At 41.5% G+C, this 72,089-nt stretch overlaps 1 protein-coding gene across 1 annotated transcript; it reads right to left on the reverse strand.

The window, feature by feature from the left end:
* Positions 1-20,326: 20,326 nt before the first annotated feature.
* Positions 20,327-55,300, reverse strand: SCNN1B (sodium channel epithelial 1 subunit beta). Its single transcript, XM_043977736.1, has 12 exons — positions 54,990-55,300; positions 52,296-52,578; positions 46,471-46,661; positions 41,833-41,936; positions 39,273-39,436; positions 37,702-37,809; positions 26,167-26,284; positions 24,153-24,228; positions 23,716-23,773; positions 22,512-22,573; positions 21,376-21,451; positions 20,327-20,716 (listed from the first exon to the last, which is right to left on the reverse strand). The coding sequence occupies exons 1-12, from the start codon at positions 55,298-55,300 to the stop codon at positions 20,327-20,329; spliced, it is 1,941 nt and encodes a 646-aa protein (XP_043833671.1).
* Between the last annotated feature and the right edge of the window lie 16,789 nt (positions 55,301-72,089).

Below are 72,089 nucleotides of genomic sequence, written 5' to 3' on the forward strand. Positions count from 1 at the left end.
TTGCCCCTTAGGCTTGTTTGTAGGCAGCAGAGAAAAAGGCATGATTTGATGGGGGCTATCTACAGGAGGAAAGGAGAGGAAGATATCAAGGTACATGTAATAGGGTTGGCTTTGGCAAGTAGAAGGGTTATTTTATTGTTAGAAACTGACATGAAAGAGGAGATAGTGGGAAGTAAAGTCATGGGGTAGAAGCTAAGGAATAAAGAAGAGGGAGGTCTTGGTGATTGGCCTCAATTTTTTTTTCTGTTAAGTGTGAGGCAAGGTACCAAGCAGAGAGGATATAGAGAGGGAATTACAGGCTGCTTGAAGAGAGAAAAGATTTGTTAGTTTATTTTTAATTAAAATTTTTAAAATTAAAAATCTATTTTTCCCTCCTGCCTCCCTACTTCTTGTGGGAAAAACAAAACAAAACAAAATCTTTGCAACTAATATGCATAGTCAAGCAAAACACATTCTCACAATGGTCATGTCCAAAAAAAAGTATATCTCATGCTGCACCTTGAGTTGTACCTCACCTTGCCATGAGGAGGTACATAACATGCTTCATCATTGGTTCTCTGGAATCATGACTGGTCATTTTGTTGATCAGAGTTAAGAAAAGTTTGGGGATAGCTGTTTTTTGTTTGTTTTTTGTTTGTTTTTTTTTGTGGGGCAATGAGGGTTAAGTGACTTACCCAGGGTCACACAGCTTGAACTCAGGTCCTCCTGAATCCAGGGCAGGTGTTTTATCCACTGTGCCACCTAGCTGCCCTTTAAATATATATATATATATATATATATATATATATATATATATATAGGGGGAGGGAACAGCTGTTTTGGTGAGAACGATGAAAAATCAAAGAGCAGTAGCAGCATTGCCTTGCTTGTTTGCAATGAGTGAGGGCCCCACTGGGATTAGCTGGTATAAATTTATGTCAGACCCAGTGACTAGTTTTGTCATTTCCTCCAGCATCGCATGAGTGGGAACACAGAAAGCAGATGGTAGGAATAAAACAGGAAATTCCTTGCAATGGATAAAGTTATGTGTCTAACACAAAAAAGAAGAAAAAAATCCTTACCTCCAGGAACATGATTCTTTACTCCTCTTTTCCCTATCCTTAAAAAACAAACATTTTTTCTAAGATATATTGGTGTCTTTGGTTTGAAAAGGCATGATTGGTAATAGGTAAAGGGTCCAGGGAATTCAAGAGTAGAAGATAGCATAGAGTTGAACTGGTTCACCAAAGGTCAGGATTGGGAAGAGAGGAAGGTATAGCCAGAACGGAGTAAAGGTCTAGGATGGTGCTGAATGAAGGATGGGTTGAGGAAAGATGGGAAGGAAGGATGAGTTGGAGTCATGATGAGGACAAAGAGAAAGAATGAGGCATATGGGAAATTCAGAATTCATGAATATGAAAGTGAAACATTTGTGGGTGATGGCAAGATCAAGGGTATAACCATCCCTGTATGTAGAGAGTTGAGTAGATTAAGGAGTTTTTAAAAGAATATCAAATATTCTCCCCATATGGATAGAGTATATAATGTAAGTTCAGGGGCCAGCTAGGTGACACAGTAGAGGGGCAGCTAGGTGGCACAGTGGATAGAATACTGGCCCTGGATTCAGGAGGACCTGAGTTCAAATCCGGCCTCAGATACTTGACACTAACTAGCTGTGTGACGCTGGGCAAGACATTTAGCCCTGTTTTTCTCAGTTTCCTCATCTGTAAAATGAGCTGGAGAAGGAAATGGTAAACCATTCCAGTATCTTTGCCAAGAAAACCCCAAGTGGAATCACAAAGAGTTGGACATGACTGAAATTACTGAACAACAATGTAGCTTGAAGCACTCCTTCCCCATTAAGGAGTACAGCTTGAGCCTAAAAAAAAATTTCCCCTAGAGTAATGTTATTTTGAAGGGGTGGGGTGAGGATAGATATAATTCTAGCCAAGTACTCCTTTTTCTGAGAAAAGCAGTGTGATGACCTCATGACCCCAATCTCCTACCTCTCTTCCTTAGCAGAAATCAAAGTTCCACTTGGAGGAGGGTGGGTGGAGGAGACTTCAGAGATATCTATTCATCCAGGGCCATATCTAGACGGGTCCCAGTAGACATATATAATACACACACACACACACACACACACACACACACACACACACACATACTGCATACATTAAACCCTTCCTGCTGACATGACGCTATACATAAAATATTTTGCAAGTCTTTCATAAAATCTCTCAGATTTTTGTCCCCCTGAAAATGTGGTTTATTTTCTCTCCCAAAGGGGGCTCATAGAATAATAAGCCATTGGGTACAGGACAAGGTTTTATTTAATTTGACAAAACACACAAAAGAGTATCTGAGGTATTTGAGCCTTTCTACTTTTAGGAAAACTCTTTTCCCATTTCTGGAAGGTGTCTGGAAGGTATAATATAGGGACCTATACAAGTTATTCCATTCTCAGTATGATCAAATATATAGATCTAGTATGTTTCTTCTTACTGTGGCCCTGGTCTTTGCTTCTCAGTGCAGGAGGTTCCTTGATGTTCTCATATCTCTAGGGCTATCCAGTAAAGTCAAAATCATCAGGGCTTACTCCACTCTTACTCCATACAAAAAAGTATGCTTTGATCTGTATTCAGACTCCATCAGTTCTTTTTCTAGAGATGGATAGCATTTTTTATCATAAGTCCTTTAGAATTGTCTTGGATCATTATATTTGTGGGAATTACTGATCATCATATGATATTACTATTGCTGTGTACAATGTTCTCCTGGTTTTACTTATTTCACTTTGCATCAGTTCATACAAGTCTTTCCAGGCTTTTCTGAGAGCATCAGGCTTGTCATTTTTCATAGCACTGTAGTATTCCATCACAATTATATACACAACTTGTTCAGCTATTCCTCCCCAATTGATGAGTATCTGCTTGATTTCTAGTTCTTTGCCACCACCAAAAGAGCTGCTATAAATATCTTTTTCCTGTTTAAAAACCTAGTAGTGGTATTGCTGGGTCAAAGAGTATGCAAGGTTTTATAGTTCTTTGGGCATAGGTGCAAATTGCTCTCCATAATGGTTGAATCAGTTCACAACTCCAACAAGAGTGAATTAGTGTTCCAATTTTCCCACATCCCCTCCAACATTTATCATTTTCCTTTTCTGTCATATTAGCCAATATGGTAGGTGTGCAATGGTACCTCAGAGTTGTTTTAATTTTCGTTTCTCTAATCAATAGTGATTTAGAGCATTTTTATATGACTATTATTTTGATTACTTTATCTGAAAATGGCCTGTCTACCCACTACTGAAACATATGCAAGTCTTTTCCTACCACAAAAGAAAATTTCTAAGAACACTATGCCATATTGATATTTTCAGGGTGTAAGAAGAACTCATAGAAGACTCCTAGCACATTGGGTGAACCCCTTGTGTTGAAATTATTGGAGAACATGGGTAAGAGTCACATAGGTTAGAGTTTGATCTGCATCATGACAGGGAATCCCCAGATTGATGAGATCACAGATCCATATAACCGTTGGCAGTTCTTACACGGTGAATAGAAAAATAACATTATCAGATTTATCTTGGTTCCTAATGATAACTTACAACTATAGAACATTTACTTTCTTTTCCACTTTTACTTCTAAATCCATCCTTATCCTTTTTTCTCATCCTTTCCTTATCTTAAGTGCATGCCAGATCTAAGACAATTTGATGGACTTATGATCAAAAATGTTATCTACCTCCAAAGAAAGAACTGTTGGCTGAACAAATTGTGGGATGAGATTATGATGGAACACTATTGTGCTGTAAGAAATGATGAGCAGCATGCTATCAGAAAAACCTAGAAAGACTTACATGAACTGATGCAAAGTGAAATGTACTGTATACAAAATAACAGCAATATTGTGATATGATCTTCTGTGAATGACTTGGTTGTTTTCAGCAATGCAGTGATCCAAGACAGCTCTGAAGGACTTAAGAAGAACTGTTGGAGTCTGACTGCAGATCGAAGTGTGTGTGTGTGTGTGTGTGTGTATATGTGTATATGTATGTGTGTATGTGTGTGTGTGTGTATATATATATGTATGTATATTTACTTTCTTCTTTTTTACTTTCTTCTTTCTGTTCTGTTTTTTTTTCACAACATGATTGATATGGAAATATTTTGTGTGACTATACATGTTTAACATATCAAATTGCTTGCCTTATCAATGAGAGGTGGAGGAGAAAAGGGAGGGAAAAAATATGGAACTCATAAAATTTTTAAATGAATGTAAAAATTGTTTTTACATGTAATTGGAAAAAATATTAATTAAAAAATAAAGCATACACCGGCCCTGGAGTCAGGAGTACCTGAGTTCAAATCCGGCCTTAGACACTTAAATACTTACTAGCTGTGTGACCCTGGGCAAGTCACTTAACCCCAATTGCCTCGCTAAAAAAAAAAATAAATAAAATAAAGCATACCAAAAATTCTTGTATTTTTACCTCCTAGATGCTTACTTAGTATTATTCCTTTTTTTCCTCCCAGTTTATTGGGTTTCCACCACTTTTTACTTTGCTTTTTTTTCACTTTTACTTTAGCTTTTCTTGTATATACACACATATACATTTCCTTTTTTCTGTTATGGTGAATGTTATGCAACCTGCATAAACTATAGCCTGTATCTACCCTTGATGGCACCATTCCTTTTCCATCTTTCAATCCCATCTTAAACTGAGTGTATATTTTCTTTTTCTTTTTTTTTTTTTTTTTAGGCAATGGGGGTTAAGTGGAGTGTATATTTTCTTATGAGAGCTTTAAACATGACAGGAATACAGAGGCAGCCTCATCCCATTCTCTTTGAACATTTTAATTTCTTACACCACCCACCCACTGATAACATTGGTATATATTATTCTTGTATGTTTCAGAGAAGATCATGGTTTCTATGATTAAAATAATCCCAACATAACTGGCTGAAAAGCATTTATAATAATTCAAATTCCTGGAAGTAAGGAATTTGACAATTTTCAAATATAGAGAGAAATTAGAATTATTTTGGAGATACTACCAGGTGAAACCAGGACTATTGGGAGGACTATGCAGTGTTTTTATTGAGAAGCCCAAGGTTCATGGCTCTGAACATTTTTTTGAAAAACTTTTTTCTTTGAATTCAATTTTATTTCTTTCAATTAACAAACATTTATTTTGTCTCTTCATCTCTATCTTGCCACTTCCCCGCTAAAATAAAAGAAAAACAAAACCCTTTTATATGTATAATCAGGCAAAACAAATGTCAACATTGGCCTTTGTCTCATTCTGCACTTAATACCACATATTGTTGTGTCAAAGGGTACACACATTTTAAGGACTTTTGGGGCCTAGTTCCAAATTGCTTTCCAGAATGGCTGGACCAAATCACATATGCCCCAATCAATGTGCCTATTTTTCCATAGCCCCTCAAGTATTTGTCATTTTCCTTTTTTGTTATTCAATAGATGTGAAATGGTACCCGGAGTAGCTTTAGTGCACATTCTGTCTAATTATTGGTGATAAGGAGCATTTTAAAATATGGCTAGTGATAGCTTGGGTTTGTTCCTTTGAAAACTGCCTATTCACATTCTTTGACCATTTATCAATCAGAGAATGTCTTTTATTCTTACAAATTTAAATCAGTTCCTTATATATCTGAGAAATGAGACATTTGGTAGTTGTTGTTTTTTAACTTTTACTGATATTTTATTTCCACACCACCTACATTTCCCCATATCTCTTTCCTTTCTCTGTTCTTTGCAACAAAGGAAAACATTTAATGAATACATTCTAACAGCTACAGTGTCTGCTTATTACACTCCATATCTATAGTGCCCCCTTCTTGACTGATGGAGGGAAAAATGTATTTCCTTCTCAATCTGGCAAGAATCACAAAGTCAGAGAATGATAGTTGGAAGAGGGACCTTGGTTGTCATTTAATCTAGACCATACCTGAAAAGAAGTCTCTACTTTGACATGCCTAATAAGTGGTTAACAAGCCTCTTCTTGGAGAGCTCTAATGAAAGACAAGCCATTACTTCCCATGCCAGCCCATTATACTTATGGGTAGCCCCATTATGCTTACAGACAGCTCTAATTGTTAGAAAGTTTTGTCTGATGTCAAGCTTGAATTGGCCACTTTTCAACTTCCACCTGTCACTCTTAGTTCTTCCCCTTGGGGCCAAATAGAACAAGTCTAATCCCTTTTCTTTATGACAACCTTTCAAATACTTGGAAGACAACCATTATTCCCTCCTTCTCCAGGATAAATATCATCAATTATTTCAACTAATCCTGATGAGATAGACTCAAGGCACTTCACCACCCTGAGTGCTCTCTTCTGGACAATTCTCCAGCAACTGGAACTAAATACAATACTCTAGCTATGGGCAGAGCACAGAGGGACTATCACTTCTTTATTTCTGGAAGCTCTGCTTCTCTTAATGAAGCTCAAGTTCATGTTAGTTTTTTTTGGCTGCCATATTACGATGTTGATTCCTGTTGAGCTTGTGGTCCATTAATATCCCAGCTTCTTTTCAGACATATTGCTATTTAAACACATTCCCTTGATTTTATACTTGTGAAGTAAGATGTTTTGAACCCAAATGTAAGATTTTACATTTATTTCTATTGGATTTTATCTTCTTAGATTTGGCCTAATGTTTTATCCAGTCAAAATCTTTCTGGATCCTTACCCTGTCATCCAATATTTGTACTTTTTAGATTTGTGCTATCTGCAAGTTTGATGACTCTATCACGTATAGCGGGAATTGGATTTGTGATTTCATTAGGGTTAGGAGCTCCCATGAGGAACATCCTCTACTCGTGTAGGTTTTCACCTTCTCTGCTACTTAAACACCTAGAACAGTGAAAGATTAAATGACTTGTCTACAGTCACCTAGCCAGTATGTCAAAAGTAGGATGTGACCAGCTGTGTGACCCTGGGCAAGTCACTTAACCCCCATTGCCCCGCCAAAAAAAAAAAAGTTAACATTAAAAAAAAAGTAGGATGTGAACCCAAATCCTCCTGGCTGTGAAGCCAGCTCTCTTTCTACCCTACCACACTGCCTCTAATTAAAAAAAAAAATTAACTGATGAGAATATTAAGTAGAGCATCAGGCCAAGCACAGATCCCTGGTGTACTCCCTTAGAACCCTTCTTCCAAGATGACATTGAACCATTAATGACTACAATTTGAGTCTAGCAGTAAACCAGTTCTTAATCCAACTAATTATATTATTGTCTACTGTACATCTCTCCACAGGTAATCTATATCTATAGTATTCATCTGATCCTCTGGTTTAGCTGGTCTGTTAAAAAAAAAAAAGGAACTACATTAGCCTGGCATGATAAAGCCCTGCTACTTCTTTGTCATTAATCGTCACTTCCCTTTCTACATGTTAACAAGACACCTCTAATGATCAGCTCTTGAATTTCCCCAGGAATCAGCATCAAGCTCAATGGCCCATAGTTTTTTGGTAATCAGTAAATGTCCCTTTCTGGTCCTAGGGTACCTATTCCATTCTCTATATTATGTCAGATCTCATTTATGGTGGTTCAATAATCATATCAGTCTGTTGGTGGAGCTGTGAACTGATCCAGCCATTCTGGAGAGCAATATGGAATTATGCCCAAAGGGCTATAAAGCTGTGCATACCCTTTGACCCAGCAATACCACTTTTGGGTCTTTTCCCCAAAGAGATCATAAAAAAGGGAAAAGGACCCACATGTACAAAAATATTTATAGCTGCTCTTTTTGTGGTGGCAAGGAATTGGAAATTGAGGGGTTGCCCATGAATTGGGGAATGGCTGAACAAGTTGTGGTATATGAATGTAATAGAATTCTATTGTGCTGTAAGAAACAATGAGCAGGAGGAGTTCAGAGAAACCTGGAAGGACTTGCATGAACTGATGATGAGTGAGATGAGCAGAACCAGAAGAACATTGTACACAGTATCATCAACATTGTGTGTTGATCTACTGTGATGGACTAGATTCTTCTCACCAATGCAATGGTACAGAAGAGTTCCAGGGAACTCATGATAGAAGAGGATCTCCAAATCCAAGGGGGAAAAAAAAGAACTGTGGAGTAGAGATGCTGATTGAACCATACTATTTCTTGTGCTTTTGGTGCTGTTGTTTTTCTGTTTTGAGGTTTTTCCTTGTTGCTCTGATTCTTCTGTTATAATATGACTACTGCAGAAATACGTTTAATGTTATTATGTGTATATATATATATACCTATATCAGATTACAAGTCTAGGGGAGGGGGAAGAGAGGGGAGGGAGGGAAAAAAATCTGAAATTGGAAAGCTTGTATAAACAAATGTTGAGAACTATTTTTACGTTTAACTGGAAAAAAATAAAATACTTTTATCAGAAAAAAATAAAATAAAAGCTAAAAAAAAAATCTATGATTACATTAGGAAGATTACTTTGGCAGTGGTGTCAAAGCTGAATGAGAGAGGAAAGAGACTGGAAGGGGTTCCATAAGCCACAATAAAAAGAAATAATCATATTAGTCAGTTGGTTGTTTTAGCACTCCAAAAATAAAGGTCATTTGGCCATGTGATTAAAATTCATCAAGTGCAACTAAGAGCTCTCTTACTGTCCCCTGGTTTATATTAGATATCAGGTGAATCAGGAAAGAAAGGTTATTTGAAGGAGGTAGCATTCCAATACACACAGGGATTGGATTCAAAGACACGGAGATGAGAAGGGAACATTCTAGGCACAAAAGAAGAGGAAGATGAATATTGTACATGAAGAATAGCCAGTAGACCAGTTGGCTGATGTATAATGGAGGAGGGAAAGCATGAAATCAATTTGAAAGGATAGGCTGGTGCCAGGTTGTGAATGGCATTAGGGGAGAGGGAGAAGAGAATAAACATTTACACAGTGCCTACTACATGTGAGATACTGTGCTAAGTGCCTTACGAATATCTCATTTGATCCTCACAATAACCCAGCAAAGGTAGGGGCTGTTATCTCTATTATACAGTTGTGGAAACTGAGGCAAACAGAGATTAAATGACTTGCCCAGGGTTACACAGCATTAACTGCCAAAAAGCAGGGTTTACTAAATGCTTCTGCAGTTGGAAAATATCGATTTACCTTTTTACAGCCTTTGGATTTGCATGCTACCTTGAGAGCTGTATTTAGATCATAAACGCCCCCACCATCTCCACCACTTTAACATCTTGAGAGGGGACCAGGGCATCTCTCCCCTTTGGGTTTTTTGTATATGTAAGGCAATTGGGGTTAAGTGACTTGCCCAGGGTCACACACCTAGTAACTGTCAAGTGTCTGAGGCTAGATTTGAACTCAGGACCTCCTCAATCCAGGGCTAGTGCTTTATCTACTGCGCCACCTAGCTGCCCCTACCTAACTTTACTTAAACTAACGCATGGTTGTTGTTTTGTCCTTCATTCCCAGAGCGCCATGACATCAAAGTGATGTTATAACTTGCAGTGAATTGGATTTAAGTGAGGGAAGGCTGTGCAAGGTCACCAACCTCACTCTCTCCTCCAGAGCCATCTTGGTCCAGTGGCAAGATACACATCAGGATGACTAGGGGTAGCCCTGGATGTTTAAGGCAATTGGGGTAAGTGACTTGCCCAGGGTCACACAGCTAGTAAGTGACTGGAGGTGAGATTTGGTTTTCCCAACTTCAGGGCCAGTGCTCTATCTACTGCACCACTTAGTTGCCCCAAACCAAAGCATGGATTGATCTGTGTATACTGTTTTTCTAACCTCCTCACTCCTCCATGGAGTCCTAAATTCCAGGAGGATAGGAAATGTTTTGCTTGTCCTTAAATCTTTAGCACTTAGCACAGGGGCTTACACATAGTAAATGCTCAATAAATAATTGTTGGATGAATGAATCTTTTTTTTTTTTTTTGTGGGGCAATGAGGGTTAAGTGGCTTGCCCAGAGTCACACAGCTAGTAAGTGTCAAGTGTCTGAGGTCAGATTTGAATTCAGGTCCTCCTGAATCCAGGGCTGGTGCTTTATCTACTGCGCCACCTAGTTGCCCAGAATGAATAATATTTTAAATTTCTGTTCTAAAAGTTTGCTCATCTCCTATGTACCTCTCCAACTTGCCTGGCTTTTTGGTACAGGGGCAAGAGTGCTGACTCTGGAGTCAGAGGGTCTGGCTTCCAATTCTCCCTATGATTCTTGCAGCCTCTATGATCTGGGACAAGTCCCTTAATCACTCTGTACCTCAGTTTTCTCATCTGTAAAATAAGGTTTTGGACTAGAGGGCCTCTAATGTCTTTTTTATGTCTAGGTCTATGAACAATTATTACCAATGCATGATTTAAAGAGACTGAACCTTGTACTTTACATTACACAATCTCCTGTTTCTTGAACATGTACCTATCAGTTCTATTATCCCACTTCTCCTTTCAACTAGTATATTCTAGGGTGTTGGTAGGCATATCTCAATAAATGTCTTTCACCACTGTAATCTTACAGACCGATTCTAAATATTTGGCTTTATAGGTAACTTTTGTTACTTCCAGATCTATTAATTTTCAGTAAGTCTACTGGCATTTATTAAGGGTTTGCTATGTTACAGGTGAATTTGTTGTTATTATTATTATTGGTTATACAAAGTAACTGATGGGTAATTTAAGTGGAATGACACTAGATAAGTAAATTAATTTAGGTAATATTATAATTTTTATTATAGTGGCATGGTCCAGTCATAAGTAAGTAATATTTCTCCAATTGCTTAAGTCTGTCTTTATTTCTAGAAGGTGTTTTGTAGTTGTATTCACATAATTTCTGTATATATCTTGGCTGGCTAACTCTCCAATAGTTTATACATTCTATAATTACTTTGAATTGAATTTGTCTTTCTGTATCTTCTAGCTGCCTTTTTTTGGGGGGGGCAGGGCAATAAAGATTAAGTGATTGGTATATATTTAACCCCCAAAGTTTTTAACAATATCTTTTTTTCTTTATTTTATTTCTTTTTAAAAAAAATTCTTCTTTTTCTTCTATTAGCAAATTGGATTTTCCTCTCTTTTAAAACTCAAATTAGCTGTTTATTTTAGAAAGTTTTTCCCCCAAAAAAGCTACTTTTATTTATCAATGCAGTAGATTGTCTTTAACATTTAATTTGCTTATTTCTTCTTAGGGTTTCAATTTCAATTTTTGTTTTTGCTTTTTTTTATTTGTTGCTTTTCTAGTTTTTTTTAAAGTTGGAAGTCTAATTTACTTTTCTGATTTTTGTTCTTTCATTTTTTATTTATTTATTTTGGTGGGGCAATGGGAGTTAAGTGACTTGCCCAAGGTCACACAGTTAGTAAGTGTCGAGTGTCTGAGGCTGGATTTGAACTCAGGTACTCCTGAATCCAGGGCCAGTGCTTTATCCACTGCGCCACCTAGCTGCCCCCGTTCTCTCATTTTTTGATGAAAGTGTTTATAGATATTAAATTTCCTCCAACAATTACTTTGATTGCATCCCCAAAGTTTGTGTATGTTGTCTTATTGTTGTAATTTTCTTTGATATTATCAATTATTTCTATAATTTCTTCTATGACTCAGCAATTCTTTAGAATTAAATATTTCATTTCTGTTTGAGTTTTAATTCTTTCTTCAAAGGCCCTTTGTTGATTATAATTTTTATTATATTTTCAGTAAAAATGTTTATTATATCTGCTTTTCTGTATGCATTTATGAGGTTCATAGTCAATTTTTGTAAAAGTGTCATGAACACTTAAAAAATCTGTATATACCTTTCTATTCCCATTCATTATCAGCAGAGATCTTTCACATCGAAGTTTTCTAAAGTTCTATTCAGGACCTTCTTTTCTTTCTTATTTGTCCTTTTTCATTGAATTTATCTATGTCTGAAAGTATCTTGAGGTCCCTGACTATTGTAATTTTGGTATCTTATTTTTCCCTATAATTATGTTAAATTTTCCTTTAAGAAAATAGATGCTATGACATTTAAGACACATATATTAAGTTTTGATATTATTTCATTACCTATAGTGCCTTTAAGCATAATGTAATTTTCCCGTTTATCTTATCTTATTTAATCATGTTTGTTTTTACTGTTACCTTATCTGAAACTATGATTGCTATCCTTGTTGTTGTTTTTTAGTTCACTTGAAGCATAATAAATTCTTCTCCAGCCCCTCATTTTAATTCTGTGTGAATATGTTTCAAGTGGGTTTCTTATAAGCAACCTACTGTGGGATTCAGCTTTTTAATCTGTTTTGTTCTTCTTTTCAGTTTCATACATGAGCTCAATTCTTTCATGTTCACAGTTTGTATGATTACGTATTTTCTTTCATCAGGTCTTCTAATACTTTTTCTTGGCTTTGCCTCCTACTTGTCTCTTTACAAAGAAGGAAGTAAAAGAGGAGAAATGTGATCAACCCTAGTGACATAAAACTGAAGTGACTTGCTTCCATTTCATGCTTCTCACCCAGTCCTGGATCATGAGTTTTTACCTTTTCTTTCTTTATGATCCCCATCTGAAGCGGAAGTTTGCTTTGTTTGTGACAAATCTGACCCCTACTCTCTCCTGTCTTCCCTCTTTAACCTCCCTGCTGCTGTTCATGCTACTTCCCTCTTGGCCCATCTTGGCTTCTTCCCAGAAGCACCATTAAGAGGGAAACATAATTGATTCTTACAAGTTGCATCATTTAAAAAAATGTTTTATTGTTGTTGTAAAAAGCTGCTTATAGAAGTTTTGTTTGGTGATAGAGAAATAATGTATTGTTTGTATATATATATGTATATATAACTTTTATATTTTCTATTATTTTGTTACATTATATATATATTTACATTTTGTACTCTATTTGGTAAGAGGCAAGAGGGCTTAGTGGATAATATAGTACAGGACTTGGGAGTCAGGAAGACCTGAGTTCAAATCCTACCTGTGACACTAGCTAGGTGACACTGGGTAAGTCATTTAATCTCCTTTAGCCTCAGTTTCTTCCTTTATAAAATGGGGATAATAATCCCTGTAATACTTACCTCACATGCTGGTTTGTATTGCCCAAATGAGATCCTTTAAAGTGTTTTTCGGGGCAGCTAAGTGGCGCAGTGGATAGAGCACCGGCCCTAGAGTCAGGAGTACCTGAGTTCAAATGCTGTCACAGACACTTAACACTTACTAGCTGTGTGACCCTGGGCAAGTCACTTAACCCCAATTGCCTCACTAAAAAAAAAAAGTGTTTTTGCAGACTTTAAAGCATTGTATAAATATAAGTTGAGGTAGACTGTTGTGGCACTGGAGTCAGGCAGAACTGGGTTCAAGCCGTGTTTCTGACATATACTGGCTAAGTGACCTTAGGCAATCCATATAAACTCTTGGGGCACTCTAATAACTCTCTAAGATTACAATTTACAGAGGAGTTGCTAATCTAATCACAGGTCTAAACCCTTCTTCCTCTATACTTTCCATTAAAAACAAATAGAAAATACAAGAAAAACTCTTATCAAGGGTATTGTGAAACTGAGTTCATGGTTCATGGTTCATGGTTCATGGTGCGTGAACAGTCTTCATGCAGACTGAAATTATGGACCAGTTTGCTCTAGGGGGCATTCATACAATTGCAAATCATGGTTTGGACAATAGGTATTCTTTATCCACTTGATTTGTCCCTTGTGGAAAAAAAAATGGGTCAGTTATATATGGGCATGACTTAACAGAGATTATAGCTATTGATCTTCTGATTACTTACAATGGTTGTGCAAGAACAGCTCAAAGTTCGAGGGAGGAATGATCTCTGGGGTAAAAGGAAGTGCCTACTTCATCTTAGGGACCCTGGAGGACCTTTAGGGACCTGAGTGACTACTGCAGAGTGGACAAACCCAATACTCTTGGATGGCAAGTAGGGCAAGTATTATCACCATTTTACATATGAAGAAATGGAAGTTGAGGGGGCAGCTGGGTGGCGCAGTGGATAAAGCACTGGTCCTGGATTCAGGAGTACCTGAGTTCAAATCTGACCTCAGACACTTGACACTTACTAGCTGTGTGACCCTGGGCAAGTCACTTAACCCTCATTGCCCCACTAAAAAAAAAAAAAGAAATGGAAGTTGAGAAGTTAAATGATTTGTCCATGGTCACTCATCTAGTAACTGTCAGAGATAGGACTTCCCAGTCAGCTACTCAATAGGTTATCTTGTAGAAAAGATTTACTCTGCCTGACCTCCAAGAGGGCTTAATTGGAGGCAATGTTTGGAGGCTACAGAGAGGGAGATCTAGGTTAGATGTAAGGGGGGAAAACGACCTCATAACAATTACTGCCAAGTATTCAGACTCTACTGTAGAGAACTTGACTCTGATGGACTAGCCATATTGTTGGAATGCCAAGTGAATGTTTGCCTAAAAGACAGAACTCACACAAGGCAAGCACTCACTCGAGAGGTCAGAAGAAGTGATACAAGGACACTCCCAAGGTCCCTCTGAAGAACTTTGGAACTGATTATGAGACATGGGAGACTGTCCTTCATGGCATGCCTGCATCAAAGTAGGTGCCGTGCTCTATGAGCGAAGCAGAATTGCAGTAGTTCAAAAGAAACATGCGATGCACAAATTCAGAGCCATCTCCACTCTAAATGTTCACATGAACTATTTGTGTCCAACCTGTGGTGGAGCCTGCTGAGCTTATATTGGTCTGATCAGCCACAGCTGGACACACTGTACCTTGACCCTGACAGTGATGTCATTTTGGTCCTCTTTGAGTACAGACAACAGCCAACCATGTGACCTTGGACACATCACTTATGTTTTTGGGGAATTGGTTTCCTCATCTGTAAAATGAGGGGGTTTGACTATGGTTTCTTGGGTCCCTCTCAGTTTTACATGTGAACAGTCTTCATGCAAACTGAAATCATTCACCAACTCTAGGCCTTGTTCATTTAACTGCAAACCACAGCGATTCTTTCCAACAGCATTCACTTATTGCTTTTGGTGTCTGAAGGCAGGTTGATATTATTTATGGTATGGGTTGGCAGGTCCTTTCTCCCTCTCCCTCTTCTGGACCTATATATATACCTTCTGTAGGGAAGAGGTTACTGGCTTGGGAATCAGGAAAGCTGGACTCAACTATGACCTCAACCATTTACTGGTCCTGGGAGTTAACCTCTCTGAGCCTCAGTTTCATTATATGCAAAAAAAATATTGGGATTGGACTAGAAGATCTCTGCTACTTTTCATGATTTTTTTTTTTTTTAGTGAGGCAATTGGAGTTAAGTGACTTGCCCAGGGTCACACAGCTAGTGGTTTTTTTTTTTTTTTTTTGCGGGGCAATGGAGGTTAAGTGACTTGCCCAGGGTCACACAGCTAGTAAGTGTCAAGTGTCTGAGGTTGGATTTGAACTCAGGTACTCCTGAATCCAGGGCCAGTACTCTATCCGCTGCGCCACCTAGCCGCCCCCCAAGCTAGTAAGTGTTAAGTGTCTGAGGCCAGATTTGAACTCAGGTAACTCCTGACTCCAGGGCTGGTACTCTATCCACTGCGCCCCCTAGCTGCCCCTCATGATTGGTTTTTGTCTTTGTGCCTCCAGTTTAATGCAATGACTTTCATATAGTAGGTGTTTAATAAATGCTGATTTAATTCAGGATCAAATTCTCAGATTTTTGGTGGAAAAAATATAATATATAATAAAATATAATGTCCCTGGAGCAGCCTTTAAACAAAAACCTATTGATGTTTTCCCTAGGTAATTTACTGCTGCCACCACCTGAGAATCAATCCAAGGGCTGGGGCCTGGCATCATGGCCTCTTCTCTTTTCCTGAGTAGTGTCTTTGTTACCCCTGAAGCACAGAAAACAGCCAACCACAGTAATGTGCAAATCTCTTTATTAGAGTGAGAGAGAATCTCAAGGAACAGATAGATATACATCTAATTTTCTTCTACTTACATTTATTTACTTATATAGATATATTTACTTCTAATTCAAAAAGTCCACTCTTGTGCTTGCCTTTCACTTGGCTTTAAGTAGATTTAAAGTATTAATTGATCTCTCTTAGGTTCTCCCTCAGTTTCCATTTCCCTTTTATCCATAGGCTGCTGGATTAGTCTGACCATTGGGCTTACTTTTCATCCCTATTGGTTGATCCTTCATCTACTGCCTGGACCCAGGCTACCTCCTAGCAACTTTCTTAGAGAAGTTAGATCCTTTTCTTTCTGAACCAGTCTCAAATCATTCGGTCTCCTCAAATCAAAATTCTGTGGAGCCACTGGACCCAACAATTTGATCTTAGTGTTCTTTTAACAGAAATTCCCAAGAGTTCTTAACCTTTTTCTGTGTCATGGATGCCTTTGGCAGTCTGAGAGGACCTATGGACCTCACCTCTCAGGATGGTAAATCTAAGTGTTTAAGATAAAATACATAGGAACACCAAGGACACCAATTACATTGAACTATCAAATTATCAAAATATGGGTGGGGGTTGTTCAAAGACCATAAATTAATATTCCCTTGCCCTAGAGTCAGTGTGATACAGTAGGAGTCCTATACCTGCGTTCAGATCCTGGCTCTATGTGACCTTGGGCAAATTACCTAACCTCTCTAGGCCTCAGTTTCCTCTTCTGTATAATGAGAAGGCTGGACTGAATGACCTTCACTCCTAAATCCATGGTCCTGTGAATCCTGGCTATCCATTATTCTTTTCTCAGTTTCCTTGAGTTGCACCTTCAATTTTGATCAGCGTATCTTAGGCTCATCCACTCCAAGATTTCTCTCTTCTCTTTTCCTTTCTCCTGTTGCTGCTTTTAATGCTTTCATTGTGGCCCATTTTTCTAGCTCCTTACTGCCATCCCCATCCCTCTTATCTTGGGTTCTTTCTTCTTCCTTAATCCATCCTCTTTTTCTACAACTCTCACTGGGGCCATCATCCAGAGCTGCATCTTTCTATCAGAGATTTCCCCCCACCCAACCTCACATCTCTGGTCCCTTGTCCCTTGGCATGACTGTTTCTTCTTAGACTAACATCAGTGTGAGTTATCATTTCTATAGTTAATTAAAACTCAATTGTTTCTGTAACCAACAAGCCTGAGAGCATCCCTTCATAGCCAAGGTGAACCTCAGGAAATCATATTCCTGAAGTCCCACCCCTTTCTCATTCCCAGGTTACCTCTGCTCTTGACACTAACACTCAAGCAGAAGGTAGAAGCCAATCTTATCCTCCGCTGAGAATGAGGCAAGTCCTTTCTGTTTAATGAGCTTTAGAAAGTAATTAGGACAATGTTCTGTTCTACATATTCAGTGATAGCAACTCCACCATTAGCTGGGCCTCCACAGTGGAGGTGGATTTGCCACAAGCCATCCACATTCTTGTAGTTGGGAGACTGGTCCTGCCTCCAGTTACTAATGTCTGACTTAGGGCATCTTTTCAATGGGTAGGATAATGGTCCCATTTCTGCTTAATAAAGTTGTGGAAGACCAAGTGAAATGATGGACACAACAATTCTTAGAAAAGTAGAATACTCCATGCCAACACAAGATGGTGGTGGTGGTGGTGATGATCAATGACATGCCTTTAAGAGATGTCTGGCTGTGTTAGGGGTCAGTATGCTAGAGGTATTCAGCCAGGGAAGAGAAATGTGTGTGTGTATACAAAGTTCTTTTTTTTTTTTTTTTTATCAATCTCCCTCACCAGAGCCTCAACCCTGAGGTTGGGAGGGAAGAGAGAAAAAACCAGAGCTCTAATTATCAATTTTTGTGCCTGGGGCAAGAGGAGAGGAAGGCTCACTTTGGGTTCAAACTCAGCATTGGGGAAGGAAGCCAGAGTTTCCTATGTTATTTAAGGACTGGCTTCTGTTAAGAAGGGGAAAATGAATGGTGTTGTTCCTGGCAATGTGGTTGAGTGCCAAGGATGAAGCTGCAAGGGAAATAAATGCTCCCTGAAACATTTCTATGATGGGGGAGAAAGAAGACCCTGAGATAAGCTCTCTGTTGCTTGAAGAAAGGGGAAGAAGTAGACTGTGGGAAAGTGCTGCCACATCCTTTCAATTTTCTGTCCTAGGATCAAGCTCTGATGTGGCCCCTCCTTAGTTAGACCTCTGGGGAAAGGGCAAGGTAGCTTTGACCACAGGTGTATAGTTGGAGATAATTAGCTTGTGATGTTGGGAGGAGCTCAGGACCCATGTGGTATCTTTTGGACCACACTGTCCAACAGGGAAGAACAGCTTCCAATTGGCCCTTTCCACCTGGAGCTGTCTGTCCATTCTTTATTGCTCACCTTCACCCAATCCATTTGGGTCATGCCAGCTGGTGTTTGTATCAGTGGCAATGGAGGGGACAGGGAGGTGCAGACGCACCCCTCCAGCTGGGAGCTTTATGGGAGAAGTGTGTTTGTTTCCAGGACAGATTAACTGGTATGTACTGGCAGGAAAGCAAACGCTATAAAGTGGAGCCCATCCAGCAAGGCTGAAGCTTGAGTCACTTTTCTTTCTGCCCGGAGAGCCATTAGGGAAATGTGGAGTGTGAGAGGTTCAGGTTATTGTCCCAAAGAGACTTCTTAGGACGACTTTACCCCCCGGACTAGGTACTGCTCTGGTAAATCCTGTTGGGAATGGGCTGTCAGGGAACATTAGCAAGGGCACAGGACAAAGTGTGAGTTATTGGTCTTTGTTTTTTTGTTTGTTTTTTCTCCTACTCATTATGGAAGAGACAAAGGCACAGGGGGTGTAGTAGGTTGAAAGTTAGCTTTAACAGGGTACCTAGGTGGTGCAGGGTATAGAGCACTGGCTCTGGAGTCAGGAAGACCAGAATTTGAATATGACCTTGGACACTTGCTAGCTGTGTGATGCTAGGCAAGTTACTTAACTCAGATTGCCTCAAAAAAAAGTTAGCTTTCTGACAGATCTGGGTTCAAGTCCTGCCAGTGAGCCTACCCATGGTCAAGTCACCTAAACTCCCCAGTACCCCAGGCAATTCAAAGATTCTAAATTGAAAATTGTAGATCAGGTGCTGATCTGCATTGGTAGAGTTAAAGAGATAAAGAAAGAGGGCAACTAGGTGGCACAGTGGATAAAGCACTGGCCCTGGATTCAGGAGATCCTGAGTTCAAATCCAGACTCAGACACTTGACACTTACTAGCTGTGTGACCCTGGGCAAGTCCTTTAACCCTCATTGCCCCACAACAAAAAAGAAAGAAAAGAAAAGAAAAAGAGAGAGATAAAGAGAGACAGAGACTGAGAGATGTCCCCAGTAATGCTAAGCACAAACTCAACTGTTCTTGCAAGCCCTTTGTGTTTTCATGCACTCCAAGTTCTCCAAATGAGGGCCCTTGACAGCTCATGTACATTCTCACTAAGCCAACTCATAGCTGTCAGTCACTTTAGAGATAGAAAAAAAATCATCACCTTTTAAAAAATTCTGAATAAGCAAATTGTCACATATACCACTCAACGATCTGCCTTTATCCAGATTCTAGACTAAGACTGACTCTGGGGACTTGGATAAAGGAGATGAGGTAGAGCAAACAGAAATTGATGGGATCACTCTATTAGCTTTTCCTATCACTTGTTGAATAAGAATAGAGGTTCCATCTCCTACTTGGGGCCCACAACGGCCTGATGGGTAGAAAAGGGCTTCAGAGAATAGGGAAGGAACTAGCTTCCTTCCACTGGGCCTTCTAGGTCCTGGCCTGGGTACTTCTAATCCAGGGATGACTCTCTTATGGCTCATGGGCCAGGCAGGGCTGTTTGACAGGGCAGGACATCGAGGACACCTTGCCCTTCCCCAGAGCCGAGCTCTGACATAGAATGTCAGAGTCAGAAGTCTGATTGTGATGATGCCATAGAAAGACCGATGGATTAGGAGTCAAGAGGACCCAGGTTCAAATTCCAACCATGCCTCTCACTACCTTTGTGTCCTCAGGCATTACTAAACCTCCTTAGGTCTCAGTTTCCTCATCTGTAAAATGAAATGATTGAATTAGATGGTCCTTCATAGATCTAAATCTATGGTCCCATTAATTCCCTGAATCCCCAGAGCCAAGTGCTCTTCCTCCAGGTCAGGAGGCTCCTATAAAATGGTCACTCTCACATTCCCCCAGATCAGTATGGATCTCAGCCTAGTTTGGGGTACAGGGAAGTGGGACAAGGGAAGAAGGAAGTGAAGGCTCTTTGTAAATGAATAGAGAGCTGGTGAAATCTAGGCTCTGCAGCAGGGTAAAGACGTTCAGGGAATGGCCGTGGGCTTGTTCTGTCCAGCCAGAGTGAAGACGGTAGGAGGAGTAAGAAAGTGCCAAGTGGAACAATTGAAGTTGTTTTCTTCTCTTTCCATCACTGTGACCTCACCCACCATCCACAGGATATTGCAAGATAAAGCCAAGAGCTAGATGGCATCCCCCTCATTATCTGACTCAATGACATCAAGGGGCTGTAGACGCAGGGAGTCATAGTTGGGAGGTGGGGTGCCTGGGATGGGTGGGCCCTGCTCATCTGGGTAGTCCTCGGGTACATGAGGGGGGTTGGTGGTATTTTCGGTGTCATGCTGGAAGCCAAAGTTGGTGTGTGCCTCCACTAGCTCAGCCACTGTGGGTGGTGGGCCCTCGTAGCGGGCCTGGGCCCGCCGCTGCTTCAGGCTCTTGGCCCAGGCCACCAGCTTGATAATGGTGATCCATACACAGTCAATGATGATCTCTCCGAACTCGATGATGCACAGTACTGAGCCGCCCATCCAGAACCCAAACTGGCCACCCAGATTGGAGAGTAACCATACCACCTGGAGGAGAAGATGTGACCTAAGCATCAAGGCTCCCAGAGAACCCCACTAGAATCCAAGGAGGCCTTGGGATCATTGCCAAACCTTAGTAGTGGTATCTCTCCACCCTACAACCCCCTGGCCTGGCAGAGGCTTAGAGCATGATGTCTTGTGGGTACCTGGAGAGAACCATATGAGGGAGAGAGAAAAGTCTCTAGATTTTGGGGTCAGGACTGGTTGATGGTCTGATCTGACTTAGGGAATAGTCTACAGGTGATTTCCAGACTATATCCTCATCCCTGTTTAGGCCCAGGTCTAACATATACCTTTCTTCTTACAAATTCAGTATCTGGGTAGCAGTTTGATGCAGCAGTAAGAGCTTTGGCTTTGGAGGTTTGAACTCTGGCTCTGCTATTGACCTGTGTGACCTTACTCAAGTCACTTAACTTCTCTGGGACTCAGTTTCTCCATCTGTAAAATGAAGGGATCAGTCTATGTGATCCTGACTTCAGTAGTATGGCAGGACCTGAGGCAGGTGGAGGGAGTGACTATAATCCCTCAGGGGCACCCGGGTCTCTGACTCCCCTAGAATCAAAAAGTCTGAGTCTGGGGGATGGGGGGTCGGGTGGGGGTGGGGGGGCCGAGGGCAGGGGGAGTGGTCTTAGACCTTTACAACTCACAGTGTTTGATGCTGACTCAGCAAATGTCCGGAAGTTGAATTCTTGGAAGTAAATGTTGAGCTTGACAATTCCTTTCCTGTGGATAAGAGGGTGATCATGGCTACTGGGTGGTCTCAGGCCACAAGCTTGGTGAGAGACTAGGTCAGGAAGAAAGACCTTTTTCTTTAGATAAAGTTTAGATAGTTAAATCCCATTTAGAAGGAAAGGTAAGGGTGGTATTGATTGGGAAAGGGGCTTAAAAAAGGGCAGAAAGATCCTGAGATCATCCCTTAACTGCCACAGTGTGATCCTCCCAGCATGCTCTGTTCCCAAGAGGGTGGCGTGATGTTATGCCCATTGAGGATAACAAGCATATCGCCTCTGCCCATCCCTGGAGCCTTAGGTATCATACATCCTTCTTCCTTGCCTTGATTGCATGTCTGAAACATAAACCTTCTCTTACTGGTGTCATTTCCTGGATGACAGACACCTGCCCTGCCTCTTTTTAGACCTCCCTAGAGCCCAAAGTTGTCCTTTTCCCCTTTGGAACTCACATTGCCACGTTGGAGGAGAAATTGGGCTTGAACCAGCTTCATCAAATTAGCTCTGGGTTCTAGGGTTCATGCAGAGGCCTATGGTGGCTCTTTTGATGGGACCAGACTTGGTTCTTGGCTTCTCCGCCATGCTGAGGTTCTCTAGAAGGCCCAGCTCTAACAGTGAGCAGTGTCTAAAAAGGGGGATGGTCCCTAACGCTCCCTTCAGGGCTGACTCTTGGTCTCTGACCCAGTTAATCTTGGTTGCTCCCTCTTCAATCATTTATTGTGCTGAGCCCTTTTCTGGATATCCAGTGTTCTCAGGCCTACCCACCTGTGATCTGTAGCTGAACCATGGCCCCTCACACTCAAAACTCCATCCAAGGGAATATCCCAGCTACTGTAATGACCTAACCCTTGCTCTACTTCACACCTGTGTGTCTTGAAGGGAGTTTCCTGGGGACACTGCCTTAATGCAAAAGAATCATTCTAATAGGAGGAATTTTAGGCAATGAAGAAAGGTCAGGATGGGAGATATTTCCAGGCAGATACCTTGTAGTTCCTTTAAGTAGCCAGAAAGAATTCCTTCCTTCAAGAGTCTTCCTTGAAAGAAACAGTACTTACCTGTCTATGGTCAGGTTGGTGGTTTTGTCACGTTCGTAAGACAACACATGGAAAATCCAGTCCTGAAACCAAAGACAGCATGGCTTCTCTTACAATCAGTGTTTCCAAGAATATTGACTCTGGTTGGGGTGTACAGGGCCTGACAGGGGGCCTTTTAATATTCACTTGACAAGCATTTAAATAAGTGCTTGCTATCTGCCAAGCACAGTGCTAAGCAACTGGCAAAGAAGAGGCAAAAACAAAGTTCCTGACCTCAAGGAACTTACATTTTAGAGAGGGAGTTGATGTGTCAACAACTGGGTAAATAAAAGATATAAACAGAGTAGATGAAAGATAATATAGGAGGGAAAAGTAGGAGCTGGGTGGAAAGGCATTTTGGAGTAGGTGGGAATTGACCTGCCACTCAAGGAAGTCAGGGAAACGGAGAGATGGAGAGTCGAGGGTCTTATTGTCTATTACAGGTCTTATTGTACAGTTGTGTCTGACTCTTTGTGACCCCATGGACCATATCACTGTCTGTGGGGTTTTCTTGGCAAAGATATGGGAGTGGCTTGCCATTTCCTGCTCCATCGGGTCAAGACAAACAGAGGTTAAATGACTTTCCCAGGGTCACACAGCTACTAAGTGTCTGAGGCCAGATTTCAATTCAGGTCTTCCTGACTCCAGGCCCAGGACTCTATCCACTGAGCCATTTAACTGCCTCCAACTTCACGCCTAGGGAACTTTAAAGAGGGGTATGCTCACTAAGAAAACTGATATGGAGACCACCCCACAATCAAGTTATTCAGAGTTATAATCCTCTATTCCTCTTTATTTCCTAACTGAGATGATTAAGAGGAGCTTGTGTGAGAATTAATGCTGTTATCCCATGGATGGTCAGATGGGTACAAAGCTACTAATTTCCATTGGGTGTGTGAACACATAAAGACAAAAGGAAGAAAAAGAGAATAAAAAAAGAGAATAAATGAGAAAGTAAAGAGAGAAAACCTGGACTAAATGATCTTTCCTCTCAAGCCTTTCCCCATCTTTTGATTTCTCTGTTTTTCTCCCTTATTCAGATCTTTTTTAAAAAAAATTTATTCAGATCTTTCTTGAAGAGCATCACTATCATTTATAAATCAGTAGACACAAAGAAGGTTAAATGATGCCCTGGGGCTAGTAAGTGAGGGGGCAAGGCAGAACCAGACAAATCTAATTCCTTTACCTCAGAGGCCTCAGATGGCCAGTCAGCCATGGAGATAGTCATCTTGTACTGTGTATCACTGGAAGAGACAAGGACACAGGTGAATTCAGGAAGCTTTCTCCAATTTCCCCTCCCCCTCCCCCTTCAACTCAGTCCTCAGACAACACTTTGTTTACACCTCTCTTATGCACTTGTCATGTATTATTCCAAATCATAATTATTTGTGAATGTTATTCTCCTTATTTGACTATATGCTCCATGAGGGCAGGGACTACTTATCTAAGTTTTATATCTCTCCCAGCACCTCATACCACCCTCTGCACACAGTAAGCACAAGATAAATGTTTGTTGAATGGAATTTCCAAGTAAGATGTTTCCTGTCTTTTCTTTAGAATGGAGTCATTTCCAAATCTTGCCCCCTCCTCTCACACTGATCCCCTTCCCTTACAGGTACTTACTTGCAGGAATCCTTGCACTGGTGGATGCAGGTTTCTCTTTGACGAACACTCATGCGGAGCTCTGAGTAGCAGTATGCTGTTTGACAGAAACCAAATGCATCATTGAGTTACTAGGGAGAAACAGGGAATTTTTAGGGGGAACTTCCTAGGGGACTGGGAGCAGGCAGTGCCTTCTATAGAAAGCCTTTCCTGATCTCCCCCCACTCCCAGCCATTAGCGTCTTGCCTCCTTAATCCCTTATATTTGTTTTGATTCTATTCTGTATGTAGTTATATATAGGTTATATGTGTATACACATATTTATTTATGTGGGATTTCTTTCATTTTTGTCTTTTGTAGCCACATGCCTTGAAGATAGTAGTCACTTAATAAATTTGTGTTGATGGATGGACTGATGGAAGGATTGGGCAGAGGGGCTAAGAGGCTGTTAACACTAAACTGAAGAACCTAGTATAGACTTAATCTTCCCAGCCCAGACATTTGGTGGCAATATAGCGAACAGTGGGAGGTAGCGAACCAAATTCTACCTTGAACCATTTTGAAAGCCAGAAGCATGACTGTCAAGTCCCACAGGATCAAGGCCCTATAGCCCTTTGTATCCTTCACGTTGCCAACACAGGTCACTGATGAATAATAATTGTTAGCATAATAGCTAACAATTTATATGGTGCTTTAAGATTTGCAAAGCAGTTTTAAAAGTGTCTCATTTTATCCACACAACCCTGTGGGGTAGGTACTATTATTATTCCCATTTTATATGTCATGGGGCCCAGAGTACCCCAGAAGTTCTCTGGGGGGTACATCAAGGAATCTTCTCCTTGAGAAACTAAACCAGAGGACAGATATGCCTAGAGAGATAAGTGGAACCAGATCAGACTGAGCTAGCTTCGGGACCTCCACCCTTCATTCTGATCTCCCTTACCCCTGGGGAGATAAATTTGGGTGTGGCTGTGGCCTTTGTGTCCGGAAGAGAGAGATCAGTAGCCACCCCTCACCCAATTCCCCCAGCTACCACCAGTGGGGGATGGCTAACAGGCTCATTTTCTTGCACAAGGTCCCAAGGTTAGCTACTGTGAGATTTGAACCCAGGTCTTCCTGATTCTAACTCTAGCACATTATTACCCATGCCTCTTAGATTATTCTCAGTGATAATAGTTTTAAGAATAGGAAGGGGGCTGTTCTTTACAATCTGAGAAGTCTAGGTTGGGTCCTGGGCTGGGTGTGTGTGTGGGAGGGTTCCAGTTTAAACTAGTTTGCTGATTCTAATACAGAATGTTCTTGCTTTTTCCCCGAGGAGGGCCCAGGGCTGCCCTAAACCAAATTAAACTGACTTTAGAAATGAACTGAGTTGAATTACCATTTAACTTGATACCTTTGACAATTTGTTTTGGGCAGAGATGGACAGCCTGAAATTTACATCACTGGAGGTAATAACCATATAGATGGGTTCATAAATACAATGGAATATTGTCTATGGCATACAGAGCTCCACCTCCCCCCCCCCCCATAACATAGCCACATAGAGATGCATTGCTTCTTTTCTTCGGAATACTTATTTCCAGGATTTTGTCCTGAAAATACAGGTAAAATCTGATTACTAGATAAAGGAGTTTCACCACCACCCTGTGAGAACTAATCTTCTGAATTTTGCCTATGGCCATGACAATAGAAAAAAAAGGCATTAAAGGTAAAAAGGTAATAACTATCAGAGATCAAAGTTCAACCCCATCTTCCTTACTTCACTTGATCCATTTTATAAGTTCTTCTGTAAGAAGGCAAGGTCATATGTCTTGTTCACCTCTGTATCTTCTATATTGCCTTAGTGCAGATAGTATGTGTATTCTGAATTGATTTGAAACTGAATCAGGGTATCTCCAGTTTGATCAATTTCAGTCAAAATAAGGACCTCCTTCACTGGTTAAGGGCTCAGAGGACTCTGAGACCCAGTTGCTACTTAAAGAGGGGATCTTTAAACACCAGGTGTAGAGGTATCATCTAGGACTCCAACACTCACCCCAGTCGGGAAATTCTTGGTTGTTGCAGTATTTCTCCCCCTCAGGAAGGGGATATAGGTAGTGACCACAGTGGCAGCTCTGAATTATGAGTTGTTGGAAGCAGGATCGAAGGCATGCCTGGGGAAGAGGACAAAGACGGGGATGAAAGCCTCCCATTCCTCCCTGAGGTGAAGGCTAGCCAGAAAAGAGGCTTCCTGGACCACGATTTCAGGAACAGCCCTTCTTGTCTGGCTCCTCTACCTATTCCCACTACCTCCTAACTGGTCTCCCTGCAACTCATCTCTGCAGCTCCTGTCCCATCCTCCATATTGCTGTGAGGCTAATTGGGATTTGCCCAGGCCAGACCACATCACCCTCTTGTCCAGTCTAAAACAAAGGTTCTTAATCTGGAGTCTGTGACTGTCTCTGTCTTAAAATATTTTGATAACTAAATTTAAATATAATCAGTTTCCTTGGTAATCCTTATGTGTTTTATTTTATGTATTTAAAAACATTAAACAAATTATGGCATATGACTATAATGGAATACTATTGCTTTATAAGAAACATTGAAGGAGATGTTTTCTAAGAAGCCTAAGAAGACTTATATGAACTGATGCGGAGTGAAGAGAGCAGAACCAGGAGAACAATTTATACTATAACTATAACAACACCATAAAAACAAACAACTTTAAAAGATTCTGATCAATACAATGATTAGCCATTATTCCAGAGGACCAATGACACACAATACTACTCACCTCTTGAAAGAGAGGTAATGGACTCAGGGTGCACAATGGGGCATACATTTTTGGAGGGGTCTTGGGGAGAGCTCAGGCAAGTCACTGCCTTTCCTCTGCCATCTTGGCTCCACCCCTCGAGGTGTACATTTTTGAACACGGCCAATATTTGTATTTTTTTCTTGACTATGCACATTGGTTATAAGGTTTTTATTTTATTTTTAATTTTTTCCCCCACTGGGTGAGGGGGAAGATTGGAGGGAGATAAAATAAATGCTAGTTAATTGGAAAAAATAATTTAAGGCCCTTAATTTCCAGATTTACCCCCTTTTGTTTATTTAGCATTCTAGTCAAATGGGATAGCTCATTGAATGTCTCAGTGATAGATAGGTGACCCTAATAAATACAATGGAACACTGTCTATAGCATATAGAGCTCCTTCCTCCCCTCCAATAACATAGCCACATAGAGATGCACTACTTCTTTTTTTTTCTTTTCTCTCTCTCTCTCTCTCTCTCTCTCTCTCTCTCTCTCTTTTTTTGCAGGCAATGGAGGTTAAGTGACTTGCCCAGGGTCACACAGCTAGTAAGTGTCAAGTGTCTGAGGCTGGATTTGAACTCAGGTACTCCTGAATCCAGGGCCAGTGATTTAACCACTGCGCCATCTAGCTGCCCCTCCTTTTTTTTCTTTTGAGGGGCAATGAGGATTAAGTGACTTGCCCAGGGTCACACAGTTACTAAGTGTCAAGTGTAAGACTGGATTTGAACTCAGGTCCTCTTGAATCCAGGGCCAGTGCTTTATCTGCTGAGCCACCTAGATGCCCCATTGCTTCTTTTCAATGGTCAGTTTCTACAGTCCAGAAGGATAGGTCCACAGATAGGAGAACAATAATGGAACACATGAGAAACCCATTCTTACAAATCTGCTCTTTTTCACTGTCTCCATGCCTTCCTACACATTGTCCCCCATGCCTGGATCATTATCTCTCCCTATAATTCTACCTTTTGAAGTTCGTTCTTTCCTTCAAAGCCTGGCTGAGGCACTATCTACTTCATGAAGCCTTCTCTGATTACTTCAGCTAGAAGCAATCTTTTCTCTTTCAAATCTTTCAGGCTACTCTTACATGCTTATCATATTGTAACTTACACAAGAGTTATCTATTTGTTTTATTCCATGGTTCTTCCAACTAGATTGCAGATCCCAAATACTTTGAGGGCTTTTGACTGTTTCCATTTTTGCATCACTGGCGTTTAGTAAAGCACCCTAAACATTTGTCTTTTGGGGGACCAGACTGGTGATTTCACTGAGGAATTCTCTCTATTAATTAGGTATTTGCTTTTCAACTTACAGTATTAGAGAATTGCCTGGAAACCCTGAGAGTGCACTTCCCTAAAGTCACAGTGTCAGATGTAGGACTCAATCCCAGGGCTTTCTGATTCTGAGGCCAGCTCACTACATAGGTGTTTAATCCATATCTGCAAAATTGAGCTGAGAAGGTATTCTAGCTTTCTTTACCTTGGTCATTGGGTCAGCATGTGGCCTTCTGGCTGGGCCTGTTGAGCTAGCTGAGTGAGACATACTCATTGCTCAGCCTAGGTGGGAATAGCCTTTAGGCTTTGCTTTGGGTCTCTGCGACCCTTTTCTGAAAAATAATCTCCACATGACCCTGATGTCTCGCCATCAGAGACAAGTACAGTTACTAATCTTTTGAATCTTGGCTATGGCCTTGGCAATAAAAACAATGAAATAGTTTTTCCCCAACAGACACGTAGAGAAGATGGGGGGGAAAGGAGAAGGGAAAGAGGCAGAGATGGCCAAGAATATGACACAGGGAAGCAAAGAGACCTTTGAGGTCATGGGACAATCTGAGTCAGCCTAAGAACTAATGTTCAGTCCTCCTGCCTCCTAACCCAGCACTCTTATTAGAATATGGGCAGATCTTGGAGATAATAGCTGGGGACATGATTTGAACCCCAATTCTCTGGCTCCAGAGCCAGTGTTCTTTCTAATGTAACAAAATGTTCTTTAGAGGTTGCTTACCAAGCAAGGATCTGACGAACATCTCTACTGCTTTAGGCCTGAGCTTTGCAGACAACTAAGTCTTTCATGAACAAAATGCTCACCTGAACGATGATAATAGTTTCCTAACTGGTTTCCAAACTATATTTTTTTTCCCCTTCCAATCCAACCTACAAACAAAAGGCTTGATAGTTTTTCTTGGATAGCATAGCAGAAAGAACATTGAATTTGGAACCAGAAGACCTAGGTTTGATTACTCTCTTTACCACTTAATAGTTGTGTAAATTCTGGCAAGAATGTGTATGTGTGTGCACACCTATAAAGCTGTACATATGCATATATAAAGATATATATGTGTGTGTATCCATATGTATGTAGAAATGTATATATATGAAGATATATATGTATATATATACTTAAGCCTCAGTTTACTCATCTGGAAAATGGAGATAAAAATACTTGTACCCACCTCCCAGGGTATTTATGAGGAGAGAGCTTTACGAACTCTGAAGTGCTATCTATAAAAAATGTAGATTACTGTTCCCAGCATGGGCTCCAGTGGCATGTATCTATTGTCTGAGGACTAGCCCAAGTTTAGAGATGTTCATTACTGTGGGGAGTATGGCTACTGGATGACAAATTCTTTAATCCTGGCAATGAATGAAAATTATCCACTGGGGTGGTGTGTGGTCTATGTTGATTGAGTTCCCATGCCAACAAAATCGTGGGTCTTTGAAATATCCTAACACATACGTCTGATGATGTAACCACCCTACTCAAAAACCCTAAATAGTGCCCTACTTCCTGTTGAATAAGGTACAGACTCCTTAGCCTTCCTGTGCCTTCCACAGATGTCCCCATACTACAGCAAAGTTCTCACCCTTGGGTTTCTGGCTCAAGGCCAGGGCTGGGTCAGTAGAGATAGTTGAGAGAATTAGATAAAATCTATCACCAACCTGACCATTGAATGTCCAATCTGATAGTTCAGGGACTTCTTCTTGCTGATTTTTCACAGAATCTTTTTTATTTTTTTTAAGTGAGGCAATTGGGGCCAAGTGACTTGCCCAGGGTCACATAGCTAGTAAGTGTTAAGTGTCTGAGGCCAGACTTGAACTCAGGTACTCCTGAATCCAGGGCCGGTGCTTTAACCACTGCGCCATCTAGCTGCCCTGCCCCTCACAGAATCTTAAGAGTGGGAAGTCAACTAGTCCGACTCTTGTTTCCATTCTACTCTGGCCTTTCATAGCACACTCCACATTTCTGAGAAAGCATGCCTCTCAAGTACCTTTGCTTCTTTGGCATCTGTGGTGTCCCATATGATTATTCTATAGGGAGAAAGATAAGGCCAATAGACCCCCGTAAGCCACAGACATCTAACAAGTTGGCTAGCCCTTTGGTCCTTCTAGAACCAAGAATGAATGTGTTCAAGAGACAAAAACAACCTGCTGAGCCATCAAATGGGGTGGGGAAGTTCCCCTAGCTGATGAGTCTGTCAGGCAAGTGTCAACGAAAGATCACATGCTGATCATAAAAGGATTATTTCCTGTGACTAAGGCAAAGGAGGGGGAAGAATCCACATTGAGCTCCAGATATGTTCCTCAGAGGAATATTGTTGGAAAGGGATGGGGAGGCAGAAGATTTTAGGGACCAAGACAAGGGCCAAAATGCTGAATTCCAACGCTGTCCTCAACTCCCCTTTCTCTCATTATGTTGTTTTGCCTAAGCATGAACAATAGTTTCTCTGGTGCCAGTTTCATAAGAGAGAGAAGGAAGGGTGAAACTTCTACCATGATGCAACTCATGCAATTAAAGAACCTTAGAGGCCAACCAGTACCCATACCTGACTGAAGATCCTCTCTAAAACATTTCCTAGAAGTTATTAAACAGATTTCTTCTGATGCTTTTTAGTGGGGGGTGGTGGGGGGGTTTGAGGAGAGGCATACTACTTCCCAAAGCAGCCCGTGCTATTTTTGGATGGCTCCAATTGTTAGAAAGGGTGTTGTTTGTTTTTAAATCTAGTCTAAATCTTTCTCTCTGCAACTTCCACTCATATCCTCTGGGGCCTAGAAAAACAGAACTAATACTTCTACTTGTTTTTTTTTTCCCCCCCCCTGGGGCAATGAGGGTTAAGTGACTTGCCCAGGGTCACACAGCTAGTAAGTGTCAAGTGTCTGAGGCTGGATTTGAACTCAGGTCTTCCTGAATCCAGGGCTGGTGCTTTATCCATTGCAAGACCTAGGTGCCCCATTCTACATTCTTTCTACATTTAGATAGTTATCATGTCCATTCTACCCTCACCCAAGTCTAATGTGCCAAATTCCTTTAACTAATGATCACATGGCAAGATCTCAAGGCCCATCACAATTCTAACCGCTGTCTTCTAGACGCTCTTCAGCTTGTCCACATCCTTCCTAAAATGTGGCGCCCAGAACTGCATTATTCATTCCTACTATGGAGGCCACATCCATGGAGAGACCCAAGGGGTATTGCTGTGCCACAAAGGCTTTTCTCTTCCAGGAAGATGGGAGACCACTAGGCCTCACCATCTGCTCTGCTGATATGCCATTTAGACCCATGGGCATTGTCACCCAATTTGCCAACACACCCTAAGGCCCCTGTGTCCTTGACATCTAACCTATAGAGCTGTATCTTCCTTTATGCATTCTCTTCCCCAGTTAGAATGCAGGCTTCTCAAGAGCAAGGGATTTCTTTTTTTTTTTCTTTTTAAAGTAGTATTTTGTTTTTTTCCCAATTATATGTAAAGATAGTTTTCAATATTCATCTTTGTAGGATTTTTGGGTTCTGAATTTTTCTCCCTCCCTCCCTTCCTTCCCTCCTCCCTCCCAAAGCCAGCAAGCAATCTGATATAAGTTATATATCACAATCACGTCAAACAGTTTTCCATATTAGTCATGTTGTGAGAGAAGAATCAGAACAAAGGAAAAAAAAATCACAAGAAAGAAGAAATGACCAAAAAAAAAAAGTGAAAATAGTAGAGCAAGGGCTTTCTTGATTTTCTATTTGCATCTCCAGTTCCTTGCACATAGTGGTCACTTAATGAATGCTCATTAATTAATTAATTAATTAATTCATGGGATTGGCTCCCCAAAATAGATTTATTACCAGGCCTACTTTTTTTTTTTTGTAGGGCAATGAGGGTTAAGTGACTTGCCCAGGGTTACACAGCTAGTAAGTGTTAAGTGTCTGAGGCCAGATTTGAACTCAGGTACTCCTGACTCCAGGGCTGGTGCTCTATCCACTGTGTCACCTAGCTGCCCCTACCAGGCCTACTTTTAATTTAGGAGAAGTACACAAGAGGATTCATCTTAAATATGGAAAGAAGGATTTAGATTAGACATGAACAACTTCTGTGGAACAAGAATTTGTAGAGGTCTTGGATTCTTGAACCCCTATATATCATCCTAAAAGGGCAACTTGCCTTTTGAACTTGGGAGTCCTTTATAATAAATTAAGATCTAGGAATTAATTATAGAATACTTTCCCTTTTAAGGATTGTACCCCTTGCTCCATGTTCACAGACCTGTTGGATGCAAGCCCTTTTCAGAAGGACAGGACATGAGAGCAAGGATGGGACCCATGAGAAAACCAGCCTGAGTTCATAGTTGGAGCCAAGAGGTTGGTTTCCACAGGGCTCAGGAGCATTCCCAAGGGCCACCCCTTTGGCAAACTTCACTGGTTTGAACAAAAATGTAGTGGGGCCTGCAGAGCGAGGGGTTCTGCTTTCTAAGGAACAATATGTCAAAAGAAATACTCCTTCAGCTCCTTAGAGAGAACAAAGATTCCTTAGACTAGTGTAGGCCAGTCGGGGTTCTTGGAAGAAAGGACTTTGTCTTAAGGGTCTGAGTTCATATTTTGTCACTTGGGCCAACCAAGGAAGATGGGACTCAGAGCTTATAGCTGAGACCCTGTTACCTCCTCCATCTACTCTCATAGCAGTAATGACCTTGGGTGAAGGGAAGAATAGGAAGCAGGGCACTTCTCCTCAGTAACCTTTTAATTAAGAGAATGTTTAATTCCCCATGAACTGAGGTTTTTTTCTAAGCCTTTAAAGTAAATTTTATTAATACATTTATTTATGTGATTATGAAGTTGTTAAAAATCCCAAGATTCAACATTTCCAAGGGTTTAGGGACATTGGCGGAACCACCTATGGGGTATTAAAGGAACTGCATAAATAGATGTTTTACAGAGAGCACCCAGGCTAATTCACTAAGAAGCCAATTTATTTGGTAGTGACTGTTTGTTTGTTTTTGGTGAGGCAATTGGGGTTAAGTGACTTGCCCAAGGTCACACAGCTAGTAAGTGTCAAGTGTCTGAGGCCAGATTTGAACTCAGGTCCTCCTGAATCCAAGGCCAGTGCTTTATCCACTGTGCCACCTAGCTGCCCCTCATGATCTAGTCTTAAGAAAAAACTGGAAAGAAAGGGGAAGAGAAACACACTGTGGGGGGTGGTGAGGAGAAATGGAAGCTTAGGGAAAGTTATCTCACATAAGCAGAGTACTGAAGTAGACATCCATGGAAATAAAGAAGAAGGTGTGGAGAGAGTACCTGACACTTCACCCTCACTCTCATCTGAACTGGTTAAAGGAAGGAAGAGTACATATCCATGTGTACAAAAATATTTAGAGCTCTTTTGAGACAGCAAAGAATGAAAATCTGAGGGGGTTCCCATAAATCGGGGAATAGAAGAACAAATTAGGGTATATAAATTTTATGGAACATTGTTGTGTGGTAAGAAATGATTAGGAGCAGCTAGGTGGCATAGTGGATAGGGAGCTAGCTCTGGAGTCAGGAGGACCTGAGTTCAACTCTGACCTCAGATACTTACTAGGTATGTGACCCTGGGTAAGTCACTTAACCCTATTTGTCTCAGCTCTTCATATGTAAAGTGAGCTGGAGAAGGAAATGGCAAACCACTCCAGTATCTTTGCCAAGAAAACCCTAAATGGGGTCACAGAGAGTCAGGTATGAGTGAAACAACTCAACAACAATAAAGAAATTATTAAGGCTTCAGAGAAACATGGGAAGACTTGTACGAACTGATGCAGAACAAAGTGAACAGAATCAGGAGAACAATTTATACAATGATGACAATATGGTAAAGGCAAACAACTTTGAAAGAATCATGAACTCTTAATGCAATGACCAACCAGAATTCCAGAACTAATAATGAAACATACTACCCACCTCCTGATAGAGAGGTGAAAGACTCAGAGTGCAGAATGAGATAATTTTTTTTGGACATGGCTAATGTGGAAATTAATTTTGATTGATCATACATGTTTGTAATGGGTTTTGTTTTTCTTTAGTTCTCAATTAGGGAGGAAGGGAAGCTTGGGGCTTGAGGTTAAAAGGCAAATTTTTGCTGATTGGAAAAAAATATATAATTTTTAAATAGACAAAGGTAAATCTTGGAAACCCCCTGTCCAAAGTATAGGCCATTCAATTTGACACCAATTCTTGGTAAAATTTAAAATAGATTATTAAAGTGATGGTCTGTGTGTACTTAGGGAAGTGGAGAGCAAGCCAGTATTGGTCCAATAAGAATAGGATATATCAGACCAACCCAACATCCTTTTTGGACAGGATTACTAGACCAGTTGATCTGGGAAATGCTATGTACACAGTACATATGGATTTCAACAAAGCATTTTTTAAAGAAAGTTTCTTGTTGTATTACTTTGAAGATAAGATGTCGCTATGTGGACTAGACTAGGTGACTTTGGAACTAGTTAAATGACAGGACTCAAAAAATAATAAAATAAAGTTTATGTCTACCTGGGGGACTTTTTAAAAAGGGAACTAATGGGCTCTATTCTTAGTTCTGTTCTGTCAAACACTTTTACTAAAGATTTTTGTTTTGTTTTGTGGGGCAATGGGGGTTAAGTGACTTGCCCAGGAGCACACAGCTAGTAAGTGTCAAGTGTCTGAGGTGGGATTTGAACTCAGGTCCTCCTGAATCCAAGACCAGTGCTTTATCCACTGCACCACCTAGCTGCCCCTTTTACTAAAGATTTTGATGAAGACATGGATAGCAGTCTTTTATTCCCCCCCCCCTTCCAGGCAATGAGGATTAAGTGACTTGCCCAGGGTCATACAGCTATAGCTAGTAAGTGTCAAGTGTCTAAGGCTGGATTTGAACTCAGGTCCTCCTGAATCCAGGGCTGGTGCTTTATCCACTGTGCCACCTAGCTGCCCCCAGCATTCTTTTTTTTTTTTTTTTAAGTGAGGCAATTGGGGCCAAGTGACTTGCCCAGGGTCACACAGCTAGTAAGTGTTAAGTGTCTGAGGCCGGATTTGAACTCAGGTACTCCTGACTCCAGGGCCGGTGCTCTATCCATTGCGCCATCTAGCTGCCCATGCCCCTAGCATTCTTAATAAATCTGCAGATGACAGAAGGGTCAGTGGCTCAGAATCACAGAGAGTTGGGAGGAATGTCAGGAATCATCTAGTAAAATGCACACCCAAATTATACATGTTGTGGACTATGTATCCTCAGCAAATGAGATCATTCAGAGTCTTGGTAGAAGACTACAGGTGAGACAGAACTCATGCCCCTGAAATGCAGTTCATTCCCCTGGAAAGTTCTCATTTTCAGGATACTATCGCATGCTCAAAATGAGTATCACCTAGGTAATGTAGGTATCACCTAGATTTAGGTAAACACAATTGTGTTTAGTTCTTGACAACTCATTTTAGGAAGGACATTGACAAGCTGGGTGTGTCTAGAAAAGGGTGATCGTAAGGGTAAGGGCATCAGAAACCATGTAAACTATACAAAGATTAATTGAAGTAACTAGAGATCATTAGTCAGGAGGACAATGGGATGGTTTTAGAATTGGAAAGAACCTGAGAAATAACTAAACCCAATTCCCTCATTTAATAAAATGAGGAAATCGACACTTAGAGATGTTTCAGTGGTGCAGTGGATAAAAGCAGTGGCCTTGGAGTCAGGAGTTCAAAGCTGGCCTCAGACACTGCCTAGCCGTGTGACCCTGGGCAAGTCACTTAACCCCAATTATCTCCAAAAAAACCACCCAAAACAAAAACAAACAAGCAAAAAGAGGCAGCATGGTGTACTGGATGGAGAGTAAGCCTTGGAGTCAGGAAGACCTGTGTTCAAGTCCCATCTCTGACACATACTGGCTGTGTGATCTTGGGCAAGTTGCTTAATCTTTCAATACCCTCATCTACTCAGGTGTAGACCTGTGCTGATCTGTACTGACAGAAGGAGTTTCCTCACCAGGGAGTTCTCAACATCAATGAAATCACGGGTTTACACTATTAAAAAAAGAAAAAAAAAAACACCTCTCCTGAGGTCACATAGATAGTAAGCGGGCCAAGATAAAATTCAAACCCAGACCCTCTGAGTCTAAATGCATTGTTCTTTCTTCTTAATTTTTTATAATTAAATTTTATTTTTAAGATTAATAAGCATTGGGGCAGCTAGGTGGCACAGTGGATAGAGCACTGGCCCTGGAGTCAGGAGGACCTGAGTTCAAATCTGGCCTCAGACACTTAATACTTACTAGCTGTGTGACCCTAGGCAAGTCACTTAACTCCAATTGCCTCATCAAAAAAAAAAAAAGAAGGAAAAAAAGATTAATAAGCATTTATTTATTCTTCCCTATTGTGTTCCTCCCCTCCACCACTGGCAAAAGGAAAAGAAAAGGAAAAGCCTGGAAAACAAATTCCCAACACATTTACTAAAGGGTTGTCCTATACAAGAGTGATAGGACTTGCTTTTTTTGGCCCTGGGGGGCAAAATTAGAAGGAGGGGGCAAGATAGTTTAAACTATAAACAGTATAAACAGTAAAAAACTTCCTGACAAAGCTATGTAGAAATGGTATGAACTGCCTCACTGGGTAGTGAGTTCTGTGCCGCTGGAGATCTTCAAGTGATGGCTGAATGACTACTTGGGAGGCAACTAAGTGGTACAGTAGGGAGAGCACTGGCCCTGGGGTCAGGAGTACCTGAATTTAAATCAAACCTCAGACACTTGACACTTACTAGCTGTGTGACCCTGGGCAAATCACTTAATCCCAATCACCTCACAAAAACAAAACAAACAAAAAACCCCAACAACTCCCCCCTCCCCCCAAAAATAAAGAATCCCAAACCAAAACAGTGACTACTTGGAAATTTTATAGAGGACATTCATTTTCAGGGAGAGATTACATTAGATGGAGAGACGGTGTTGCACAGTAGAAAGACTGTTGGGTTTGGAATCAATGTAAATTGATTGAATATGGACTCTGCCTTTGTGGCCCTACGCAAATCATTCCACCTCTCTAGGTCTCAGTTTCCTCATCTATAAAATGAGAGGGTTGGATTCAGTGGCCTCTACAGTCCCTTTTAGATATGAATCTATGGTCTATGAGCCCATGACAGTTTCCGTGAGGTTCCTTCCAAATCCAGCTTGCTAGGATTCTATCATATCCCCAAGAGCATCACATTGATGGTTGAGGATTTAAGGGGGATATTTGCAGAGGCTAGAGGAAGGTTGAAACCCAGCTCCATTTTAGCCCGTGACACCATACCCTAACAGATAATCAGTGCCAACATTCTTCTTCCCTGCTCATTAATTGGCTTATATAACCCATAATTCTAACCTCAAATCGATAGACTTATCAGTAAATGCTGGTTAATAATTAAATTAAATCAGTATTTCATTTTCCTTAGATACCTTATCACTAATAACTGTTCTCTGTGCAATAATGACAGTATACTAAGTCCCAAAGTGAGCAGACATTTGATTAATCTAAATTCCTTACCTGTATTGAGTAGGATGTGTTAAACTCACTGTAGAGGTTGGGGATCTGGACATCGGATCCATTGATAGTGCAATAGCTGTAGGGTTCACCTATCCGCTCCAGTTTGTCCTGAAACCCAATAGGGCACAGTCTTAGGAGAATGTAAGCTTCTTGGGGAGACTTTTGCTTTTGTCTTTGTGTCTTTGTGTTTCCCCAGAACCTAATATAATGTCTGGTATATAGTAAGCACGATAAATGAGTGTTGAATGAATGAATGAGTGAATGAATGAATGAATGAACAAAGGAACTTTCGACTCTAGGGAGTTCCTGGCTAGTCAAGCCACTTTTAAGAAACTTCTAAACAATAATTCCAAATTTATCAATATAAATCAAATTCAGAAAAGTTAAGAAAGTCAGGCCATTTTCTGCCCCCATGCCATCAACACTCCAGGAACAAAGATTAAGCTTCTCTTTATTACCCCAGAGGCTACAGAACCAGAGTCACAGGTACCTGGGAGGGATTTTAGAGATCATTTAGTACAACACCCCATTTTACAAATGGGGAAATTGGCTGCTTATAGGAGGGGAAGTGACTTGTCCAGGTCATACAGCTAGTTAATGACAGAGCCAGTGTTTGAGCTGCTTATCTCCTGCCTTCAGTTTCTCTCTCTCTCTCTCTCTCACACACACACACAACACACACACACAAACACACACACTGCTCAGGCACCTCTGGTGTGCAGTGGCCACACCCTGATAAAACTGTCTCTTCAAGATGGGATCGCACCAAATAAATGTATTGACTAATGGCAGATTTTGTTCTGTTTGTGGGTCAAGAGGGGCCAGTGTTATAGTCAGACCTAAGTGTCATATGGGGGCTGGGGTCATGTTGAAGTGAGACCCCTCCTAGGACTCAGCAAAACAGTGAAGCTTTTTAGGGAGGGAGAATAGGAAAAACCCATGTCATTGGTCCTCTTCAAAAACAAAGGACAGACAATAACATGCTAGGCATAGTATGCTCTGGGGATACAGTCCCTGCCCTCAAGATGCTTACATTCTAATGGAGAAGCGTAAGGAGCCTAGTGGGGGTATGGAAGAAGGGAAGGCCTATCACATACTTCAAAGGGAGGGAAGCCTTTTGGAGTCTCTGTAATTTGGAAAGCCAAGTTAGTCCAAACCAGAAGTGATTCTGTGTTAGACAGAAGGATCGCACCAAATAAATGTATTGACTAATGGCAGATTTTGTTCTGTTTGTGGGTCAAGAGGGGCCAGTGTTATAGTCAGACCTAAGTGTCATATGGGGGCTGGGGTCATGTTGAAGTGAGACCCCTCCTAGGACTCAGCAAAACAGTGAAGCTTTTTAGGGAGGGAGAATAGGAAAAACCCATGGACACACTGCCCTTCTACAAACAGCCCTGACTGAGATCATGAGGCCATTTACACACTCCCATTCTACAAACACCTCTCACCTTCTGAGCAGGAGCCTGGCTCATCTGTTTTAGTTTCAGCTGGCACAGCCTTGGCTGCGTGCCCAAGAATCCAGCGCTTCTCTCAGAGGGCTAATGGGATAGAGGGTTTCTCTATATACATACCACCAGCACACCAATGGAGGTCTCTGTTCCAGGCATGGCATAGATACCCGCATCTTTGAGAAAAGGGTAAGACTTTTGCTCGTGGAGCAACAGTCTGATGCCGGCTGTAGAGGTGAGGTAGTGGACGTAATCCTGCTGGTCGATGTCCAAGATTAATTTCAGGCCTGTGAGGGGAAATTATGAAGGCTGAGGACTCATGTTCGAGGCTGGTCTAGGATGAACATTTCAGCAGCAGGGGCAGTTCACAACTGAGTCCATGGACATATGGCTATAGCCTGAAGAACCATTTCCCCTGCCTCCTTCTCTCTCCCCCTTTCCTTTACCTACCCTGCAAAGGGAGGCCTGTATCCCATTTTGGCAGACCAGGAAGGTCCAGCCAAGGAGCCCTGACCAGCTGGGTTGACCTTGGCAAAAATCGAAATTTAACACATAAAAGCAAGCCATGCTTCTCTTTACAAAATGAAATACAGAATTATGGAATTTTAGAGTTAGAAGAAATGTTAAGAGTCATCGTATACAATGTTCTCATTTCACAGAGATGGAAACTAAGGTCCAGATATGTGAAAGGACTTGTCCCAAATCTTGTAACGTCACAACGACAGAGCAGGAACCCAAACTTGGCTCCCAGTGTAGTAGTAATCCTTTCGTCACATTGTAAAGTTGTTTTAAATAGCTAACATCCCTAAGTATGTTTTAAATAATTAATGTCACAAGACTCTAACTAATACATAAATCTTTTGGGAATAGGAGTGAGGCACACACTACCTGGGGACCTGGTTCTGAGTCCCTGCTCCAAACCTACCCCATTCCTGAGAAGATTGCTCAATGTCACATCTACTTATTCTACCTCAACAAGCCCTACTGCCAGGATCCCTGGATTCCCAGGGCCCGAATAGGTAGAAGGCAGGAGTCTTCTTCAATTTGCCCCATGTTGGCATCCTTTCAAAGATGCTAGGAGACCAGGGCTTTGGCATTTGAATGGATCCCTAGCCTTGGAATAATAATAATAACAGATACCTATTATTATTATTATTATTATTTGCGGGGCAATGAGGGTTAAGTGACTTGCCCAGGGTCACACAGCTAGTAAGTGTCAAGTGTCTGAGTCTGGATTTGAACTCAGGGCTGGTGCTTTATCCACTGCGCCACCTAGCTGCCCCAGATACCAATTCTTTAAGTTTACAAGGAACTTTGTGTACGTTTTCTCATTTGTCCCTTGCAAAAACTCTGAGTCAGCTGCTATTATTAGCAGTATTTTACAGGTCAGTAAAATGAGGCTTTGAGAGGTTAAGTGAGCTGTCCAAAGGTCACACAGCTAGTAAAACATCAGAGGGACTATTTGAACTCAGGTCTTCCTGACTCCAGTTCTAATATTCTACTACTATGCTCTAGTTCTTCTAGGAGATAGACAGATCTTTCTACCTGAAGGCCAGAGCATATTCACTTTTTGTTTTTTGATCCCCTCTTGCACACCTAGCTCAGTCCCTGACATACAGCAGATACTTAATAAATGTGTGTTGCTCAGTAATCTCTCTCTTCCCCAGATATCCTCCATTTTCCTACTTCTTGGTCCTTTTGTTTCCTTGGAGTCAGTTGGTATACCTCTCTCTCACACACCACAACTACTGATCCTTAGGACATTTAAAAAAAAAAAAAAGGACCCAGGCCTCCTGATCCCCATCTGGTACCTTAAGTCAAACTCCTACTTCAATGATTTTAAAAGGAACTTTAACAGTAAGAAAAATCATATTTTTAAAAAGGAGAGTGTGATTCTTGGCTGCCTAATTTCTTACTGTCTTCCTAAGTCTTAAATGGGAATTTGAGGTTTCTTCCCCACATGACAGAAGTATAATTCAATTCAATCCAACATTTATTAAAAGCCTACTACATGCTAAGCACTGTGGACAAAAACTAAGTGGTCCCTGCCCTCAGAAGCCTATTACATTGTACTGAGCAGGAAGGAGATCTAACATTTACACAAATAAATATGAAGAAAGAATAAACAAATTGATACAGAGGAATTCAACACTGGTACAGTGCTAACAATATGGGGTAGGCTGGGGATGGGAAGGATTTTATAGGTGATAGGAGAAGCTGGGCTTCAAAGGAAGCTAGGAATTCTATTTTTCTTTCTTTCTTTCTTTCTTTCTTTCTTTCTTTCTTTCTTTCTTTCTTTCTTTCTTTCTTTCTTTCTTTCTTTCTTTCTTTCTTTTTTTGGAGGGGCAATGAGGGTTAAGTGACTTGCCCAGGGTCATACAGCTAGTAAATGTCAAGTGTCTGAGGCCGGATTTGAACTCAGGTCCTCCTGAATCCAGGGCTGGTGCTTTATCCACTGTGCCACCTAGCTGCCCCAAGTTAGGAATTCTATAAAAAGAGCTATGCTGTGGTTCTTTCCTCTGGGGTAGGGACTGCTTCTGTTCTATCTCCAGCACCTGCACAATGCCTGGCACAAAGTGAGCACTTCATAAATACTTGTTGGACTGTACTGGATTTGGAAGGACAAGATTCTGACACATGACCGTCCCTTGGATAGCCCTTGCCTATTTCTACAACAACTTACCGAACTCAGTTCCAGGGTTGGAGGAGAGCAGGGCTTTTTCCTTCATGCCCCAGTTGAAGACATAGCAGTTGCCATAGTCAGGGTGAAATATTGCAGTGAAGTTCCTAAAAGAAGTGCTCATTAGTGATAGCAGCTGTTCCATAAATACTGAAATGCCCAGGATAGGCCTTGGTATCAGCCCCAGCCTCACAGGTGGCATCTGCTAAGTTTGCTGACTCTTCAAGTCTTGGACCACCCCACCTGACTTAATTGGCATGGAACAGAAATGAATCTAGAGCTTCTCCTCTTCATTGCCAAATCTAAGGTCATAAATGAGGGGGAATGGATTAGAGGACCTGACTGTATTCATTTCTACTGCATTAACTCAGATTTTGTTGTTCAGTTGTGTCCCGCTCTTTGTGACCCCTTTTTGGGGTTTTCTTGGCAAAGGTACTGGAGTGGTTTGACATTTCCTTCTCCAGCTCATTTGACAGATGAGGAACTGAAGCAAGATATTTTTCTTTAAAACTTTTTTCAGTAGCAAAATCAAAACAAATTAATGTAAAAAACAAGAAACCAAATAAATGGGGTTAAATGACTTGCCCAGGATCATATAACTAGTAAGTGTCTGAGGCCAAATTTGAACTCTTAAAGATGAATCTTCCTGATTCTAAGCTCTATCCACTGTGCCACCTAAGTGCCCCATTAACTCAGATAGATTTCTTTAAAATCCCCAGAAGAGATTATACAACTTCCCCACTCCCCTCCCTCTCCTTTAGGTTTATTTTTGTTTTTATTTATTTTGGGGGAGGGGGGAGAGTTGTTTTTAAATAAGATTTTTTTTGATGTCTTTCTCTTTTTGCATCATAGTCATTTGGGGGTGTTAATCTTTCCGTCCCAGCCCTAACTCAGGCAGGGAATTCCTTGAACCCTACCCTTGCAACAAAGAATAACACTTACGCAAAAACAACCAAGAGGTGACTAAATCAGACAACTTATGCAACATTCAGATCCAGTGGGTCTCTACTTTTCTACTGAAGAGGGGGAGCACATTTTGTTACCTGTTTCTCAGCAATGAAAACCTACAACCTCTTTTGGGAAGTCACAGAAGTGGAAGGAAACATGTGACCATTTACTCCAAATCTCTTTGACAAATAAGGAAAGTAAGGGGCAGTAAATTGCTCAAGGTCACATTATCTATTGAATGACGGAGCCAAAACTGGAACCAAGGTCTCCCAATTCTAAGTCAATCCTTTTGCCCTTGTTACCACACAGAATTTCATAGCCTCAAAACCTGCATAGTCATGGAGTCATTCCTAATATCGAATTGAATCCTATCCAACCATAGTTTGAGCTCAGCCCTCCTTTTGTTTAGTGGAGGGGAAAAATACTGTCCAGAACAGCATCCAGTGTAGAGCATGGGGCTTCAGGGATGACCATTATATATACCAAGCACATTCCTTGAGCCTTAATCATTATACTGATTTCTAAAAACAATTGGCTCTTCATTTATCACCTGCAGCAACCACTTTGAGACCTACATGGACGGTGTTAATTTTGGCTTCCCTTTCTTGAATTACTTTTCTGGAAGGTGGCAATCCTGCGGTCTTGGCAAAAGCTGAAATGTCACTAATGCTGTTTGCCAAAGGGAACTGACAGATTCCAGAGAAAAGGTCTGGGAAAGGAGACTTTGGGAACCCAGGCAAATAGAGGAAATTGAAATACAATATCGGCCCTGGTCAAACAAACCTTCCCCCCTTCCTCGTGGCTATGTTTGTCCCAGCACTGGGGACATGTGAGTGATGCTGAAGGTTCTTTTGCGTTCCAAGTGACAGGAAGGAGGTGTTTACTAGGGCTGGTCAAGTGGGACCTGGAAAAAGGGCAGGATGTCAGGGAGTTCTCAAGGGGTCACCAGTTTGGGGTAGACAATCTCCAGTCTCAATATGAGCCCTGGGTTGGCCTCCAACTTGCAAACTAAGAGTGTTGTTGACACAGTATTCCAATGCAGACACAGGATCCCAGTGCAGAGAGGAAGTGCTAAAGAGATTGGCATTGGCAAAGTGAACTGAAGCCAGGCTCTTCCTTGGTGGAGAAGATGTACCTCCTGGGTGTTCTCCCTTCCCAGGGACATGCTGTTCCCAATGTTGCCCTGCAGCCTCAGGGACACAATATTGTGGAGAGAGAGGCAGGGCGGGCCTCTATCTACACCCCAGTTTGAGTCTACAATCTCGGCTTTGCTCCCCACTTTGGGCAAATACAAACTATTTGTTCATTGATAATTCAGTTTATTGAGAGCAAAGGTAGTTTCAGGGACTCCCATGGAACAACTCAAGGTGCCAAAGACAAAAAATGGAGGGAACAATAAGATGAGGCAGGTAAAAAAAAAGTTTCTCTGGGATGTGTCTTCTTTCTGCTATGTCTGGTGGGTACTTAAGCACTACAGAGTTGGAAGGAGATCTCGGGAGCTGTCTAGCCCAACACCCTCTGAATGAGGAAACTGAGGACCAGAGGAAATTCAGTGAGGTGTCCAAGGTCAAACAATTAATAAGCAGGAAACTTAAATCTAGGTCCTCTGACTTGAGAGGCAGCGAGTGTGAGATAGCGACAAGAGCACTGGCCTCGGAGGCCAGAAGACCTGGGTTCAAATCTCATTTCAGATTCTTATTAGCCATGTGACCCTGAGAAAGTCATTTAACTTGTCTGGGTCTTAGCTTCATCACTGGTAAGATGCGGAGCTTAGACTTCCTGTCCTCTATTGTCCCTTCCAGCAGTAAATCTATGATCCTGTGTCTAAAGCCAGGACCATACTTCCCCTGGAAGTGCCCTAGACCATCGAGAGGTGGGAAAGGCTTGAGAGGAAACTGCAAAACAGCTGAGAAAAGGAAAACAGAGGCCCCACCCCCCCACCTCCCCAAATGGTAGAAGTGTGGATACTCCATGGCTTTCGGGCATCTATTTTGGCCAACAATCATAATAATAATAATAATAGTAATTTATATAATAATAATAGCATTTATATGGCCCATTAAGATTTACAAAACACTTTATATACTGAGTGTCCTAAAAGTCCTAGTGCCTTAGTTTTAAGCTATTAAAGTGTTGGTGTCCCAAAAGTCTTAATGCCATTTAAAGTTATTAAAACTTAAAGCTGGGGCAGCTAGGTGGCGCAGTGGATAGAGCACCGGCCCTGGAGTCAGGACACTTAATACTTACTAGCTGTGTGACCCTGGGCAAGTCACTTAACCCCAATTGCCTCACTAAAAACAAAACAAAACAAAACAAAACATTCATTTGCCCTGAGGTGGGGTGGGTGAAGATGGTATCAAGACTTCTTTGGGGAAGCATTTTAGTACAATGGAAAGAGCACTGGACTTGTAGTCAGGAGAGGGATATTTGGTTTTAAGTTCTGAGTCTAGTACTTCCTAGCTAGATGACCATGGACAATGGACCACGGACATCTAATCTCTTTGAACCTCAGTTTTCTCTTCTGTAAAATGGGGAAAATAATACTTGTAGTATTGTGCCTTGAAGGTCAGAGTTTTGTGGTGTGGAATAGTGGAAAGAATGCCAGATATAGAATCAGAGGACCTGAGTTCAAATTCTATTTCTACCACTCATGGCCTGGGTGACCTTGAATAAATTACTTATCCTCTCTAGGTCTCAGTTTCCTCATATGTAAAAGTGTAGGGTTTGGACCAGCATGATGGTGATGGGATTTTGTTTTTGTTTTTGTTTTTTTTGTTTTTGGGTGAGGCAATTGGGGTTAAGTGACTTGCCCAGGGTCACATAGCTAGTACATGTCAAGTGTCTGAGGCTGGATTTGAACTCAGGTCCTCCTGAATCCAGGGCCAGTGCTCTATCCACTGTGCCATCTAGCTGCCCCTGGTGATGGGATTTGAAATCATGCCATACAAATTAAAAGAACTGGGGGTATTTTGGCTTCTTTGATGACACCAGGAGAAGGTGATCTCTACCTGCTCAATTTTCCATAAGCACATTGTCTGGTTCTCTCTTCTGCCTCCAGTGGAATATAGACTGCTTGATTGCAGGAACAGTGCCATATTTCATCTTTACATTACTAATGCCTTGTGCATTGTAAGCATTTGTGTCACAGAAAGAGAACCACGAGACTGGGAGCCAGGAGAGACTGCTCTCCTGCTGCAAATCCTGGTTCTGACATTTACTGGAGTATGACCATAGGCAAGTCACTTAGTTTGTTTGGGGCTCAGTTCCCTTAATTGTAAAATGGGTATAGGAATGCTTGGCCCAAGTACCTTGGTGTTGGACATGGCCTGGATGAATTTCATAGTCCATTTCTAGTCTAGGAACCTATGATTGAGATTTGATAACAGTGTTAGGGGTCATTCTGTACAGGGGAGGAGGAGGAGGAAGAGGAGGAGAAGGAGGAGGAGAAGAAGAGAAGGAGGAGAAGGAGGAAGAGGAAAAGGAGGAGGAGGAGGAAGAGGAAAAGGAGGATGAGGAGAAAGAGGAGGAAGAAGAAGAGGAGTAAGAAAAGAAGAAGGAGAAGGAGAAGAAGGAGGAGGAAGAGGAGGAGGAGGAGGAGAAAGGAAGAAGAACAAGGAGGAAGAAAAGGAGGAGGAGAACAAGAAGAACAAGAAGAACAAGAAGAAAACTGAGGACAAAGAGAAGCATTTGTACCTGTGATTGCAGGGCTCTGCCCCAAATAGGCAGGCCAGGATCATCTGGTTTGCTTGGTAGCCCATCTGGATCCTCTCTTCTAGGGGCACTTGAGAGAGGATGCTGGTGGACTGCAGGATGTACCATTCTTTCATTGCCTGGGCAGCACTGGTGAAGTTCCAATAGGTGCACATTTTGTCATTTTGACTGCACTGTGGATGGGGGAAAAGTCCAGGATGAGGTGGCACTGGAGCAGAACTGACAAACAGGCTCTTTGTAGTGTTAGCCTCCAAATGGAGGTCTTTCTCTCCTAACCCCCATAACGCAGGTCACTTCATAGGAGTACTATGGACACTGGCCTAATTTAGGAGACAATGAAATCTGGATGCTTCTCAGTAAGAGGGTTTGATCTCATAGAAGAACCCTTCCAGAGAGATCATTTTATGGTCTTTGTTCTAGGACTCCTTCAAGATAAATGCTAAGGCAGTGTGAGTACTTTTGTCCCCCACATTCCTTCCTGAATATGACTCTCCCTATCAGTATCAGTCTCTCTGTCTCAGTCTCTCTGATGTCTCCACCTTACCCCTTCCTTCCTTCCTTCCTTCCTTCCTTCCTTCCTTCCTTCCTTCCTTCCTTCCTTCCTTCCTTCCTTCCTTCCTTCCTTCCTTCCTTCCTTCCTTCCTTCCTTCCTTCCTTCCTTCCTCCCTCCCTCCCTCTCTCTCTCCCTTCCTTCCTTCCTTCCTTCCTTCCTTCCTTCCTTCCTTCCTTCCTTCCTTCCTTCCTTCCTTCCTTCCTTCCTTCCTCCTTCCTTCCTTCCTTCCTTCCTCCCTCCCTCCCTCCCTCTCTCTCTTCCTTCCTTCCTTCCTTCCTTCCTTCCTTCCTTCCTTCCTTCCTTCCTTCCTTCCTTCCTTCCTTCCTTCCTTCCTTCTTTCCTTCCTTCCTTCCTTCCTTCCTTCCTCTCCTCCCTCCCTCCCTCCTCTCTCTCTTCCTTCCTTCCTTCCTTCCTTCCTTCCTTCCTTCCTTCCTTCCTTCCTTCCTTCCTTCCTTCCTTCCTCTCTCCCTCCCTTCCTTCTGCTCTCTACTTAGTCCTAGTGAGAGTCATGCCTATCTTCCATACCTGGAGACCATTACTCTTTTCCACAAATCAGAAAAAAGGAATGAACCTTTACCCATCCTAATCACCTGACTGTACTTCCATTCTTTTGTTTTCTTTTTAAAAGTTTTATTTATATTCTTTTTTTTAATCACTATTTCTAACCTGACTAATGTGAAAATGTTTTGCATGACTTACACATGTATAACTTATATTGAATTGCTTGAGTTCTTAAGGGAGGGTGGGGAGGGAGGGAGGAAGAGAATTTGGAACACAGAGTTTAAAAAAATCAATGTTAAAACTGGTTTTTATCTGTAACTTGGGGAAAAAATAAAAATTCTAAATAATGAACTTAACATATAAAAAAAACTAAAAAAAAATCAATATTTCTTCTCAATGACTCCTCCTGCTACTAATGCTTATGATAAATAAGAACAATCATGCACAACAAACAAACACATTAGCCATGTCTGAAAATCCCTACCTCACTCTGTACCTCTCTGTTCAGAGACAGGAGGCATGCTTCACCATCGACCTGCTCAAGTCCCAGTTAAGCACTCTGACTGTACTTCCCCCACCAAGCTGACTATTGCTAATTGGCAAGTCTGTTTCCAGTTTAATGTATAGCTCACTCACCGCATCTCCCTGCCTGCCTCTCCTGGTTCCCCTGGGCTGCCACAGTTTCAACTATAGCAGAATTATGTCTGTTTTTGACAGAAGGGCAGGAGATTCCAAGTGACATCCAGGCCTACAGATGTTTTTGCACACTTTGAAACCATTAGAGTGTAAGCTCCTTGAGAGCAAGGACTGTCATTTGCCTTTCTTTGTATCCCCATTGCTTAGCATAGTGTTTGGCACATAGTAGGTACTTAGTAAATGTTTACTGACCAACTGAGAGATGTGGTTCCCCTGAGGATCAACAACATTCCTGCTGGCCCTGCAGCTTTTGGTCCAGTGTGGCTTCTTGCTAACCCCCGTCACCTGGGGGGGGGTTCCCCAGATGTCCTGAGACACTAGTACTTATTTTCTGAAGGAAGACTGCCATCTAACTTAGCCCAAGTCCCAAGTAAGCAGGAAGAATCAAGATCCTTTCTTTTTTTTTTTTTTGGTGAGGCAATTGGGGTCAAGTGACTTGCCCAGGGTCACACAGCTACTAAGTGTCAAGTGTCTGAGGCCAGATTTGAACTCACGTCCTCCTGAATCCAGGGCCGGTGCTTTATCCACTGTGCCACCTAGCTGCCCCCTATCCTTTCCTTTTTCATCTTGAAAAGCTACATTTGCATCTAAGTAAAATTACTTATTCAAGGTCTTAGAGGACTCTGGGAATGTCCTGGGGTATCCAAAACCATCAGCCTGCTTGCCACTTTTTCTTCTTCCTGTTATGCCTCACAACACTGTCAGTAATTGAACAATGTGCACCTGAACAGCTGTGTCCACCAAGGGGCTTAGCAAACATGGGCATGTTGTCGCACAGAGCTAGAGATGTGTGTTTCACAGATGGCAGAACGACTGACCTTCTTAATGTCACACATAGATTTCTGACCTCTAATGCCAGCATGATACAGTGGGCATTGAAACAGAGTAAGATGACCTGGGTTTAAATGCAAGCTCTGGAAACCTTGGGTAAGATTTTTGACAGACCTCTCCAGGCCTCAATTCTCCTATCTGTAAAATATTAGGGTTGGACTAGTTAACCTCTAAGATCTCTCTGAGGTCAAAATTGATGTTCCTCTGATCCTGGCTGGCCAGTTCTGTGCAATCTATCCCCTAGGAGGTGGGAAAACCAGTCTGCTTCTATTAATTGTGGAAATTCCCTCAGGATATGAGGTAGCCCAGGGCCCAAAACAAGATATGCACATAAATTCTCATACATATAGTTTTAGATCCAACCACTAGCATTTACAGGAAAAGTCTTAGCATGCCTTTGTAACTCTTTAGGCATTTGACCAAGGTTACAAATCGACTTTCAGAGGGGCTAGTTTCAGGGAAGCCTTTCCTGTAGTGGGTATCCAGGGACATAGTGGGGTTACTGACTGTTCTTGCCACCAAGGCCAGCTTCCCCCTCAGGAAAACATGATCAGCAGATCACAATCCACAGAATCAGCTCCCATAGTGTGCTACAGAGGGGATAGAAATCTTCCCTTCCATCCACAGATCAGGAAAACAGGCCCAGAAAAGCCAGTGGCTAGAGCACTGCATCTGGACTCAGGATGACCGGATTTCAAACCCAGCATCGAACGCTTATTAGCTGTGTGAGCCTAGTCTAGTGACTTAACCTCTGCCTATCTCGGTTTTTAGATCTATGGCATGAGGGCAATAATAGCACCAACTTCACAGGACTGTTGTGAGGATAAAATGAGTTAATATTTATGAAGTCTTTTGCAAGCCTGTAAAGTGTTATACAAATTTCAGCTATTATTTGTGACTGTTCCAAGGTTATACAAAGTATCAGGCCTAGAGCCAGCATGAGTATCCAGACCTCTTGACCCGGCCTAGGGGCTTTCACTTGTGTCTGTGCATTTCCCAGTACCTAGCCACACAACAGAATTTAATAAATGCACAGACTGAGTTGTGGAATGGGAGAGAGATTAGGAGAATTGGCTACAGGAAATGGAAATCCTTAGAAGGCAAATTCTCTGTCTGAGATAGCAAAGGTGCTAGCTAGAGGCCATCTTCCCTCCCATTTCTCAGAAAAAGCTTGGAGAATTCCAAGGTCCTAGGTTTGCTATCCTTCCTTTATAAGCATTCATGGGCTTACCAGCCTGTGGAAGGGTCCTGGGGTCCTTTACCAACCGAGAAACCCCCACTATGGAGGGTCTTGGGAAGAATGATCACTGCCTTGTGTTCCCAGAATGGCTGCCTTTTACCCAGGAAGGTTATCCCATCTGCTCTCTCCACCAAACAATAGGGTAGAGTCTATTCTTTGCCTTTACTTTTAGTATATAACATTGTGCCTAATGCCCTTAACAGGGTAGAGACTGGGTATTCCCTCAGGGCAGAGATTGGTACCATTTCTTTCTTCTCTATCTTTAGCCTAGAGATAGGCACAATAACAAAGGCTCAATACATACTGGTTGACAAGAGATATGACCACTCCCTTCCTTCCTCCAAAAGGCTTCTTATGTTATATACAGCATCTAACATGCTGGTGAACTTGTAAAGGAAGTGGCAGAGAAGCAAGTTGAGGCTTGATTTCAGGAAAATCTTCCCACTGGTTCTGGCTGTCCCAAGGTGGGGTGAGCTGCCTTGAGAGGGAGTGGGTTCAGTGGAAATCTCTGATAAGCAGAAGCAGGATGATCTCTTAACAGTAGGTTCTGGTGGGGATACCTTTCATTGGATGGCTGCTGACATCCCTCCCAACTCTCAAACTTTGTGATTTTGTTTCGATACTGATGTTGATAAAATTTCAGCAATGAAAGAAAAAATCAAATCAAATGAACCTAACATTTATTAGTGCTTACTATGTGCCAAGCACTGGGTTAAGTGCTTTTTTATAAATATGATCTCATCTGATCCTCACAACAACCCTGGGAGGTAGGTACTACTATTATCCCCATTTTATAAATGAAGAAACTGAGGCAGACTTCAGTTAAGTGACTTGGTCAGAGTCATACAAGCAGTTAGTATCTGAGGCTGGATGTGAACTTAACTCCAGGTCATCTTGACTCCAGGCCTGGTTCTCCATCCACTGTGCCAGTGGGCAGCCCCAATGAATGGCCACACCCAAAGTCTGTAGGCATCTGCCCTTTCTTCCCTTAGCAACTACATAGGGTTTGAAATAAACAAAAGTCACAGAATTTCAGAGGTTCTAGTTCTTGAGTCCAACTGAGGCCTGACCAATCCAGCCTTCAGTGAAAGACCTCTGGCAAAGGAGAATTCACTGCCTCTTGGGGCAGCTGGGGCAGCTTTTTGCAAAATGACATAATGTACTACTGGCAGGTATGTGGCATAGTGGGTAGAGTGCTGGGCATGTAGTAAGGAAAACCTGAGTTCAAATCCAGCCTCAAATGCTTATTAGCTATGTAACTCTGGGCAAGTCACTTCATCTCTGCCTCAGTTTCTTCATCTAGAAAGTGGGGATAATAATAGTGCCTATCTCCCAGGGGTGTTGTGAGGAGCAAATGAGATAATAATTGTAAAAGCATTTAGCATAGTTCTTGGCACATAGTAGGTCCTATATAAATGTGAGTTATTATTATAATTATTATCTTAAAGTGCCATGTAAGTATCAGCTCTTTTTGTTATTCTCATTAAGTTAGATTGCTTTGTCGTAGGAAATATTTCCTTATATTGATAATAGAGTTTTGTTTGTTTGTTTGTTTTTTTGGGGGGGCAATGAGGGTTAAGTGACTTGCCCAGGGTCGCACAGCTAGTAACTGTCAAGTGTCTGAGGTAAGATTTGAACTCAGGTCCTCCTGAATTCAAGGCTGGTGCTTTATCCACTATGCTACCTAGCTGCCCCCTATTTCCTTATATTGAGCTGAAATCTGCTGCTGTAATTTCCCCCCACTGCTCCTAGTTCTTCCCTCTGGGGTCCAGGCTGAATAAAGTTGATCCTTCTTCCTCAAGACTACTCTTAAAATACCCAAAGACGGCTATCCTGTCTTCTCTACCCCAATCCCCGCTCTCCTCTCCAGGCCAAATGTCCTCATTTCCTCCATCACACCCTCCACATCGTTCACTGACCTAAGTTCTTGCTCATTGGGCAAGTCTTGGAGGAAGCATCTGTCTATGCTTCCTGGTGGTCACTTACCAACCTCATGGCGATTTTGCACTTCTGGGAATTGCACCTCCCATGTGGAGATGAGGAGTTTGTCTCAAGATTATTACGGCCAAAGTTAAAAAGGTCCCAGACGACAGGATGGTAGGGGTCTCGGTTATCAATTACGACCAGGGGTGTGTGGTTCCAGATGGCCAAGTTCAGGTCTTCTGTGTAATTGATGTGTCCAGGACCCGACTCAAGTGTTAGGATAGTCTGTAGAGCAGCCTCCATCAGGTCATCCAGATCCTTCAGAAGATGCTTTACCTTAGAATACCTAAGGGAAGAAAGTATGCCGTGAGAGCGAAGGCAGCAGTTGCTTGGTTTACCTGGATGACCTAATCTATAAACAGCTTGTAACTGTATCATCATGACTTCCTGTCATATGGTTGTTATCCCAATGGAGAAAACCAGAGGGATGGTGCTACTGTCTCCATAACTTAATATAAGGACAGGGTCAGGAGATTAGGGGGAGAGGGGGAGGGGGAAGGACTAGTTGCTGACATTAAAACCAGAAAAGGGAGACTCCCTCTCCCAACCCCTTCGGTGGGCGTGGAGAGGCAGGCACAACCTGGTGGCTGTGCCATCCCCCACAGGTTGGAACCAGAAAGATCTGCAGTTGGCTGTTCTGCCTGGCTGCTGGGGTCCTGGGGTGATGAACAGGGCAAACAAACCAGCCTGGCAGACAGGTTATAAAAATTTAACAGCTCAAGATTTGTGTTTGTTCAAACCAGACACCACCCTTCTTTGGTGTGCATGTTGAGGGAGGGAAATTTGAGGAACTCCTCCCCAGTGTTATCTACGCCTGTCCCAGCCCCACCCATATAGATTTCACTTGGTCCCCCAAGGGGGAAAGGGTTACAGAACCAACCCTAGGTCCATATTCTCCCCAAGGCTTCCAAATGGGGGTGATATGTCTCTGCTTTGGGTACTTTTTGTAGGGGAGAGGACTAGAATCTTGGTGAGCAACCAAGGTTTCTAAGAAGAGGCTTATAGGATTTAGACACAAACACATCCTGTCTGTTCCATAAATGTGAGCCCTGCTGAAAGTTAACAAGGATGAAGAGAAAATGAAGGCAAGGAGAAAGAAAGGGGGAATGACTCCCTTGGAGCCTCCGTTTTCCCATCTGTAATGGTGTAGATGAGATGCTTATAAAGGGCCTTGTAAATCTAAGTGATTATTGTTTATATAATCTATAAATCTGCACAGATTATATGGAAAGGATGAGAGGAAGATAGATTTAGAGCTGTAAGGGACCTAGAGGTCATCTAGCCCAAACTTCTTTTCTTTTCTTTTTGGTTATCAAGTATTTTTCCTTTTTTCCTCCCTCCCCTCCCAACCCAGTGGAAAACAAAACAACAAAAAAAGAGCTCTTGTAATAAATCAGCAAAACAAATTCTTTGTGTTGGTAACGACCAAAAATGTCCAACTCCCTGGAGTTGTTGATGAGGAAACTTGATTTCTGGTCACTTGCCCAAAGCTATGCAAAGATTAAGTACTAGACCTGGGGTTTGAACCCAGGTCTCCAGAGGCTATTATGCCATGCTGCTTCCCATCACTATCTCCTCTGAGGACAGAGAGCTCCAGGAGGAGGAACTTAGGTTAGCTACAGGGTTGTATGTCTTGATACCACAAGTTGTTTAATGCTGGAGATTCAGAATCCCCTTTCTATCGGAAAACCTTAAAACAGTTTTCATCTATTAAACCTTACAAGCTATTAAACTATTAAAGCTTAAAACTGCCCTAGGATTTTGGAGGCATCCCATCTATTCATTTGTTGAGGGCAAAGAGCACCCCAGAAGTTCTCTGGGGCACATCAAGGAATCTTCTCCTTGAGAAACTAAACCAGAGGACAGATACACCTAGAGAGATAAGCGGAACCAGATCAGACTGAGCTAGATTTGGGACCTCCATCCTTCATTCTGATCTCCCTTACCCCTGGGGAGATAAACTTGGGTGTGGCTGCGGCCTTTGTGTCCCAAAAAGAGAGATGGCTAGAGAGATCCATAGCCACCCCTCACCCAATTCCTCAAGTCAAGACCAGTGGGGGATGGTCCTCCCTCACTAAAGGAACTTTCCACAGGCAGATGGTCACTACCATCAGTCCCCTATAAAAGTACCTACCAGCTCGAGGAGATTGGTACCTCAGAGCCACGTGCTTTGTTCCATACCTATCTTCCCATGAGAAGTCCAAGGATTTCTTTCATGGTTTCCCTTCCCTCCCCCCCTTCCCTTCCCTTGCCCCTAAATAAACTACCATCTTATTCTAACTGCTTTTGTGTGCAAGAGGGTGTAATTCTTTAAAGAGGAATTCCTAAGAACCCCTACCCCTAACCCCAAACCCGTACCCATTTCCCCCCATAACACATTTAGCAACCATCCTGAGCAAGAACAGAGGGATGACCACATTTTGTCAGAGCCCCTTTCAAACTACTAAATGATCTTCTAACTCACTTTTTTTTTTTTGAAAAAACAAAACTATTTCCCAAGTATTCGGGGGAAAGCCCCCAGAGTTCCCTGTGGTGTGTTCACTGAACCATCTCCCTCCTTCAGTCTCTCCCTCTTAGTTCCACTAGGAGCACTCGCTATTCCTTGAGCTTCCCCCCTGACATCTCCTTAACTCTTCCACCTTTTCCCCATCCCTTTGCCACTGGACTTCTCTGCTGGGATGTCTAGATAAAACCCACCGGAAGGGGCTGCCGTTGCAGATGGTGACTGCTGGGAACTCCATGGTTTTGAAGCCAATGGAGAGGGTCACGCTGACCTCCCAGCTGAGGTAAGTCTGGATGAAGACGCTCCATTGCCAGAAGACCAGGGAGGCAAACAGCAGGGTGAGGATAAACCACATCACTTGCTTCTTGGGCCCTTCGCAGATGATGCGCTTGGGTCCATGGGTGTTGGTGTTGTTGCAGTACCACACCAGAAGCTCCTTGTAGGTGTAGCCTGGCCCCTTCTGCAGACGGTGCAAGCATTTCACCAGGTATTTTTTCACATTCATATTTAGTGCTTCTTCATGGGAACTGGGAACAGGGAAGAGAGGGGAAAAAAGGCATAAAGGTTAATTCTGGTATTTCTCTCCACAGTGTTTTGGCCTTTCCCCATCTCAGATGCAGAATAAGATAAGAATGACAGTCCTTTGAAATTGGGCCCGTCATCAAGTATCTTTAAGTCTCCTCCTAAAGAATGTCAACTCCCTGAGGGCAAGGAGCAGTTCACTTTTGTCTCTGGATGGACAGTCCCTCCTACACAGCAGGTGTCTAATAAATGCTGGTTGATTGATCTGAATGCTTTTTTGCATGCTGCTCTTGTATCCCTGACTCATGTAACCATAAAGGCAAAAGAGTAGAGTGACAAAGAGTTGTATGGCGCTTGTAGTCAGGAGGGAGCTGGCTTTGAATTCCAGGTATGATGCCTACTACTAGTTGTAGAGCCACGAACAAGTAATTTTCCTTCTCAATGAACTCATTTGTAAAATGAGAATAATATGGAAAGTTACCCTGTAAAGGACCTCAAAACACTACTATTACCACTGCTACCACCACCAGCACCATCAGTACCACCAGCATTACTACTTTTGTATGTTTACATTACAGTCATTTCTGTATATACTTCCTACCACTCCTGTAATGGAACCTTCTCTAATAACTATGTATTCCATTAATTTTATTTATTTCATAAACAAACACAATAACCAGTAGAATGAGCATGCCTGACAATGCATTTCATTTATTTATTATTTGTTTATCTATTTATCCATCTATCACTTATCTATCTATCACTTATCTATCTATCTATCTATCTATCTATCTATCTATCTATCTATCTATCTATCTATCTATCTATCTGCCATAGTTATTCCTCAGCCCTCCACAGAGAGCAAGGAGATCTGTTTCATTGTCTATTCTTTGGGATCATTGTTAGTTTTTCAATTTCTCAAGGCCTCACTCTCTGTTAGGGATCTTTTCATATTCCTAGTGTATGCTATTCTTTCTATTCTATTTATTTTCCTAGGCATGGGATCATATAAATTTCACCAGGTTTCATTCAGTTCCTCATATTTATTATTTCTTGTTGGGTGATAATATTCCTTTACATTCATATGTCCCAACTATTCATTCCTCAGTCAATGAACACCCTCTTTCTTTCTAGTTCTTTGCTACTGCACTGCCTTTTTTTTTTAGACTCAAAACAGCAAATGCCTTGAGGCAGATGGTCCAGGAGGATTCTTTTTTGGCCCTCCATCCATTACTGTCATCCTCTAAGTAGAATCCAAGTTTGGCCCATGCCTGCGTCATCTAGCCTACCTGGAGTTCTCCTAGTTCTAAAGCTGACTGGGACTGGTTCAGTTACTTCTCTAGGTCCCAAACCCAAATGAGGGTTCAGTATTACCTTGGAGTGACCCCTATCACTAAACATTGGACTAGAAGTAACCTTTCTTTGTCCTGATCCTAAAGATTGGGAAAGATGGAAACAGGGGCAGCTAGGTGGTGCAGTGGATAAAGCACCAGCCCTGGATTCAGGAAGACCTGAGTTCAAATCTGGCCTCAAACACTTGACACTTTACTAGCTGTGTGACCCTGGGCTAGTCACTTAAACCTCATTGCTCTGCAAAAAAAAAAAAAAGAAAAAGAAAAAGAAAAAAAAAAGATATGGAAACAGACTATCTCTAGACCACAAGGAAATCCTTAGACTCACCTTAATCCAGGCTTGCAGAAAGATTTATTGAGCACCTATGATAAACTGGGTTCTAAAGGTATCCAGACATAAAAGACACAATACCTGCCCTCCAGAGGCTTACGGTCTAGTTGGGGGAGATGCTATCAGGTAGCATATGCTGACAAGGGAAGAGAACAGAGAGGAGGGTAGTAGTTGGAACTGAAAGCTGACTCCATAGGACCTTTATTACATGACATCTACTTCTCAGCACTGGACTTTGGAGGGCAAGTCAATCCCCGCTCTGCCTCAGTTTCCCAACCAAGGGATGGTCATAAAATCATAGATTCAAAGCTAGAAGAGATCCTGTAAGCAAAGTGTCCTCATTTTACTGATAAGGTGACTGATCCCCAGAAAGATTAAGTAATTTGCCCTAGGTCCACATATAGAGAATGTGTCAGAGCTCAGATATAAACCCAGGTCCTCTGATTCTAAATTCCAAATGCTTTTCACTGCTTCTTGGAGAAAAGTGTCCATAGTATGATATCTAAGATGTTCTTTATTTTAAAATTATATTTTTAAAATATCTAGACTTTATGGATGAGACATAAGGAATAGAGCAAAGGAGAATATGTCATCCTTATTAAATTTCTTGGGTTTCTGATAAATGGACACATTCAGTTTATATGAATTTGGGTCAACAAAGCCATATTAAGGACCTACTGTGTGCAAAGCTCTGAGTGAGGTCCTAGAAAAGATACCTGGTTAATCCTCAAGGAATTCACTAGCTAGTTGGGGAGATAAACCAGATTACAAATAATCATAATCCAGAGTAGAATGTTTTAAACATGGGGTAGAATTACTGAGTGCTATAAGAAATTTAAGAAATAGGAGGCTATTTACTCCCCACACCCCACGGATACCAATGGAAGGGTCCAGGAAGCCTGAATTAAAGAGATTCTCTAAGCTGGGCCTTGAAGGAAGGAAGGGATTTTAACAGGCAAAGATGAGGAAGGTAAAGAGATGGGTGGAGAGGTTATATCTTAGGCCTGAGCAAAGACTTAGAGGTAGGAAAGGACTGGGTAACTATGGAAAATGGTAACGGGTATGGAATGTCAACTATCTGAATGGACATTATAAGGCTGGAAAGGCAGGTTAGGGCTAGTTTGTGGGAGGCCTTGAATGCCAAGTTGAGAAATCAAAACATCTTTCAGTGCATAATGACTAAGCAATGTTTACAAAATGGTACCAGGTCATTTATTTTTTTCACATTTCTATTTATTTATTTGTCCATTTACTCATCCATTTATTTATTTACCCATCCATGCATCTATTTGTTTATTTATTTGTTTGTTCATTCATTTGTTTATTTATTTATTCATTTATTCAGCATTTGTTTTATCTCACTTCTCATTTATCCATCATCTATTTATTTATTTATTTGGGGCTTGCTTATATTTATTTATTTTTATGTTTTAGATTTATATATTAATTTTTTAAGGAATATATAGTGCTGACATACAAAAGGAAGTGAAGATAATAACAAATTAAATATAATAAGGTAAGAGAAAGAAGAATAGAACAGATACCACCTAAGAAAGCAAAGAGGGTAAACACTTCTAGGCTCTTGAGATGAACTGGTTACTATAACTAGATGCTGAATTTGGCTCTAAGATCCTTGGGCAAAAAGAATGAAATATAATGAAATGTTTTCTTTCTTTCTTTTTTTTTTTGGGCAGGGCAATTGGGGTTAAGTGACTTGCCCAGGTCACACAGCTAGTAAGTGTCAAGTGTCTGAGGCTGGATTTGAACTCAGGTCCTCCTGAATCCAGGGCCAGTGCTTTATCCACTGTGCCACCTAGCTGCCTGAAATGTTTTCATTTTAAGATCTAAGAAAGTACTGACCAAAATCAGACATACATCCTAGTACTAAACAAGCAAAATTTTGTCACGTTCCTTTAGTGAAAGGGATGTTGGAAAGTGGACTTCTTCAATTATAGTTTGATAAATGATACAAAACCAATGTCCATGTGGATAGTTCTTGTATTATCTCTTAGGCAAAGTAGGCAGTACCAAGGTTGTGTTGGTGGGCCCTATGAAAAGCCCTCTTGAATATTTTTTTAGTTAGAACTGGGATTTTATTGGTATAATGATCTCCCAGTGAAAAAAGTCTCTCTGCTAATGCACATCTGTACCTTCTCTGCTGCTTAAAAGTCTTGAGAGCTGCCTGAATAATAGTAATAATAACAGCTAACATTGATATATTGTTTACAATGTGCCAGGCATTATGCTTAGTTTTGAGGATACAAAGAAAGGCCAAACAAAACTAAAACTCAGAAGTCCAAACCCTAGGGTCAGACAGACAGCATGAGGTAGAGGTCAACTCTCCTTGTTCTACCCTAGCCTCTCATTCTTTTTTCTTTTGGGGGGGGGGCAGGGCAATGAGGATTAAGTGACTTGCCTAGGGTCACGCAGCTAGTTAGTGTCAAGTGTCTGAGGCTGCATTTGAACTCAGGTCCTCCTGAATCCAGGGCCAGTACTTTATCCACTGTGCCACCTAGCTGCTCCCTGAAAATCTTTTTTTATTTCAATTCTCCTTTGAGAAACATGGTAAGGTGAGCAACTTGACGACATGAAGTGTGTTTTTGCTTTTCTTTGTATCTCTAGCACACAGCATAAAGCCTAGCATATAATAATTGATTAATAAATGCTTATTGGGAGGGCAGCTAGGTGGTGCAGTGGACAAAACACAGGCCCTGGATTTAGGAAGACCTGAGTTCAAATCTGGCTTCAGCCACTTGACACTTACTAGCTGTATGACCCTGGGCAAGTCACTTAACCCTCATTGCCCCGCAAAAAAAAAAAGAAAGAAAAAATGCTTATTGGAGGCAGTTTTCAGATGAAGAAATCAAATAGTCATATAAAAATACTCTAAATCATTATTAATTAAAGAAATGTAAATTAAAACAACTCTGAGGCACCACATCATGCCTATTAGATTGGCTAATATGACAAAAAGGAAAATGTTGGAGATGTAGGAAAATTGGGACACTAATGAATTGTTGGTGGAGTTGTGAACTGATACAACCATTCTGGTGAACAAGTTGGAACTATGCCCAAAAACCTATAAAACTGCGTATACCCTTCTTTGATCCAGCAATACCACTACCATGTCTGTATTCCAAAGAGATCATAAAAAAGAGAAAAGGACCTACATGTAAAAAAAATATTTATTAGAAGCTCTTTTTGTGGTCGCAAAGAATTGGAAATTGAGTGGATGCCCATCGATTAGGAAATGGCTGAACAAGTTGTGGTATATTAATGTAATGGAATACTATTGTGCTAAAAGATGATGAGCAGGCAGATTTCAGAAAAATCTGGAATGACTTACATGAACTGATACAAAGTGAAATGAGCAGAACCAAGAGAATATTGTACCCAGTAACTGCAACACTGTACAATGATCAACTAGGAATGACTTAGCTATTTTCAGCAATACCATGAATGATCCAAGATAATTCCAAAGGACACATGATGGAAAATGCTTTCCACATCCAGAGAAAGAACTATGGCGTCTGAATGCAGATCAAAGCACACTATTTTCAGGTTTTTGTGTGTGTTTTTTTCTTTTGTTTTGTTTCTTGTGAGAGTCTTCTAGGGCCTCAGGCAATGGCTCAAGGACTTGTATAATACTGTATAGAGTTGGGGAAGGCATAGACAATTAGGCTGAATTCAGGATCCACCCCAAATGCAGAGTCACAGAATGACAAAATCAAAGAATTTCAGAGTCAGAAAGGATGTTAGTGGCCATCTAGTCTAGTAGTTTAAAATAAAATTCCTTTCTTCAGCTTAGACACATCTTTGTCTTCATTCCTCACTAGGTGGTGCCATGAATAGAATGCTAGAGTCAGGAAGATCTCACTTCAAATCCAGCCTCAGACATTTGCTAACTGTGTGACCTGGGCAAGTCTGCCTCAGTTTCCTAATCCAGAAAATAAGGATTATATTATATTACCTACCAGTCAGGGTTGTTTTGAAGATCATATACAAGGCGTCCTAAAAGTCTTAGAGCAGTTTTAAGTTTTAATGTGCAACTTTAAATTTTAATGCTTAAAACTGCTCTAAGACTTTTGGGGCCCAGTATTTAAAGAGCTTCACAAACTTTAAAATATATCAGTGCCAGTTAACTTCATCATCATTATCAGCAATAATGATGATAATAATAATTTTTTCTCTACTCAGTCCTATCCTCTCCCTTCCCATGCAAATAAATAAAGAAATAAGACAGCTTTCCACTAAAAGCAGAACTCAGGAAAAATTCTGTTTAATTGAAGGTTTATGTTAATCAGGGTTTCAACCTTTCTCCAAAAGATATAAGACATGCTCTCACTCATTCTCATGGCATCCTTTCAAAAGTGGGTAGGTGAAGGTATAATTATTCCCATTTCACAGACGGGGAAGTTAGAATTCAAAGTGACTTGCCCATAGTCACACAATGAGTCAGAGGCAAACATGGAAAGAGAATGCAAGTCTTCTGACTCCCTGTTGGCCAACAGAAACTGCCAGACCACATTCAAGCTGAAAAACTGTTAGAGGAACAGACTAGATTATACTAATTGGCTCTTTAGGACCTCTTCAGAATGACTGTCATGACATTTGGAGTAAAGGCAAAGAAGACTAGCTTTGCTTCTTTGGCATGGTCTTCCTAAGGCAGGATGGGGATAGAAGGGTTATAAGGCAGTTAAGTGGTACATTGGATAGAGTGTTGGGCCGGGACTTAGGAAGACCTGAGTTCAAATCCCTCCTCAGGCACTTCCTAGTTCGATGATATTGGGCAAATTGCTTAACCTTAACTGCCTCAGTTTCCTCATATGTAAAGTGGGAAAATAGCACCTAACCTACAGGGTTGTTGTGAGGATGAAATGGGAAATTTGTAAAGTGCTTAGCACAGTCCCAGTACCTAGTTGGTGCTAAGACTTTTGGGACACCCTGCACTTCATCGTGTTTGATTCTCAGAAGAATCCCTGTGAGATAAGTTCTGCAAATATTATTATCCCCATTTTATGGATCAAGTAGCTCAGGCTCATAGACAACTAGGTGGCACAGCAGAGAGAGCATTGGATCTGGAGTTAGGAAGACCTGAATTTAAATCTGACCTCAGATACTTCTTAGCTGTGTGATCCTAAGCAGACCACTTAACCTTTGTTTGCCTATCTCATAATCTACAAAATAGATATTAAAACAGCATCTACCTCTCAGGGTTGCTGTGAGAATAAAAATGAGGTGATATTTGTAAATCAGTTTGGAAACCTCAAAGTACAATATAAATGCTAGATATCATCATCGTCGTCATCATCACCACCACCACCATCAGGGTTAAGTAATTTACCTGAGGTCACACAGCAAGAAAGTGACAGAAGTGGTATTCAAGTCCCAGACTTCTTACTACAAATACAATGTTCTTTCCACTATTTCATGTGCCAAGATACCCACATTTGTATTCATTTGGTGCTGCCACCTCCTGGTCTGCTCCCTTCTTGGCAGGATTATGCATTACTCTCTCAATTTTGGTCTGTTTTACAAAGGAAGTTATAGAGAGGCAGCTAGATGGTGCAGTGGATAAAGCACTGGCCCTGGATTTGGGAGGATTTTACCTCAGACACTTGACACTTACTAGCTGTGTGACCCTGGGCAGGTCACTTAACCCTCATTGCTCCCCCTCCCCCAAAAGAAGTTATAGATATGTTCTATTTCCATTCAGAAACAATTATGGCCTACCTCATATGTGGGGCCATGGGGGGGGGAGGGGAGAGATCCATATAAGGATGAGCAGAACTAAGACAAGTCATTTAAGGATCACAGAATTTAGAACTAGAAGGGATAATAATAATAATAATAATAATGGCATTATAAAGTTCCTTAAGGTTTGAAAAACTCTTTACATGTGTTATCTCATTTGATTCTCATAATAACCTTGTGAGGTAGGTTCTATTACAATTTACAGATTTTCTATTACATTTTACAGATGAGGAAACTGAATCTGAGAGGTTAAATATTGGCAAGTTTTCCCAGAATCAGCTAATAGATGTCTGCAGCAGAATTTAAACTCCACCCTTCCTGACTACATGTACAGCTCTCTATCTATTCTATCTACTATCTAGCTGTTTTCTTTAGTTGGTGACTTGTTGGGTATAATATAGTGGGAAGGTGGTCACTGAGATCCCTTTTAATTCTCAAATTCTATGATTCTGTGATATTCCAATGTCCTTATCTTGTAATAGAGGAAACTGAGAACCAGAGAAGTAAAATGACCAGCATAAGGTCACATAGCTGTAACAAGCAGAGTTAAGATTTGAACTCAGGTCTTGGGACTACTTTTGTCCAAGGTTCTTTTCTCCATAAGCACTAGTACAGAGAGTAGGTGCCAGATTGAATGGAAGATTTCTATCGAGAGGTATCATAAGTGACTTTTTAGAATTAGTTTGTTTGTCTAGGGCTAAACAACATAGATTTTTATTATAGTTCTTTTAATTCTTTCCCAGTGTAATTAATTGCAGATACTTCTTCGTAACAGAAAACTCCCCACTTCCATGACAGAATTCCAGTTCACAGGCTGGAGCTTTTAAAAAAAAAAAATTTTTTTTTTGGTGAGGCAATTGGGGTTAAGTGACTTGTCTAGGGTCACACAGCTAGTAATTGTTGAGTGTCTAAGGCCAGATTTGAACTCAGGTCCTCTTGAATCCAGGGCCAGTGCTCTATCCACTGCGCCACCTAGCTGCCCCATATTTTATTTTATTTTATTTTTTTGGGTGGGGCAATGAGGGTTAAATGACTTGCCCAGGGTCACACAGCTAGTTAAGTGTCAAGTGTCTGAGGCTGAATTTGAACTCAGGTCCTCCTGAATCCAGTGCTTTATCCACTGTGCTACCTAGCTGCCCAACATCATTGTTATCAAAGTTCCAGCCTGGGGGCAGCTAGGTAGCACAGTGGATAAAGCACTGGATTCAGGAGGACCTGAGTTCAAATTCAGCCTCAGACACTTGACACTAGCTGTGTGACCCTGGGCAAGTCATTTAACCCTCATTGCCCCACCCAAAAAAGAAAAAGAAAAAGAAAAAAAGATAACAGTGATGTTATTGTGATTATCCTTGATGCCAATGCTATGGAACATCCTAGTTATTTACAATATCTGGCATCCTTCACTGATTCAGCATGTAATGATTGGAATAACGCCACCTGCTGGAGAGTTACTGTAGGAAAGCTCCACCATGAGGAGAAGGCGACTGAGGGCAAGCCATGTGACTTTCCTTGGCATCAGGAAGTGGTGTTTGCTCGTGGGTACTGTCAATCAAGGCCACCAGCCAATTAGCTTGGAGATGTGTGCGGCAAGTGGAGGGGATGTTCCCAGTTTCACAGGAGGCTTGTGGGATGAACGAGGTGTGGCTCACTCTCTTTCATGAGGACTCTCATGGAGAGTGGAGCTAAAATGCGTGCTCCCTGAGATAGATAGATATAGGCATCTAGGCCTCTTTCTCTCTCTTCACCAAATTCTTATTCTCCTTAATAAATGCTTAAAAGTCTAAACTATTGTGAAAGCTTATAATTTATTGGCGACCACTCATTAGATATTTTAGACAGTATAGCTAGAATTTTAGCCCCTTACAGAAAGCATAATCATACAATCTGACAGAGAAAGGATTTGTCAAACTTAAATCTGGATGCCCTCCTCTCTAACAAATTGCCCTGCTCCCTAAGGGTGCTGAAAATGTATCTAACCTGGTGAAAGTGAGAATATTTTGTCAACAATAATGTATACTTTATTGATTGCCATTGTACCAAGGTGGAAGGAACCTGTCTTGCCTCAAGGGCTGGGTGAAGCTTGCTTTGGTCAGCTCCTTTTAGGTGCTCTAGTCCCTGCCTGGATGAGTGGTCACCTGAGTTGGTCTGCTGATGTACTTTACATTTGAAGAAGCAGTGTGTCTGAGAAGCCCTCACCACTGAGGTGGGTATCATTTCCTACTTGACAGTGGAAAGGGCCTTTTCCCCCCATAAAAGTAGTTTATTATTTTCCAGTTACATGTAGAGATAGTTTTCAACATCTGTTTCCACAAGATTTCTAGTTTCAAATTTTTCTCCCTCCCTCCCCTCCCTCCCCCCTCCCCAAGACAGCAAGCAATCTGATATACACTATAGGAAAGGGCCTTTTGAAGAGAGTGTGGGAGACCTTCTGCTCTTGCTGCAAACATTGATGATGAAATTCACTGCCGGTGTTTCCTGTTTATTTGCAAAATCTTGCTTTTATTGATATCTTTTGTTTTTTTTTAAAACATTACTTTCATTTCTGAATATGCCTTTCCTCCCTCCTCTCCCCAGTGAGTCATCCCTTTATAACAAAGGAAAAATCACCCAATACATCAACTGTGTCTGACAATGTGTGCAATATTTCCCAATATCCCTCACAGGGAACTTAGAGGTCCATGTCACCCAAGCCCCTCCTTTTACAATAAGAACCCTGAGGCTCAGAGAGGGTATGTGACTTATACAAGGACACTAAGTGAGCACCAGAACTAAGACTTGAACCCAGATATTCTGACTCTTCATCCAATATTTCTTCTATAATATGAGAATCTATCACAGCATAAACCTATACCAAAAGTCCAGAGTGAGAGTCTCTGATTACTGTTTTCTTAGACACACAGGGAAGACACACTCCTAGAATTTCATGACTAAGACTCAGAAATCATCCATTTTACACATGAGAGAACTAAGGCTAGTTAATGACAGTCAGTCTTACAATCCAGATAGTCATGCCTAGTATAATTTAGTGCATTTTGGGAAGCCCAGAGAGAGCACTTTTAACCACTGTAATTGGGGGATATTATGCAGTGAGGGTATCCTGATGTCTGGAGTTCCCCTATGCCCAGAAAGGGCCAGTCAATTATTTCAATCAGTATCTGGACTGAAGCCTATAGTGGAGAGTTTATCAGAGGACCACACATAAACTATGATGATCATCAAGTATGGAAGGGAAACAAATGACCCAGGTTATTTCATGTATTGAAATGAAATTACTCAAACCATAGAAAAGAAAACCAGTTCAAAAAACAAAGACCGAGTTTTGTAAACCAACTGTTTGCTGGTTCTAAAACCCTGGCACTGTTCATTACTAACCATAGCCATGAGCTATTCATTTAATCTCTCTGGGCCTCAGTTTTCTCAATGTGTAAAATGAGGGGTTGGATTAGGTGATGTCCACAGTCTCTTCTAGCTATGAATCATCTCTTTCAAAAAAAAATTTTAAATTTTAAAGTTTTCTTTTTCTTTTTCTTTTAAAAATTTTTTTTAGTTTTCAGCTACCAAGCATTTATTTTCCCCTTCCATCCCTCCAACTTAAAAAAACCAGAAAAACAAGACACTTGCCACAAATATGTATAGTCAAACAAATCAGATATAAATCTTATGAACCTACCATGTTGATATTTTGTAAATACTTTATCCCCACTCCCATTCCCCCACACACCACAATCCAGCTACAATAGCCTATTTTCAGGTCCTTGAACACTATTGCAATGATTGGAATGATGCCACCTACTGGAGACTTGCTGTGGGAAAGCTCTGCCATGAGGAAAATGCCTCAGAGGGCAAGGCCATGTGGCTTTTCCTTGGCATCAGGAAGTGACATTTGCACATGGGTGCTGTCTATCAAGGCTACCAGCCAATCAACTTGAGGAGCCTCCTATTTTCTGGGAGGAGACAGGAAGGAGGAAAGAGGGCCTGAGAGCTCTCGCTCTTTTGGGTTCCTGACTTGATGGTGGTGGTGGTGGCAGAGGACTTCAAAGGAAATTTGAGGAAAGATAGGAATGCCAGGCTGTTGGAATTCTGTTCTCAATCTTTTTCTTTCTATTTTTCAATAAACCCTTAAAAACCTAAACTCGTTTTATCAGTGATTTTAGTCAGTTTCCCCCAAAACTGGGGGAACAGATTAGAATCCACATTTAGAATCTTAAATTACATACTATAATCCATCTTCCAACACTGCCTTTTCATTGGCTGCCATCTAGCCTTGGCATGCTCTGCTGCCTCATCTCTGCCTCTGTTTCCCTGGCTTCCTTCAAGATTCAACTCAAGTCTCACTTTCTGCAAGAGAGCTTTCCTGGTCCCTCCAGTTACCAGTACCTTATGCTTTCAGAGTCCTTTTCATCTACTCTGCATATATCTTTTGTGTACCTAGTGATTTACACTGTCAGTCCCATTTGAATGCACACTTCTTGAAGGTAGGGCTTGTTTTTGTCTTTTCTTTGTATTTTCAGCACAGTGCCCAGCATAAAGTAAGTGCTTAATAAATGCCTGTTGATTGACTGAATATACTAGTCAGTGACTCCAGGTCTTAGGCTTCTCAACATGTGACAGGCCAGTATTAACTCATTTAAGCATGACAGAGATTAGTTTTAGGTTCTATGAACAGATACCATCTCATCACCAGAAACTTAATGATGCTGGACTGATTTTCTGTGTAAAAGTTCACAAAAGTTTACCACTGACTGGAAACTGTTAGGAAACACTACCTTGGAATACCAGTGAGTATATTTCATAGTATCACTGAATGTTACAGGGGATCTGAGATTTCTAGGAATGCTGGACAAATGGTAAAAACAAAACAAAAAACCCAGTAGAGTCGGCTTAATTCTTGGGAGCTGGTAAATATGTGAAATTTTTTTTTTTTTAGACATACACAAGTTTCAGGCAAGGTAATCGAAAGCCATTGGTTTACTTCTTACTTCTTAATCGTATTTGTGTCAGGATAAGATGAAACAAACTGTCATCAGTGACTCAGAGACACCCTGCCATCCCTTCCCACTTTAAATGCACATGCTGCCATGCATAGTATGGAGAGGTTTCTGATGAGCCTGACCAGGCTAGATGCCAGCAGAAGGCTTTGGAACTAAATCAGCTCTATTAAGAATTCCTTTATCACCTTCCATATCCATCCTAATGAAGGGAAAACAAAAGTTCACCATCAGGGCTAGAAGAAGATGCAGGGGAAAACTCTAAAACATTTAAATGGCCACAGAAAAGACAGATCAAAACACTCACTCAATTCATTCGGCCAAAATCCAGCATGCAAACCCTGTTGGACCTGCCGGGAAATGTGGACCAGAGTACCATTGGGATTGGTTTTGTTTTCTTGTTCTCCTGTTGGCCAAATATGATCTATAGGTTGAAGGGTGCCTACACTTTGTGGTAAAGGGATAAACTTCATAGACTGTATATGTATGGTCCCAGACAGGGACCCTTCTTGGCCTTCTTTGGTCTGAGCCCTCAGATAATTGTCCAAGACTGAGGAGGTGACCTGGGTTCTCTACACATTTGACTTCTGTTCCTACCCCTTGTCAAGGCTTGAGGATCAGGAGTTTGCTTGTAGATTCTCAAAATGACATATTCATTTGGGAAAGCAAACCTGTCCTTTGTAGTATGGTTACTGCTCAGATCTAAGCAAAGCCCAGTGTTGAACAGTGAGACACCTTCCCCACCTCATCCCCACCCCCAGGCACCTAGGGGCAAGATAATTCTAAAGCTATCTGTAGCTATCTTATAGTTAATATATGATCTATTTAACCATGTTTCCTGAAGATTGCTATCTCCACTTTTCTAATGGGGACATTATGGTCCAGAAAGTCAGACATAAAATGGGAAAGCAAAAGACCTTAGATACTTTATAAACTGAATGACTTGTCCCTGAAGGACTGAGTTGGTTTAAATTGAAAAATTTCTTCCAATTCAGCAATCAACAAACATGTAAGTATGAGTAGGTACTAAGTATTGTCCAAACACTGAAGATACAAAGAAAAAAAAAAGAGGAGAACCCCTCTCCTCAAGAATATTGGGGAAACAATATATAAGTATATAAGTGAATACAAAATATCTGTCATTTCATTGTATTTATTTTTTTTAGGTGAAGGCAGCAGCAGATGGGAGATAGGGTGAAAATCAGGTTAGACCTTTTATAAGTAGTGGTATTTAAGCTGAGCTGTGAAAGAGGCTAGGGATTCTGAAAGACAGAGGGTGAGGAGGGATTGCATTACTGGCAACATCCAAGAAACAATGTTTGCAAAAGCTTGGAGATGGCAGAATAGAGTGGTACATGGATGGGGCAGCAAGTCGTTTAGTTAAGCTAGACTGTCGAGTATGCGAAACAAAGTGATATCTAATGTTTTGGGGAAGGCCTGATTGTAAAAGACTTTAAATGTCAGATAGAGGAGATGGTATTTGATCTTAAAGGTTATAGGGAGTCACTGGAATTTCTTGAGCAGAGGAGTGACATAATCAGACCCATCCTTTAACAAAATCAATTTGGCAGCTAGGTGGAATACAGACTGGAGAGGGGAAAGACTGGAGGTAGAGACACCAATTAGAAGGTCAATGTAGTAGTCCAGGTGAAAGGTGATGAGGGCCTAACTAGGCTTACAAGAGAGAGATGACAACAAATGCAAGAGATACAGAGGGAAAATGGACTCATCTCTTTTTGTTTGGTTTTGTTTTTGCAGGGCAATGAGGGTTAAGTGACTTGCCCAGGGTGGCACAGCTAGTAAGTGTCAAGTGTCTGAGGCTGGATTTGAACTCAGGTCCTCCTGAATCCAAGGCCAATGCTTTATCCACTGCAACAGCTACCTGCCACAGGACTCATCTCTTTTTTGTTTTTGTTTTTTTGTTTTTTAGTGAGGCAATTGGGGGTTAAGTGACTTGCCCAGGGTCACACAGCTAGTAAGTGTTAAGTGTCTGAGGCCGGATTTGAACTCAGGTACTCCTGACTCCAGGGCCGGTGCTCTATCCACTGCACCACCTAACTGCCCCCAGGACTCATCTCTTTTAATGGTTGCTTTTAATAGGCTGCACATCCTTGTGAAAGAGAGGGAGTGTGGTTAGGAGAAAGAGAGCTAGCCTAAGAATTAGGAAGGGTTCAAAGCCTTTCTTGACACATATTGGTTGTGGCCTACAGGGCAAGTCCCTTATTTTCACCTTGTCCCCAGGTAGCTTTCTAGGACTATAACTTATAAAACAAGTGTAAATCTGCAGTGGCAGAAGGAATTCACTTCCCAGAAGTTCTCTATACCAAGGAAATCATGGGTCCTATCCAAAAAACCCAACCAACCCACCAAACCTGCAAAACTCCCCTGTGAAGTGGAGACACCAGAGGAAGCCAAACAAGTTAGGGTTCTTGACACTTGCCTTATGTAAATAATAATAGCTCATATTTATATAGTGATGAATAGTTGCAAAACCCTTTCACATTCATCATCTCATTGAATCTGCACAATAGCATTAAGATGTAGAAAAGGCAGGTTCTGGGACCCCCATCCCTCCTTTTTACAGATGAGTTCCTGGACATAGCGGCCTAATGATTTCTACAAGTGTAGTGCTCGTTCTCTCACACAAGTCCTCATTTTTCATCTATCTATCTATCTATCCATTCATTCATTCATTTGCTTGCCTATTTATTTATCTATTTTTAAACTTACTTATTTGTTTGTTTATTTTTTTACTTTTTATTACTCAGCCCTAGCAAATAAGGCAAGGAGCTAGCTATCAGGTTGTTTTATATCTTTTGTGGAAAGAATACTAGGGGGCAGCTAGGTGGCACAGTGGATAAAGCACCAGCCCTGGATTCAGGAGGACCTGAGTTCAAATCTGGCCTTAGACACTTGACACTAACTAGCTGTGTGACCCCGGGCAAGTCATTTAACCCTCATTGCCCCGCCAAAAAAAAAAATAAACAACACTAGTCTGGGAGTTTGGAGTCATGGGTTTCTGGCTCTGCCACTTGCTTGCTATGTGACAATGGGCAAGTTACATTACTTCTGAGGTTCTGAATTTCCTCATCTGCAAAATGAAAGGATACAATGAGATCATGGGGTCCTATGACTATTTAATTTTTTGTCTTTGTGTCTCCAGTGCCCAGCACAGAATCTGGCAGATAGTAGGCACTTAATGAATGCTTGTTGATTGATCATAGAGCTGGAAGGAGCCTACAAAGCTCTAGTCTAACCCACCTAATTGTATAGATGAGGAAACAGAACTGAAGAGGTAACGAGGCATTAGAGAGCTGGACCTAGAGTTGGGAAGACCTGAATTCAACTAGTCATGTAGCCCTGCATAAGTCATTTAACTTCTATATGCCTCAGTTTCCTCATCTGTAAAATGTTTCCAAATTTTCTAGATAGTGACTCGAGGAGAGAATGCTTGTATCCTTTATAGTGAGTGCCAAACTTGCCCCTGGATTTTAGCCAAAGCTAGGGCTGGTCTTTACTCTTGTTCTCTGACTGCCTTCTGTTTTCCTCTTTTCTATCTGTTGTTGACATAATCTTAATGCCTTGTTTACTCTCCTTAATGCTTATACTTGTCCTTATCCTGTGTAATCACAATTACTCGGGAATAAGCCTCTCCCACAAGAAGCCAATTCATTTCATTCCACTGGAGAGACAACTTTATGGCTGAGCCTGGTACTCTAGGTATCAACTCAACACTCATCTACACTGTTTTAACATAGCCTTGCAAGTGGCTACTCACCTGTAAAGGATAAGTAGAAAACAATAACAGCAAATAGGCAAGAACGTTGCTTATACTTTCCCTCCTTTGCTCATCCTGCTGGGGCTAGATTTCCTCTCAAGAGGGTGCTGGGAAATATCATCTCTGCCAGGCCATGGAGAGGCTTGGGTAGAAATACAACATACTTTACAAAGCAAAAATGTTGCTTTCCTTGGCAAAATAAAAACCGAGGAGTCAAGAAAGGAAGGTAAAGCTGAAGTGATTGAGAGGCCTGGAGAGATAACTTGATGCTACTGGAAATGAACCTAGGACCCCAAAACCTTTACTAGTTGCCCTTTGGGGTGGTCCAAGTCTGCATTTTGAGAGAGGGAGGAGGGAGGCAGACAGACCGACAGATAGGCAGAGAGAGATAAGTGAACAGGTTGGATATTTTATAGGTATATTTGCAAAACTATCTTAGCAGAACACAGAAGAACTGGGAGCAGACATTGAGTAGTGGAAGGGCAAGGGGAACCCCCAAACCACTCTCATCTAGTCCTCAACTTCTTTTCCATTATTGGCCACCTTGGGCTTTGGATAAAAAAGGGACA

This window comes from Dromiciops gliroides, chromosome 1 (genome assembly GCF_019393635.1).
Source record: "Dromiciops gliroides isolate mDroGli1 chromosome 1, mDroGli1.pri, whole genome shotgun sequence".
Lineage (NCBI taxonomy): Eukaryota > Metazoa > Chordata > Mammalia > Microbiotheria > Microbiotheriidae > Dromiciops > Dromiciops gliroides.

Coding starts and splice junctions, on each gene's coding strand:
- SCNN1B (XM_043977736.1), bottom strand. CDS start 55,300: ATGAATGTGAAAAAATACCTGGTGAAATGCTTGCACCGTCTGCAGAAG. Junction 46,662..52,295: donor GCAAAATCGCCATGAGGTTG/GTAAGTGACCAC, acceptor CCCCATCCACAG/TGCAGTCAAAATGACAAAAT. Junction 21,452..22,511: donor ACCAACCTGACCATAGACAG/GTAAGTACTGTT, acceptor TCTTATCCACAG/GAAAGGAATTGTCAAGCTCA.